Source organism: Quercus robur, chromosome 5 (assembly GCF_932294415.1).
Source record: "Quercus robur chromosome 5, dhQueRobu3.1, whole genome shotgun sequence".
In the NCBI taxonomy this organism is placed as follows: domain Eukaryota; kingdom Viridiplantae; phylum Streptophyta; class Magnoliopsida; order Fagales; family Fagaceae; genus Quercus; species Quercus robur.
The window spans coordinates 83482508-83554430 of NC_065538.1; the positions used below are offsets into that span (position 1 = coordinate 83482508).

Below are 71923 nucleotides of genomic sequence, written 5' to 3' on the forward strand. Positions count from 1 at the left end.
GCTTAGCCTCAACCAACGACGATACATCCTTAATCCGACACTTCTTCATCAAAATACCTGATTTTTGGAGCCACAATATCTAATTCGAACACGGGGTCGGGGCTTCTTCCCACTGAAGTACGCATAAAATAGCTGTGTATAACCAATTTTCTCAGACTCTCGGACACTAAATCCAACCGATTGACCCGACAACAATTATCCAGTTCCAAGTATTCGAGTCTAGGACTACCCATTACCACTTTCTTTATCGCAACTTCACACAACGCAGTGAACCCAATAGTCAAGCGCGTGAGTGAACTCAAATTTACTACCCCATTAGGCTTAATTTTGCAGAAATAAAAAACCAATTCAGAAACAAACTCATTGGTGTAGAGATGCGGAGGCAATGGGTACGCCTCAGAACCCGAAAAATCAGTAGAAGTTAAGAGTATACTGAGTTGGTCTACCTTGGCAGTTGTGGCGAAACGAAACCAGAGATCGAGACAAGGCTTTAAGTGTGTCTCGTAGTTGAACAGGACAAAGAAATTTCTGAGCTTCGGAGCTCTGTGTAGGAGCAGGGTATGATCTACGGCACTGGTGAAATCGTCGATGCATTGGAAGGAACCGTCTTCGAAACTGAGAGAGGGAACGGAGGTCCAAAGATAGGACCATCTTTTGGATAAAACGCCGGTTTTGATAGAGTCTTTGGTGGGCAAGAAGCAGAGGATGCTGAGGAGGATGGAGTCTGGTAAGGTGCTGATTCGATCTTCTTCTAAGATTGGTGCATGTTTGCGACGCTTGGTTCGATGATCATCGCTTGATTCTTTCTTCTTCTTCTTGTTCTTCAGAAATCGGGTTTCTGTCAGTGTTGGAAGTTGGGCCTCTTTCAGTTTCACCATCGATTGAACCATGGCTTTGGCTTTCTTCCTTCATTTTCAGATGTGAGAGGTTTTGTGCATAATAGATGTGAACAGTGATTCAAAATAGTAAGTTAGGAACGGATTGAAAGATTTAAGAAAAGTAACATAAAACTCGAGATTCACATTAGGACTCGAGTCTTTAAGATTCGAGTTTCATGCAAAAAAAATTTTCACCTATAGTGGCGTTTTTTATGCCTTACAATGACGTTTTAAATACCTATAGCGGTGTTTTTCTGCAAAAAATATTTGTATAAGTACCAGGTTTGGAACTCGAGTTTTATCTTAGAACTCGAGTTTAAAATACTCGAGATGCTAGTTTTTAATATTGTTTTGAAATGTGACAATTAACTAAATTTGTTAATATTTATTGTCATTTAGAAAAAAAATTCGAGCTTCTTTATTCTATTGAATCTATTCTTCTTTAGATTGGGATTCTTTTTCTTAGGGTGACGTTTAACAGGTGTCCTTACACTATTGCATTTGTAATTTTGTACCTCTAGCTCTCGTACTACGAATTTTTAGATCATTAAATATTTAATATTGTAGAGAGGGAAAAATTCTTCTAAGATTGGTTAATATTTTGTAATTTATTTAATTTAAATTATTTGACCGTTGGCCTAAGACACCTAAGTAGGGGGTGTAAATGGGTGAGCGGTTTTTTCAATCCAACCCAATCCAACTCATCTGGATAAATTTTTTTTTTTTTTTTTTTTTTTTGGAGAACCTAGGTAAGGTTGGACCCATGAGTTGAACAATTTTTTTTTTAATTAGTTGAGTAATAGAACAACACTAATACAAATAAGAGAAAATTTATATCCTAAAAAACCTTAGCATAGCACCAAACCAACACAAATTATTTTATTAGAGTTTCAAATTTAGTAATATATCATATAATTCTATCCCAATTCAGTTGATAAACAAAAGAGTAAATAATAAAATTATATAATATACCTATAAAAAAGTATATAATATATTTTTTAAAATATATATTAGATATAAGTAGATAGGGTCGGGTTTGACAAATTTGTGAATCTATTGACCTACCTCGTTCCTAACCCACCATAACAAAATAAATAAATAAATAACAATCAAATCCAACCCACCAACGATTTTGGCAGATCAACAGATTCGTTGTACATCCCTACATCATGTTGTGGAACACAATCACAATGAGTATGAGCAAAATGCCATTTCCAGCCAATGTGTATGGTAGTTTTGTGAATTTGACTGATAATCCTTGGCAGTAGTTTTTTCTTTTATATTCTAAAAGTGATGCAAATAGGTTAAAGGAGAATATGGTATTTTTAATATTTTATGTTGTTTTCTCTTTCCTAGTGGAATTAGAATTTATTTGCTTTTTCAACTTGAGTTAATATCCTTTTCCTAGTTTAATTAGGATTTTATTTATCTTCCTTTTCATAATTAAATTGTTTTTCTTTTTTCCAAGTAGAAGTATGTTTATTATTTATTTTCCTAAAACATGCAAGAGAAATCTTACTCCTATAAATACTCTTTATACAAAAGTGGATTATTATTATGTGGTTATTAACAAAAAGTTTTTTCTATATTAGTATGTGTGTGTATATATATACAATTTATATTTTTTAAACAAGTTTTTAATATATATTTTCTCTTTTGTAGCTCACATTATTTATTGAGTCATTAAGGTTTAGTTTTGCTTCACATTTAGCTTAAAGTACGTAAATTCCTGTTCTAGACTTGTAGGTGCACATCTATTTGGGCATATAATTGAACTCATTTCATTTCTACTGAAAAAAATTATTTAAAAAAAAAATTGAACTCATAAAATTTCTTCTTGAAATTTCAAATTTTGGAGTATGTTAAAATTTGGGTTCTACTTAATTGCGTAAGTACTTATGCCTAAAAAACCTAAATATTTGATAAAACGCCTAAAAAAGATATGTCTTATAAGCTCAATTTTTAATTTTTGTCTTTTATGTTTTAAAATCTCACATTTTTTATTTTACTATTTTTTACTTTTTCAAAGTATAAGTATACTTTAATACATTTTCAACAAAAACTTAAATAAATTATCAAGAAATTCAATGATTATTGTAGGATATATATCATGTAATGTAACACAATCATCGATGGATATGCACAAAATGTGAGGATGGCTTTTCATTACTTTTTTTTTTTTTTTTTTGTTGGTAATAAGAGCATCAGTATTCAGTCTCTCAAATGCCATATGTTGGTATATTCTAGTATAAAAGCACCAAAAGTACCTGTTATATATTATTTTAGGACAAAACTTAAGTACAATATCGTAGGTGATGTTCCTAAGATTCCCCTCTTAAAATTCAATCATGTGGCTACTTAACTAAAAAATACACCTTTATCTCATTAGGAAAAATCCACATGGAATAATTTTAAAAGGAAGACTTAAGGAACAGCACCTAAGTACTATACTTAATTGCCCATTATTTTATTACCCAAATCCTCTTCTTCTTTTTCTCTCTCCTCAAAGTCTCTCATCCTCTCTCTTGCCAAAGCTCAACGTCAAGCCTCTCTCTCTTCTCCATTGCTTCAGGTCTCTCTTATGACCTCTATTGCTTCTCTCTCTTGGCTAAACAAAAATCTCTCTCTAGTAGTGGGTCTGGGGCTAGATTTGTGTATGTGGATCGATGTGGTAGGTGTGGTTCGGTGTATATGGATCGAGCTAAGGATTTGTCGTCGTATGTGGTGGGTGTGGATCGGGCTGAGGACTTACTGTCGTATGTGGATTAGTGTGGGTCATGGTGGGTCTGGGGTTAAGGATTGTGGTGGATCAGTGTGGTGGGCCATGGGTCATGGTGGCATGGTGGGTTAGGGCTAAGTTCGGTTGTGGCTCTTGTGTTTGGTGGGTTTGCTTAGTGGCTCTAGTATGTTTGCTTGGTGGTTTCAGTGGTGGCACTGTGATGTGGTGGGTGGTGGTTGGGTTGTTGATGGTTGGGTTGAATTTCTATGCTAGGTTTGTTTGCGATTTGGGAAGAGTTTATGTTTTGGGGTTTTTAGGTCTTCACGGTGGTGATTGGAGGTGATGAGTAGTTGAGAGAGAGAGAGAGAGAGAAAGAGAGATAGAAATTAGAGAGAAATCTATTTTATTGTGTAAATATATTATTTTAATGTGTTGTATTAGAAAATAAAAGTTGGGATGTTGAGTATGTTATAAAATATTATGGTATAATAAATAAAGTAGTTTTTGAAATGGTAAAGTAGAATAGTTTGAAGAAAGCAGATGCTAATGCTCTAAGGGATTTAATGTAAAACTGAGGAGCAAGAACAAAATGTCATTTTGGTAGTCTTGTGAATTACTATGCCTAAGCAAAATGTCATTTTGGTAGTCTTGTGAATTGGATTGATAATCCTTGGTTCATGTATGTCATGAATATGGACAGGGACAGACCCAGGTTGAGGCCCAAGGGAGCCCAAGCCTCCCTGGTCCAATTTTTATTTTATTTTTTTATACTTATTATATATATATATATATATATATATATAATTTTTGTAGTTGCCCCCCTTCCAAAACCTTAGGTTCCCTCCAACTAGTAACTATCCAACCCAAAAACTTAACAAGAACAATAAAAATATTCATAATGGTAATTATATTTTAGTAAAGAAACTATTTTACCAACAAAAAAACCATGCGTTATTGTAGAAACTAAAGCTAATTTCTTTGCAACTATAGTAAACTGGTAAAAATAAAAGTAGCAAGTTGTTAAAAATAAAATACAATATTTTATTAAGATTATCTTTCTACCTTCAATTAAAAAACTCAAATTCTCTCTCTTCATTTATTATCTTAATGAGTTATTTATATTATTTTAAATGAAGTGGTAAAAAAAATTGAACATTTAATATTGAGTGTATTGTAAAGTGAAGTGGTAAAATAGATAAATTAGCTTTTTGATATGTTAAAAGCTAAATTTTTATCACTACTACGGTAAATGCTCTAACTTCAAAAATAAAAATAAAAATAAAAATAAAACCTAACCAACCTAGTATTAAAAAAAATATATATATATATATATATATATTTTTTTTTTTTTTTTTGCTTTGTTGGTAGATGATTGCATCTTAATGTATTAAAAAATAACGATTTTGTATATTTATAATTTGTTAATACCATATAGATGCCTATTTGGAATTTTTTTTCTTTATACTCTGAACTCCTTTAGTTTAAAATTCTGGATCCGTCCTTGAAAATCAACAAGTGATTACTGCCACATTGTTATGAATTTGCCTTGATTTAATTTAATTAGTTATCTTTTGCATTTGCCAATGGGTATTTCTAATTTCTTTTATATGAATAATTTCTGCAAAATTTCATTTGGATATTTGTTTTTTTTTTTTTTTTTTTGACGAACAGGATAATTGGTTTTTTGGACATTTTGTTTATATATATATAATCTCTTTTGTAGCTCACATTATTTATTGAGTCATTTAGATTTATTTATATTTATAATGCATGTCACATTGTGCAACGTAGCGTTGTCATGTCAACACAGTGACATATCTCCGTGCCACATCAGTGTTCGAGTCCAAGTCAACTAGCCATGTTAGCATTCCATGAAAGATCAGCATCATCTTTGATTGATCAACTATTGACTTTGTTTGACTTTGACCACTTTTCAGCTCTCTTTCTTCTTCGCCACCTCGTTTTTGCATATATATATATATATATATATATTAATTTTGGGGTTTGTTTAAATTGATATGACTATAACAGTTTCTCACATTATGCTATTGACGTAACATTAAGAACACATCCACTATCATATTTGTAGGGGCTTGGGCCCGGGTGACCAAATACGGCCCATGTAATCAAGGTCCAAGACTGGCTCGGGTAATAAAGGCCATCCCCAAGTAATTGAAACTGCCCCAACACTGTAGGGATAGTCCCAGTCTAATGACAAATATGTAAGGGTCTAAGGATTAGCATTTAGGGGAATCCTATTGTGCTCGAGCCAAGTTAGGCCCAATACCGACTAACAAGCCAAGGGAAGGCTAATGAGGGGACAGTCAAATTTAGGTCGATCCCCAAGCACTATTAGTGCCTTTAGGAAGTTCGCTATCAAATGCTATTTGGCGTCTAAAACAAGTTTCAAGAGAATCCTTAGAAGGAATCATCTTTCCTTGGGATTCTAGTCATAAGTGAGATTGTGTGGGAACTGATGAAAAAGTAATAATTTGAACCCCACTAAGGGGAGACTATAAAAGAGAAGGGAGGACAAAAGGTAAGCGGGTTCTAGAGGGGGTTGACAAAGACCACAAAAAAAAAAAGGGAGCGTGAAAGTTCAAAGGGAGAGAGAGAGAGAGAGAGGTACTTCGAGGGAGAAGAAAAACTAAAGGGTAGGTGAGAAATGGGCTTAGAACAACAAAGGTAAGGGGATTGGGCTATCAAGGCAGCGTTTGAGGCAACAATCAGTAGAAGTGCAAGGAAACCCACCAACAAATAAATTAGGGGCCCAAGTCCTTTGTCCTTGAAAGCAACACTCCTAGGTTTGGGCACCACAATATCAATTTATAAACATTTTACTAAGAAAAATCTTAACTCTTATACTCAAAACAAACAAAAAATTAATTAGCATTTATTTATTATGTTGTTGATGTGGCAACAATTACATGCATTGTCATATCAATTTATAAACATTTGGTAATAAAAAATAACAAGAGGATATTGGAAATTCGAAATTGCATAGGGATTAAAATCAAATCCAAAACTTGATGAGCAACATAACCATTGTCATTGATCATTACTATATCAAATGGCAAGCTTAACGTCACAAAGAAACATAAGTACATGACATCTGAAGCTAAAGCACTAAAAGGAAAATCATAGCAAGATTTAGTGGACCCCACAGATTTGTCTACTAAAGCACATATTTTGTAAATAAATTGTAAATAGTGGACCCCACATATTTGTCCAAACTTTTCTATGTCTTAAATTAAGGAGCTTATCTTTATCATTAAAAAAAAAAAGATTCTTATGCTTCAAATTTGAAACTTATCATTATATAAAATTAAATTTAAATTTAAATTTAAAATTAAAATTAAAAAAAAAAGTATATGAGCTCTATTCCTTTATCATTATCCAAAAAAAAAAAAAAAGCAATCTACAAATTCTACACGTTATTTTTTGTTTTTTTTTTAAAAAAAAAAAACTTAAAATAGAATTGGTCTCCCAAACATCTTTTTTTTTTTTTTTTTTTTTTTTTTCAGCATTATGAAAAGTGTTTATCTGAAGACTAGTTTCAATTTCAATTTTTTGAAAATTATTTTTATACCAGTTTGAAAATAAAAATAAAAATACTCCTACCAAACAGGTCCTTAGGGCTTTAAAGTTTTGAATTTTAGGGTTTTAAAGGTGAGAAATCAATGCCTATTTGCTAGGTTTCGAGTTGCTAAAAATTTAAAGAGAAATAATAAACTTCGAAGCACCTATTCCTTGTGGAATATGGACTTTTACCATGAAGTCCAAACTAAATAACTAAACTAAAATAAAAACAAAAATAAGATCCAATAGACAATTAGTATGAATCCAAATCTTCTGTCCCACTTTTCCTGCTCCACTCTATACTTCACTAATGAAAGCTTGCCATGTGTTAACATAATTAATTAAATACTATCATTATTGACTTATTAATATTATCATTATTAATTAATGGTAGTATTTAATTAATTAGGTGAATATGTGGCCACTAGGAAAAGTGAGACAGAAGATTTGGACTCTGCTCACAATAGAGTATCACCTTTTTCCAATACTACTATGTGAGTGTTTGGATAGGAATTATTGCTGCATTTGCGTTTTGCATTTTCTGCTTCTTTTTTTTCTTTTCTTTTCTTTTTTTTCACGCATTTTGGTTTAGGGGGACAATTATCACTATTTACGCACTATAGCAGCACTGTTCATGAGACCCACAACCACTTTATTTAGAAAAAATATTAAAAATAGGTCCCATGGCTCTATTCACATATTTAAAAATTATTTTGCTACAGTGTTTTTAATTTTCAGTTTCAGTTTTAGTTTTCAATTTTGCTACAATTATTTTTCCAATAATATTATGTTCTGTAATTATTGATTGACTACAAAATGATTTAAATCACTTCTTTTTTTTCTTTTTCTTTTTCTTGCTAACGATTATAGTTCAACTAACATCTCCTCCCCATAAATGTGGTCAATGGAGGATGAGGTCTTGGATTTAAGATCCATGGGTGTGTAACATATATTTAGGTAAAATGTATATATGTATAAAATTGGGTAAAATAAATTTTTTAAAGCAAAATCAAATTGGACATTAACTTTCTCACTAAGACTATGTTTGGATGAGCTTATTTGTTGAAAAAACAAGTTCCATAAAAGCACAACAGAACCTATGAAGTTTAAAAAATTGTGAGAATAAGTTGTAAGTTAAAAAATAAATACACCTTAAATCTACAAATCAGCCTCAAAGAGACATCATATCAAGTTCAACGTGTATACTATATTAAGTGAAAAACAAAATACATTAGATTTTGTGCATTATTCATTTATTCTATATGCAGGTATTAGCCACACATTGAGAGTACCAATTACCAACAATAAAAAGCTACAATCTTGATACATTATAATGAGGAAATCAACATTGGCAATAAATAAAAACAGGTAGTTTTGTATATGACAAACTAAGGAGAAACGAACCATGAGGTAAATCTGTGCCAAAAGTAGATGTTGTGCATCTTTGTATGTGCAGCGATCGTTGAGCATTATTCTATATGCTGAGCATTAGCTAAACAAAAGAACACTAGATGCTGAGCATTATTCTATATGCAGGGAATAGCCAAGCGAGGAGTCCTAACAATATAAAGCTATAATTAACATCAAGTTTTGAATACAACATTTGACCTAAAGAATCAAAAAATTAACACGGAGAGAGCTATCAAGAAAAACCAACCAAGAGACACCATTTGCCAATAGTGAGTTCCTTGACATGATGCACACTCTGAAGAAGTTCTCTCACAGTTTCTTGAGACTTCTTATAAGTATTGTATTCTCCAACTTCACCACGCATTGACATGCTGAAATCAAGCTTAGCCTCAACCAATGACAATGCTTCCTTTATCCGACACTTCTTCATACAAAAATACCCCAAAGTTTCCAAAGACTCGATCTTTGGAGCCACAATTTCCAATTCGAACACAGGATCGTCACTTCCTACCATAAAATAGTTATCTATGACCAATTTTCTCAGACTCTCGGAAACTATATCCAACCGATTAACCTGACAACAATTATCCAATTTCAAGTATTTAAGTTTAGGGCAACCCATTAACACTTTCCTTATGGGATCCTCGCACAATGAGGATAGCTTAATAACCAAGCGTGTGAGAGAACTCCAACGCACCAATCCCTTAGGCTTAATTTTGCAGAAGCAAGAGAACAGTTCAGAAACAAACTCGTTGGTGTAGAGATGCTGAGGCAACAGGTATGCATTAGAGTATGCATCTGAAATGCTAAAATCAATAGCTGCAGTTAAATGTAGACTGAGTTGGTCTACCTTGGCAGCTGTGGCGAAACAAAGCCAAAGTTGTGTGGTTTTCCTATGAGTGTGGCCAGTACCCCCTCACTAGCCAGGGCGAGAGTGGGCTGTCTAACCATGGCAGAAGAGCTTGAGGAACTGTGGAAGAAACTGACGTTTACTGAAGAAGAGGATGAAGATATAGTTCTGGGAAGCAACAGTACAAAAGTAGCGAAAGAAGTTGGGAAAAACTGCATTGTGATGAAAGTTCTAACTCAACAAAGCATTAGCGTGGAAGCATTGAAGAAAAATATGAGAATGTTGTGGAAACCAAACAAGGGGATACAGATTTCGGAGATTGAAGACAACCTATAACTCGCTAAGTTCGGAGATAGTCAGGATAGGAAAAAGGTGATGGAAATGAGACCATGGAGCTATGAAAAACTGCTAGTTCTCATGAAGGAGTTTGAAGGGGAGCTGGTTCCGAAGGAGATATCCCTCAAATGGTCCCCGTTTTGGATACAAATCTATAATCTTCCTCTAAAGTGTATGACTAGCGGGACGGGCTATGATATTGGGGCAAAGATTGGGTAGGTTATGGAGGTAGATGCTCCTAAGAAAGGGGTGCAATGGGGGAAGTATCTTAGGGTATGAGTAAACATCAATACATCAAAGAAGCTAGTTAGAGTGAAGAAGGTCAACATTGAGGGCGGTGATGGTAGATGGGTATATTTTAAATATGAGCGACTCCCCAACTTTTGCTACAAGTGTGGCATGCTCGACCATGGTGAAAAAGAATGTCTAGAGAAGGAGCAGGTGGAGGATAGTGGTGGGAGGGGAAGTGTGCAGTATAGGCCATGGCTAAGAGGTGAATCGGGGAGATGATTTAGCAGAGAAGTTGATAGAATGGAGGACAGCAGTGGGTCGAGCAACAAATATAGGGAGTTGAGGATACAACCAAAAAAGAATATACAGCCGAATCAGAAAACAAAGGTAGGTGGAAAACTTGTTACAGGGACAGGTCGGCCAAGGATAATAGTCCAAGTCCAAGCGACAAGATGTCAGGAGCATCGGGGGAAAGTCTGAAGGGGAAACATGAAAATGGCAAAGTCAAAAGTCAGGAGGAAAAGCAAGAAGGCATTATAGATAAACATAGTATGGTGACTTTGGATGAAACAATGAGATATGAAGAAATAGACGTGGGGATGCAGTGGGAGATAGTAATGCATGACGGCAAAGAAGATTTGAAAGAAATAAAAAATCTCACCAACAAAGAGGCCTCTGAAGTTGGTGTCAACTGAAATTGGGCCAAGGAAAACATGAGCCCAATTGCAATGAGTTTTGATCAGAATAAGGGCCGGACTTCGGAGGAACTAGGCCCAAGAAGCAGGCACTGGAAGAGACTAGCTAGATAAACAAAAGAAACAAGCCCAAGTAAGAAGGTATGTCCAGCCGGTATAAAGAGAGAAGGACCCATGCCCTTACAGGAGTTAGACCCTAATATTCTGAGTTTAAAGAAGAGTAAAGGAAAGTGCAAGGAAAGCAAACCTTCAAATGAGGAGAACAGAGTGGATGGCGGTGTGGTGGTGGTTGCGAGTCAGCACCGTCGAGCCCAATGAGCGTACTAGCGTGGAATTGTCAGGGTCTGGGGTCATCTCTGGCAATTCGTTTACTCACAGAGGAGGTGAGATCAAAAAGCCCCACCTTGGTGTTCCTTGCTGAAACCAAGGCACAGATTAACCGAATAAAGGGGCTCCAACAAAAAGTAGAGCTAACTCAAGGGATAGTGGTTCCTAGTGATGGTTGGAGTGGTGGCTTAGCCATGCTGTGGAAGGAAGGTATGGTGGTGCACTTCAAGAGCTACTCCAATTCTCACATCGACATGGTGGTTATGGAGGAAAACGGTGGAAGTTCGTGGTGAGCTACGGGCTCCTATGGGCATCCCAACGCAGGTATGAGATATAGTTCGTGGGATTTATTAAAAACTCACCACTCTCAAGCTAAGATGTTGTGGGTTGTTTTTGGAGATATCAATGAGATTGTCCATTTGGAAGAGAAATTAGGGTGGAAAGAAAGGGAAGCAGACCAGATGGAGGCGTTTAGGGAGGTGCTAAGTGTTTGTGGGCTTTCTGACCTGGGCTTCGTGGGGCGGAGGTATACACGGTGCAATGGTAAATTTGGGGACCAACACACCCTTATTAGGCTTGATAGGATGGTAGCCAACGATAGCTAAAGGGATAAATTTCCAAAAGCAACAGTCTACCATGTATCTATGGCAGCATTAGACCATTGTTTTCTTACTCTTATCTTAAAGAGAAGCAAACCCCAGAGGAAAAGAAACAAGTGGTTCTTTTTTGAAGCAATGTGGGCAAGAGAAGTAGAGTGCAAAGATGTAATTAAATAGGCTTGGGATCCGTACAAAGAAAATTCGGACCTCCCTATCCAAGACGGACTGATGAGGTGCCAGAAACAACTTCTGCGGTGGAATCAAATAATATTTGGCAATGTGAATAAGATGCTAAAATAGAAACAAAACCGTATGCAACAGTTGGAATCGCTCAATTCTCTTAAAGACATGGAGGTTGAAATATGGGAATTGAGGAAGGAGATCAATGAGGTGCTTATCAGAGAAGAGATTATGTGGAAACAAAGGTCAAGAGTGGAGTGGCTAAAGAATAGGGATAGAAACACAAAAAATTTTCATGCAGCAGCTAGCCAAAGACGAAGGAAGAACAGAATTGAGGGCTTAATGGATTCCGAGGGAGTGTGGCATAAAGAAGAAGGGGAAACCAAAGATATAATCCTAGACTACTTCAAGGCCATCTTCAACTTGGACTACCCAACCAACTTTGTAGCAAGCTTAAGAGCTATCGAAAAAAGTGTTACTCAAGAGATGAACAAGGAGCTACTAAAGAAATTCAAGCCTGACGAGGTCTAGATGGCACTTAAACAGATGCACCCGACAAAATCGTCAGGTCTTGATGGTATGTCCCCTTTGTTTTATCAAAAATATTGGGATATTGTTGGGCCTTGTGTATTAGATTGTGTTCTACAGGCCCTCAACTCAGGCATCATGCCTCGCCACGGTAGTGAGACAATCATATGCCTCGTCCCCAAAACAAAGAATCCCCAAAAGATAACCGAATACCTTCCAATCAACCTATGCAATGTGTTATACAAAATTATTTCGAAGGTGCTAGCCAACAAACTGAAGAACATTCTGCCAGAAGTAATAAGTGAATCATAAAACGCATTTGTCCCTAGAAGGCTCATAACTGACAATGTTCTTGTCGCCTTTGAAATAATGCATTCCATTGATCAATGGATGAAGGGAAAGGAAGGGTTAATGGCTATAAAACTCGACATGAGCAAGGTTTATGATAGAGTGGAGTGGTCCTATTTGGAGGCAATAATGCGAAGAATGGGATTCCAGGAAAAATGGATTTCGTTGGTGATGATGTGTTCGACGACGGTGACCTACTCAATCTTAGTTAATAGGGAACCAAGGGGTGCTATTACTCCTTCAAGGGGGCTACGACAAAGGGACCCAATTTCCTCATATTTATTCCTCCTGTGCGTCGAAAGGTTATTGGCAATGATAAGGAGGAAAGAAAGGAACGGTAGCATAAGGAGTATCTCGATCAGAAGAAGGGCACCCAAAATATCCCATCTTTTCTTTGCAAACGATAGCATTAATTTCTGCAGAGCTACGGTTGGGGATTGTACACAAGTCTTTGAGGTGTTGGCAAACTATGAGAAGGAATCGAGATAGAAGTTGAATAAAGAGAAAACCTTGCTCTTCTTTAGTAAAAACACAAGTTCGGAAATCCAGAAGATGGCTGAGGAAACCTTTGGAGCATAGATTGTCCAACAGCATGAAAAGTATCTTGGGCTTCCCCCGATGATGGGCCGAAGCAAAAAGAAAGCTTTTAATTGGATAAAGGATCAAGCAAGCCGTAAAATTGTTGTTTGGAAAGGTAAGCTATTGTCCAATGCAGGTAGAGAAATTCTGATAAAGGCAGTGGCGCAAGCGACTCCCATTTACACGATAAGCTGCTTTAAGATCTCGAACTCGCTTTGCTCGAATCTAAATTCATTGATGGGAAGATTTTGGTGGGGTCAAAAAGTAAATGAAAGAAAGCTAGCTTGGATTTCATGGGAGAAGCTTTGTACCCCAAAGATCAAAGGCAGGATGGGGTTTAGGGATTTATAGGCTTTCAATTTGGCATTATTGGCAAAACAGGGATGACAAATCCAGAAAAATCCAGACTCTTTAGTTCATAAAGTTTTCAAAGCGAAGTATTTCACAGAGACTTCTTTTATGCAGGCTCAAATGGGGAAAAGGCCATCCTACATTTGGAGCAGCATCTTGTCTGCTAGGGAGGTAATTAAAATAGGATCTAGGTGGGTGATTGGTAATGGAAGGAGGGTGCATATATGGAACGACAAATGGATTCTGGTGGCAGATACATATAAGGTGATAAGCCCGAAAGTCCAAATTAGTAGAGGAGGTGAGATGGTATCGTGTTTGTTGGATGAAGAGAGTAGAGGATGGAATGTCGATCTCATCAGAACTACATTTTTACCTTATGAAGCATAAGTGATTCTTGGAATCCCAATAAGCCCCGTGGCCCCAGAAGACTCTCAGGTATGGACAAAAACCCCTAATGGAACATTTACAGTTAATAGTGTGTACAAAGTTGCATATAAGTTGCTCAAGGAAGCCAGTAAGGTGAACAGTAATTTTGGATGCTCTAACAACTCCAAAATGCAAGCTCTATGGAAAGCCATTTGGAATCTAAAGAGCCAAAGTAAAATTAAGCACTTCGTTTGGAGAGTGTTTAGGAACATCTTGCTTACTAAGCAATGCTTAAAGCAGCGAAATGTTATTACAGATGATAAGTGCAACTTGTGCGGTAAAAGGGAGACCATAGGACACACGCTTTGGAGCTACAAAACCACAAGGGACACTTGGGAAGCACTAAAAGTAAAGGATGCTAATCAGACCCTACCTTTGGAAGAGTTCATTGATGTGTTTTGGTGGTTGTTAGAGCAGTCTAGAATTAGTGATTGGGAAGTCTTTGCAACTACAGCGTGGAGTCTTTGGAACAATAGGAATGCTGTTAGACAAGTGGACAAGGCAAACAGGGGAGAGTGATAGCAACGGAAGCTCAGAGGTACGTTGAAGAATTTTGAGCACACATACCTAGTGACCCCCCAAAGATCAATCCACCTCCTAAGAAATAGCCTCCTCCACCACTCAATTGGTATAAAGTCAACATGGACAGTGCGGTGTTCAAGAACCAAGGGAGTATAGGAGTGGGAGTGGTCATTAGAAATGACCGAGGGGAGGTAATGGGAGCAATGAGTAAGAAAATTCACCTTCCATTGGGAGCAATTGAGGCCGAAGCAAAGGCTATGAAAGAAAGCATATTGCTAGTGTGGGATCTAGGTCTAAAAAACATAATTATAGAAGGTGATTCTCTGGCAGTGGTTCAAGCTCTTAGTGGCATAACTGCCCCTGCTATTTCTATTCAAAAGGTAATCGAATGCATCACTTGGTGTTTAAAGAGGTTTGACACTTCGAAAATCTCTCATTCGAGAAGAAGCAGCAATACAGCTACACACTTAATGGCTAAAAAAGCCAGCTCAATCTTAGAAAATGTTATATGGGTGGAGGACATTCCCCCACCTATTGCTGATTAGCTATTGTTTGATGTAATGTCTATGGACCTTTGTCCTAGTTAATGAAATGAAGTTAGTGAATTTTTCATCAAAAAAAAAAAAAAAAAAAATACACGACTTCTATCATTTTATGCGTGTCCCTAGCCCAATGTTGCAGCCTTGCAGCAGGGGCTAAAGTTTTAGGTACTTTCGGAATATAAAGAAATGGTGTTTCATCCTCTTACATTCATGATGGATCCCACCATGAATTTAATGAATGAACACTAGTTATCATGAATGTGAGATGAAAGAGTACCATTCTTCGAGCACACATACCTAGTGACCCCCCAAAGATCAATCCACCTCCTAAGAAATGGCCTCCTCCACCACTCAATTGGTATAAAGTCAACATGGACAATGCGGTGTTCAAGGACCAAGGGAGTATAGGAGTGGGAGTGGTCATTAGAAATGACCGAGGGGAGGTAATGGGAGCAATGAGTAAGAAAATTCACCTTCCATTGGGAGCAATTGAGGCCGAAGCAAAGGCTATGAAAGAAAGCATACTACTAGTGTGGGATCTAGGTCTAAAAGACATAATTATAGAAGGTGATTCTCTGGCAGTGGTTCAAGCTCTTAGTGGCATAATTGCCCCTGCTATTTCTATTCAAAAGGTAATCGAATGCATCACTAGGTGTTTAAAGAGGTTCGACACTTGGAAAATCTCTCATTTGAGAAGAAGCAGCAATACAGCTACACACTTAATGGCTAAAAAAGCCAGCTCAATCTTAGAAAATGTTATATGGGTGGTGGACATTCCCCCACCTATTGCTGATTAGCTATTGTTTGATGTACTGTCTATGGACCTTTGTCCTAGTTAATATAATGAAGTTAGTGAATTTTTCATCCAAAAAAAAAAAAAATACACGACTTCTATCATTTTATGCGTGTCCCTAGCCCAATGTTGCAGCCTTGCAGCAGGGGCTAAAGTTTTAGGTACTTTCGGAATATGAAGAAATGGTGTTTCATCCTCTTACATTCATGATGGATCCCACCATGAATTTAATGAATGAACTTTAGTTATCATGAATGTGAAATGAGAGAGTACCATTCTTCGTACTCCGGAAGTATCTAAGAATTACTCAACTTTTGAACTCATTTTATTTCTATCAAAAAAAAAAAAAAATTGAACTCATAAAATTTCCAAAGGCTAATATAAGATGGAGTTTGTTAAAATTTGGGTTGTACTAGATAAAATTCTTTCGCTTTTTTAACCATTGTACTTCTGCTTTCTGGCGCTTTGAATTTTTTAATTTATTTAACTTTAATCATGTAACCGTTTGTCCGTTTATGCCTAAAACACCTAAATATTTGATAAAACGGCTAAAAGAGATGTGGTATCATGAAATTTGATGATTGTAGGTTATATATCATGTCATGGAACACAATCATCAGTGGGTGCGCACAAAATAGGATGATGGCTTTTCATTATTTTTTTTTTTTTTTTTTTTGTGGGTGGTAATAAGGGATTTAATGTAAAACTAAGGAGCAGGAACAAGTTACTGTAGAATTATCCATTACAAAACAACCCCAAGCCACTGTGGGGGTGTTGCAAAATACAACAATTTTTGGGATCTAAGACTTCCCTAAGCTAGCAAGAGCATCCGTACACCTATTAGCTTCTCTAAATGCATGTTGGGTCTAAATATTAGGTATTCTCCACAAGAAATATCTGCAATCATCCGCCAAAGGCAACAAACATGAATGAATATCAATAGAGTTGCTTAGAAATGAGACCACAATCAAAATGTCTAATTCAACAATAATATGAGATCGGTAATCTTGTGAATTGGACTTATGTCATGAGCATGGACAAGAGATTACTGACTGCCACATTGATATGAACTTACCTTGTTTTAATTTAGTTATCTTTTGCATTTACAGGGAACAAAATTTCTCTTCAAACTAGCTAGTTTAGAGAGAAACTTCTCACATATTTCATTTTTGGGTCTGAATTTTGAAAATCTAACTGTTAAATTTTAATGTTCCTTATGTTCTTAACATGCATATCAAATTTCGTTTAAATCAGATGTTATTTACTACTCGATCGATAAACTTATTTTTTATGTACAATTTTAAATCACAAAAACTTGAAATTAATTTTAACATTTGTTTAATGATAAAGTAATTGATCTGTGATCTTCATGAAATTTTGCAAACATGAAGGATAATAAGAACATGCAATCCAACGGTTAGATTTTCAAATTTTACATACTAGCACATACTATCCTTCAATTGATCTGTGATCTTTGATACATTTTTCCTAAAAACTAGCACATACTAAATCCAACAGTTTACTCTATTTCAAATCCTAAATTTTAGTTTTTTAAAAATTTCTTCCTGTATAACCTCACTAATAGATAAATTCAAATTGAAAAATTACATTAAACTCAAAATAAATAAAAAGTGCCTCATCACACGTGCTATTATATATATATATATATATATATATGTAGGTATGTATGTATGTATTTGCTCTTTAGTAGTTTACATTACATATTGATCTGAGGTATTGAGGTTTAGTTTTGCTTCACCTTTAAGAGAAGGTATTTGGTATTAAATGATACTGTGTCAACGGTATCAAAATTCAATAAGTATAAAATATGTTAGCAAAAAATAACTAATCTACTAACAAATGAAAGACATGTGTTAGTGGGTAATTATTTTTGCACATATGTCTCTCATTTATTGGATTTTAATACGAATGACGTGATATCATTTGATATAAAATATCTTTTCCATGTTTAGTTTGAAGTAAATTTCTATGTAAATTCTTGATATAGGTGCACATCTCTTTACACATGGACAAGAACATGCAAGTGACATGGGTCAAAGATGAATAGTGATAAGTCATCTCCTTCGATTGTTTTAGAATCGAACAACATCTTCTGAGAGAAGAGGAGGTAAAATTTTGTAGCTCAAGGATAAAGATTATAGTTATCTACTCAATAATTTAGAGAAGATACACCACATCTCAATTTCCAGTTACATTTGTTGTGGAAAGGACTTTGGTCAAAGTGATCAACACTAGAGCACTTTGATCAATGTAGCAATGATGTGCATCTTCTGTTTCCTTGTGACCTCTCATATGTTGATTACATGCAGCAGTAATGGGACACACTGGATAAGCAAATGCAATCGTTGCACCATGAATGGCTCCAAAAGAGAATCATGAAGATGAAGACATACCATTATTAAAGGATGGGTTTGAATCTTATAATATATACATGTCACATTGTATAACGTAGCCTTGTCATGTCAACATTGTGACACATCACCATGCCACATTATAGTGTCGAATCCAAGCCAACTAATTATGTGCATTTTGAGCGATGCATACACAAAATTGACAACATTTTTTTACAAAAATTGATTTTTTTTTTTTTTTTATACAAGATAGAATTTTTACTCTAGTCTAATCTAAATGTATATGTGTTAAATGTATATGTGTGTAAAGTTTTCTTTTGAAAACTTGAACCCGACGCTTACCCCTAATATCCCATAAACATTTCTACTTGTAAAGTAATTACCGTACCAAAGATATACAGTAGTAAAACAATTGAGTTAACAAGCTTGTATTGATTATTATTTTTTTTCCCCTATCACTGATAACGTACCACAAGAGCAGGTATCAATTTTTTCGTATTTCTAGACTTTCTCGTGCATTCTATGCTACCCCAACAACATTGTTGACCAATATACTTGGATAGACATGATTATTTAAATATATAAAAATAAATAAATAAAAAATTGATAGACATTGACCCTTTTTGGCTCCCCCTTCATATTTTTCTCATTTATTCTAATTTGTGGCCTGTTTATTTATTTATGATGAAAGGGAATATTTAAATTAAATATGGTTTTCAAAATTCAATTCAGACTTTGAATTTTGAATTAAATATAATTAGAAGTAAAATTGGCTGATGATCAAAATTCAAAGTCTACTTCTTCAGATTTTTGCTTTAAATCAAGACATTAATCGATTTTTATGTAGACAGGAATTGAATTTCCAATCTTTTATTCAATTATAAAAGGTTTTATTAATTAAAAGTATTAAAATAATTCTTAAACTTTATGATTTAATTTCACCATTTGAAAACTATATAGTTTACTTTGAAAGCCACCCATTTTATGTTTAAAATAAAATAAAATGAAACTACCCCTAAAATATAGGGTTTATAATGTAATTTGCAATTACCCATTAGCCCAATAAAAAAATAAAAATTCGCTCCTTCCCAATGAAAAATCCTGTTCTTATCGAGATACTGAGTCGTAAAACAGATTCACCAATACAACCGAACTGAAGAGACAGTTGATAATGGAGGCAGAAGCAGAACGAAGCTCAACTTCTAGCGAAGACATCAGCGTCTCCTCCTACGATTCCAGCCTCGTGAAAAACCCCAATTCCGAAGAAGAACAAAGAGAAGAAGAAGAACAGAGTGACTGTAATGATTACGAAGATGTTCATCAAGCTAAGCGTCGCAAATATGTGGCAGTGTTCAGAGACAGCGACGATGAAGATCGAATCAGCGATTTATCGGACTCGATCATCCTCAGCATCCTCGCGTTCTTGCCCACGAAAGACGCTATCAAAACCGGCGTTTTGTCGAAAAGATGGGTTCAGCTCTGGACCTCTGTTCCTTCTCTCAGTTTCAGCGACGCTGGTTATTTCAATAACACTAAAGTTTTCGCCTCTAATGTGGATAGTGCTTTGCTCCTGCACAGTGCTCCGAAGCTCTCGAATTTCTTGCTCGAATTCTGGTACAATTCACAGCTTAAGACTCGAGTCGATGACTGGGTTCGTTTCGCCACAGCTGCGAAGGTAGACCAACTCAGTCTTAAATTATCATCGAATTATTATAAGAATTCCGAGGCATATGTATTGCCTCAGGATCTTTATGCCAATGAATTTGTTTCTGAATTCGAATTTTGTTTCTGCAAAATTTTCCCAACTGGGGTTGTGAATTGGAGTTCACTCAAGCGATTGTGCATTGGGTACACGGCTTTGCCCGAAGAGGCGATAACGAAAGTGCTGATGGGTAGTCCTAAACTTGAATACTTGGAATTGTGTAATTGTTGTCAGGTTAAACAGTTGAGCATAGTTTCTGATAGTCTGAGGAAATTGGTAGTAAAAGACCATTTGCGACATTCGTATTTCCCTGCAGTGCAATTGGAAATTGTGGCTCCGAAGATTGAGTCACTGGAAATTCTGGGGAACTTTGATAGAAATAAGTGTCGGATCAAAGACGTGTCGGCATTGGTTGAGGCTAAGCTCGATTTCCACATGTCTATGGGTTGTAGGTGTAAAAAGGAAGATGCTTGTAAGGAGTATCAAGGCATTGTGAGGGGACTTCTTGAGAGTGTGCATCATGTCAAAGAGCTTACTGTTGGCCCATGGTGTCTCATGGTTGGTTTTTCTTGATAGCTCTCTCTGTTGTTTATTTATTTATTTCCTTTCGATCGTTCGTTTTATGCAAAAATACATGTTTAAAATTGATTGCTAATGTTGATATCAATTTGCAGAGGCATGAATGTATCAAAATTATAGCTTTTTATTGTTGGTATACATATAGTGTGCTTTTTCACTTACTATACACATCTGAACATGATATCTTGTCTCTTTGAGCCTGATTTGATTGATTTAGGGTCTGTTTATTTTTAACTTAATGACATAGAAAAACCATTTTGACATAGTAACAAACAGATGCAATAACAAAATTGAAGATCAGAAAATAAAAGGATAGATGGCCAAAGAGTACAACGCCTATGCTTTGATGATTTGGGTGTTTTGGACTGTTGTCGTTGGGATCTTGTGGCAGGTGTGGGTGGTTTGAAGGTTGGGTTTAAGGGTGAACTGTCAGGTGTGGTTGTTGTGACGGCGTTTGGAATTTTTTATTTGTTATGGCTTTGGTTGTGATCAATGGTGATGCATGAAAAATCACGTATGGGATTTATTGACATTTATCTAAGTTTGTGTTCTGCAAAACATTATAGCTAAATTGTTCGCTGGCAATATATTTAACTTAAAGCACATGGTCATATTCACTTTACCTCATTGTGGTCTGCTTCTTGCTTTGATGGACCTAGGTTCTATCTATAATGTCAGTGAAACATCGGCCTTTTCCATCTTTGAAGTGCAAACGTTTAACGGTGAAAACAAGCATGAAGAAATGGGACTTCCTTGGCATTGCAAGCCTGCTTCAAAGTTCGCCATATGTTGAGACATTGGTTATGGACATCAAATCCCACGACAACTCAGGGTCAGAGGTATGTTTTTCTTGAACCAATTTACTTGTCAAAAAATGTTTTTCTTGGACCAATTTCCAGAGTTTCATATCAATTATAGTTTGATGAAGGATTACTCCCAGTTCTTTATCTTTTTTAGTTCAATGTGTCAAACTATTTTTGGAGTCACCTCAAGGAGCTTGGAGCCTTGGTCCCCTTTAATTTCTTGGCTTAAAGAGTTAATGTTGGTTGTCAATCTTTCTAAAGTGGCCATTCTGTGGATTTTTTTACTCAAAACCCTCTCATTTGATAATTTTCTTATACAACAATGATGTCAATAGTAGATTTTTGGAAATCAGTTTGCCTGCATAAGAGGACATTCATTGTTTAAGTTACTGTCCAGAACTCCATAACAACATGACAAAATATCATCATCTAAACTGAACTTCAAAATAGATGTGGTTCAAGTCATAGTCCAGTAGTAGTGACTAGTGACATCGTTTGAGGTGTTTGATGTTTGTAGTTCGAACCCTCCCTCCCCCCTCCCACACTATCTATCTATTAAATAAATAAATAAGGAACTTCAAAACAAACTAATGTACATTTATTATGTAGTTTCTAGGAAGACGCTACTTCCACACTCGCAAGTTTGATGAAGTGAGCCATTGGAAATCAAAGAAAATCCATTTCAAGTCTTTGCTGCAATACCTCAAAACAGTCAAGATTTCTGGTTTTGTAGAAAGGTTGTTCCACAGAAAGGAAGTATTCATTTCTGTAGTACAATTTCTGCTCAAGAATGCAAAGGTGCTGGAAAAGATGGTTATCAGTGAAGCATTGGTAATGCAAAACCAGAATATGGTACATGAATTTCGACAAATGGCTCAAAAGTTGATTAGCTTCCCCAAATCCTCTCCTCAAGTAATGGTCATGTCATGTTCCCATATCAGTAAAATCATATAAAGTTATTCTAGCCTCATAAACTATTGGATTGTCACAAATATATAGTAGTTGTACAGATTACAGGTTCAAAGAACTTAAATCTTGCTAAGAATTTGATTCAACTTCCGTTGCTTTGTACTTATGTCTCCTTAGTGATATGAAGCTTGTCTTTGGATATATTCATGGTTGTCAGTGGTTATTTGCTTATCGAGTTTTTAATTTGATTCTAATCACGCAGTTTCAAACTTTGAATGAGATTGTCAAACTTTTCTAATATCCTTCGGTTCTTTTTTAATTGAATCACATATTTTTCCCATATGCCTCACTTGTGCACAAGTGGTTTATCACTAGCGCATTGATCCAGCAAAGAAATGCAAAGAAGAAATGGAATGGATTGCTTATGTCTTATAATTGTGGGGAAAAAAATTTGTTATATGTTTGAGGAATTTTCATATTAGCCAGTTTAACTTGTGGAGGTTCTGTGTATTCAATTTTTTCGGGATCAACTGCACTCCCAATATTTACAAACAAGTGTCCCCTTTGAAAGATACACAAGTTTTAAGGAAATGCACTTATTGTGGGGTATTTACCCTTCTATTATCAGTTCTCAAGTGATAGGAAAGAAGAGAGAAAGACACCATGATATTGGAAAGAGAAAATTATAAATATGTCATATCATTTGTCATTAGATGCTGACAACCATCTTTTCTAATTATTGGGGAATCTATTTTTGTCCGATAGCTCATTCTTTGTGGACTTATATGCTTTGGTTGTTTGGGATTGATTGGGTGGTAGCGGACTTATTATTTTGTTGGTACCATTGGCTTGGGAAGCATAGCTCCAATATTTGGAATTTAGTTCCAGAATGTTTAATGTGGACTATTTGGATTGAACAAGTTATTAGATTTATGCCAACAGACCCTCTTTGATTGGTCTCGGTGTTGGGGTCTTTTGAATTGTTTTACCTTTATGGAATTCATTTCGTCTATTAGTTTTTCTTAGTGGCTACTTGTGTCTTTTTGTTCACTACCGTGAACCCTTTGTATTTTCATGCTTTTTCCCTTGTTAATAATATTTTCTTCTTACTTATAAAAAATAAAAAATAAAAAAATTATCTCTTTGAAAATTAATTATCATTAAACGATTTTATCTTATCTTACCCTAAAATTATTCTAGACATTTAAGGTAAATTAGTTTATTTTATTTTTATGTATTTTGCTTTGTATTCAATTGATGTGAAAATTTCTACCATTAATTTGACTGTAGGTGAATTTGTCCTTGCTTATAAAGGTTGAGATCTTCGGCTGATTCTATTGTGAAGTAAAAACGCAACAGTAACTTTGATAAAATAAAAAAATAAAAAAATTATTCTGGACATTTTATAACTTTATAACTTTATTCTAGAAAAGTTAATTGAATCTCAATGAAAATCTCTTGAAAATTTTGTTTACTAGTAATGACCAAAATATAAGCGAAATTAATGTAAAAATTTCACAAATAGACAACAATTACATTAATAACAGTTAGATGATAATAAAATAATACAACAAAAAGATAATGAGGAAAATAATTTTAATAATTTTCAAACATATAATATTTCCAACCATTTTTGAAGAACATAAAGAATGGAAATATTTTTTTAAAGATGTATCTTATACTAACTAATTAGAGGTCAGGCTTACCAACGGTGTCTTGGTCTAGTGGTGCCAGGGGCTAGACTTGGTAGGGAGAACTACGGTTCAATCCCCCGCAAGCCCGTTGGGAGGAGTTTAAAACCTTAACCCCGGGACCCGCTCCGAAACCGGATTAGTCGGCCCAGTGGGTTCGGATACCGGTTGGGAAACCAAAAAAAAAAAAAAAAAAAAAAAAAAAAAAAAAAAAATTAGAGGTCAGGCTTTGATGCAATAGCAAGTACAAAAATTAGTCTCTTCAAAAAATTAGGTGTAAGGCTACCACCATGTCTACCCCAAACTCGGTAAAGTAGGAGTTTTGTATTACATACAAATGATATATATTATATATCTACTAAGAAATTAAAAAGACTTCACTTATCATTGTATACATTCTAGAGTCACTCTTTGTATTTTGTCTCAGATATGTACAAGTTCTTCTATGGATACACGATATTCAAAATATTATTGGATACAACAAAATTTTATGACATTTTCTTAATAAACTAAAGTGTCAGCTCACTTTAAGTCAAATAAAATAATTATAGTTGAACCCACCACAATTGGAAAATTATGAAAATATTTAGAGGGTTTTGAGTTTGAAAATGCTATTTTTTTTTTTTTTCATTATAAACCCATTATGTTGTTATTCATAATTGAGCAACAAGGCACAAATTTTTCATAACTTGCTAAGGTAACAGATCATGATTGAAGCAACATTATTTTCATACAAGCTCACCAATTATGAAATATTTTACTACTACATTTATTTATTGCTTATTTTTTTTATGAGAAGGTAAATTTGTCCTGATCATATATAAGTCCCATAAGTGCACATACCAAATATTTGAAGGATAATTATATCAAAAATAAGAAAATCCTCTTGCAAAGTGATCCATTCTTTGCAAGCCCATCCAGTATCCGCACACTTCTCGGTGGGCTGTGTTGTATTATCCCAGATAATTTATATTCAAATAGTATTAGTTCAAATCCCTCAACCAACGAGGTCGTTGTAGTATAGTGGTAAGTATTCCCGCCTGTCACGCGGGTGACCCGGGTTCGATCCCCGGCAACGGCGTCTCTTTTTAAAATTGCGTTTTAAAACACCAAAAGCAATTTGAAGTTTTAACGCCGACATAACATAATCGCCGTAACAAGTCTCCCATTTTATTTTTTTGTTTTTTCAAAAACTAAAACGTTCCATGATCACTCATTTGGGACCGTTAGATTAAATTTCTCAACTGAGCTACTATATATTAAAAATCGAAACCCAAAAAAAAAAAGCCCGCCCTCACTCTCACATTTCCAAACTCCTCAGTCCTCATTCACAGTCACAGAGAGCCTCTTCTCTTCTCTTCTCAGTTCGTTTCTCGCTTTACATTTCTATCTCTTCGTATTTCTTATTCTCTCTTCTCTTCTCAAAAACGACGCCGTCTCCACTGGCTCAGTCGCAGTGTCTTCCTTCCCTCGTTTTCTAGGGTTGCTCAATTTCCTTTTCTTCTTTGTCTCACTCAAAATTTTCGAAGCTTTTTAGATATGGAAACCGACGAGGATCAGCGTGTGATTCCTTTTCAGCTTCAATTCGACAAACCGGTCGCCTCTCAGGTTTTTCTTCTTTCTCTTTTCCTTTTTATCTTTCCGACTTTGCGTTCAATAATTGACATAAGCTTGTGTTTGTGTGTGCATTTTCTAATTTGGCGATTTGTAATGGCAGATAAAGATTGCGGAGTGGAATCCGGAGAAGGATTTGCTGGCCATGGTTACGGAGGACTCGAAGATTTTGCTGCATCGTTTCAATTGGCAGAGATTATGGACGATCTCTCCTGGTGATTTCTCTTTCTTTGTTTTGTTTTCACTAGCTTTAGTTTAATTTCTACTCATTCTGTTGTAAATTCCAGACTCTTAATTTAATTTCCATTGTTTTCACTACAAATTCTATTGTGTGTGTATATATATTACAAGTTTCGAATTCTATTGCAAATTCCAGACTCTTTAAGTTAAGTTGTTGAGTTGATCAATAGTTGTAATTGCGTATTCAATTGATACTACAATGATAGATATGTGTGCACGCGCACACACACACACACACACACAGATTTGCACATTAAATATACATATATGTGTGCACGTGTGTCTGTGTTGGTGGATTTGAACTGCGGCCAAATGTGCATTGGTTGTGTACTTACTGAATTTGTAAAACTTCTCTAGGGAGGTGCATAACATCCTTATGTTGGCGACCTGATGGTAAAGCAATAGCTGTTGGACTTGAAGATGGAACAGTCTCATTGCACGATGTTGAAGTTAGTGGCCTTACTTTATTTGTCTAAATTACTGTCACTACTCATTAGTTGCTTGTCTCACCTAGATTTTAAACATATATTTTTCATTTACTGTTTGGTGAACTATGTAATCATTGAAATTTGAAACTAAAGTTATTTCCATAGAATGAAAGCTAACATGCTGCTTATGTCTTCTGGAAATCATCATGGTGCCTTTTAACCAAGCTTGGGTAGTTCATGATTGCATTATGAGTAATATAGTACCTAGCTTTAGAACCCAACTAAGCCCTCTGACATATAACATGACTGTCATTTGTGTAATAAGAAAACAAATGGGAAAAAAGGTCCGTTAGTCTCTAAGATGCCCCATGAATAAATTAGTCATTGTGGCAGTCATGCTGTATATGGACTAGATATAGTTTATATGGGCTTCGATGTTCATTGAGTTGTCTTTTTTTTTTTAATATTTAAATTTCTCTAATTCGGCTGCATCATATTGCAATGTTTTTGTGTTGCTTGTATTTTGTAACCATACATCTTCTCATTCTCAGGTTATGTTATTTTATTTTTATTATTTTTTTTAGTTTCTCTTGTGTGGTCATGACATAATTCCTTTTATTATCGTGTTTTTGTGTGTAAAACAGTGAAATGTATGCTTAATTTTATCTTATTCTTTGTTTATTCCTTCTCTAACCCCTGGTATTCTTTATGTCAAGCAGAATGGAAAGTTGTTGAGAAGTTTAAAGTCCCATACTGTTGCTGTTGTGTGTCTTAACTGGGAGGAGGATGGACATCTGATTAGAGTATGCTTTCATCTATCTATTTGCATTCCATGTACCTTTTTGATCTTAATGGATAAATTGGATTCTTGACACGAGTATCATTTTTAGAGTTATGGCTGAGTAACATGCCCTTTAGAAAGCATATGGTGGATGCTCACTAAGCCAGTATTGTTTTCTAATTCACCTGAAGATATGTTTGAAACTATAAGTTTTCATTAAAATCAATCAATCGGAGTTCTTGAAAATTTTGAAATTTGCTCTACATGATAATCTTATTAATTGAAGCCTTTTCTTTCTATTTTCTTTATGGCCCCTCAGGGGGGTAGTGTTTACTTGTTATTTGGTCACAACAAGGATTTTCAATTCCATCCTCTTCTTTAAATTGAGTTTCAGGATGACAATGGTAACATCTCAACATATGAAGATCGTACTTCTCGTTTCTTTCCTCCTGCTCCAAGAGTTCCCCGGATGGCTGGAGTGGTATCTGGAGATACTGGCTTTATGGATGACAATGAAGATTCATTTCGAGAGCTGTCAAATTCTTCACATCAACGCTTTAATATCCTGTGCAGTGGAGACAAGGATGGAAGCATTTGCTTTAGCATATTTGGAATTTTTCCAATAGGCAAAATTGTAAGTTATTACCTTTCTTGGAAAATAGTTCTAAATCATACTGATTAACCAATGGGATGTTAACACTTTCTTGTTATGTGGTTAATGACACTAAGTGGTCCTTGCTGATGACTCTTATAAAGGGTCATGTCATATGATTTCAAGGTGTTGGGCATATAATCTCTATATCTAGCTGTACAATCCACAAAAGGTTCTTAATGCTTTGAAATTTATATAATTATTGTCTTCTTGTTTAATGCATATTTGTTTCTACCCATGGTCCTATTTATGTATGTAACTTTTGGCCATCCAAATTGTTAAACGAGTGTCTTGTAACTTGTGAAGGACTCTTCCATTCTTCATAGAATTTCTTTAACGTAGAGGTCTAAGGAGCAATTCCATGGTCGAACTACCAAAAAGTAGAATGGGCTAAAAGTAGCCTAAATTGTTCACCTTGTAGTGACTTTTCATCTTTAGCCAAGAAAAGAAAAAAAGTCTTTACTTGTTAGTTCTTGGCCCATCCAATTATGTACTGTTGTTGTTTTTTATTTTGTTAGTAGCTCATGCTAGCATACAAATCCTCAGTCATAGTTCAGTTACTACTTGATTTGAGTTTGGATTTGACTTGTTCCAGGTTCTTTTTCTTATTTTCATTTTTCCTCTTTTGATAATAATTACATCCAATATACTCCTTTTCAGTTGTATGGTTAATATGCCACTTAATACACTGTTTTATTTTAAGTTAATTGTCTCTTGACTTTGCATGTTCAGAACATACACAAGTTTTGTTTTCCTACTCCTCTTGTGGGCACTCAAGCTACTTACCGACTTCTTAATGCTTCCATTTACAAGGTATGTGATCCTTATGTAGATGACCTCACAAAATTTATGGCATGAATTTGACAATAAGATGTTTTGTCACTAGTTTGAATATTCATAAATTACCTTTTAATTAATTTTTTTTAACTAAGGATATTGCAAATACCGTTGATGAGAGACATCTACCTAGGAATGAGAACTTTTTATCTCATCCGACACAACCAAGTCATGAAACCAACACTCTTTTTTTGCTAGGGAAGGGGCGCCAGAGGGGGGGGGGGGGGGTGTTGTTATAAAAGGGGTGTAACCAAGTCATTCTGCACTCATGCAGCTACTACTAATTACATTAGGAGTCCATACAACAGAACTTTGGGAAGCTTGAGAGTACTTTTGTATACTTAATGAGAATAAGAGTGCAAGTTCACAGGGCATTATATTATTTTACCCATTTCAATTTATGGCATGCATTTGACAAAAAGGTTGTACCTAGTGCACAAGGCTTCCACCTTTGCAGGTCTAAGAGAGGTGGTTAGTTTCCCTTTCCCCTAATTTTTGGAAAGACTGACTGTGACACATCACTTGGGGGGGGGGGGGGGGGGGGGGGGGAACACGCTTGCCATTGCACTAAGATCAGACCTCATGAGACTTTCTTGCCAAAGGGTTAGCTTTTTAAGTGAAGTATGACTTTGATGGGCAAATGATGTGGCTGTCTAAATTAGAAGGTGACCAGGTTAGAAGGCAAACATTTCCTACAAATGAAATATTGTCATATATTGCCTCTCTGGTTGGTTGAACCATAATGCTTACACAAGTGAAATTATTTTTTTGGGTCAAATGCTGGTTGATTTCATTTTCTCATTTTCTGTCACCATTTCTTATCATCCATATTGTCAGGTCCATGTGCTGGTATTCTATACATTGGACTATTAACACTACAATTTTGCGATTTCTGGTTTGTATTATACTAAATTTTTGGAATTTAAGGTTTTATCAGCATTTGCTTTTAAACCAAAATGAGATTTTTATTGCTTTAGCCAAGCCCCTCTCCACACAATTCAGGTGTTTGGGAGAATTATGCTTAATTTATTTTGTAAAATACCAATTCACTTGGGACTTCTTGCTCTTGGTGTCTATAAAAGTTAATATATTCTATTCAATATGGATTTAGAAGATTGACATATAAATCAGATGCTCATTGTTTTGATTGTCTTGCATATCTTGAACCAGGAATTTCTGTACTAGTTTTTCATGTTAAGTTGCCTCTCATGGATAAAAGATTAATGCTAAAGAAAAAATAATAACAGCAGCAGTAGCAAATTTCATGGTCTCTTTAGTTGCAAATTCCAGCTGTGGGAATTATTTTATATTCTATCAAACTAAATAGTTATGTAGGTTTCTTAGTGTTAGTAATGTTTATTGAAAAAATCCTCTTATAAATATCATTTTTGAAAGCTCACAGATCTAGTTTATCAGTGCAATCTGATCTTGTTGCATTATTGTTGTCATTAGGTTGCTTTATCAAAAGATCTTTGTCATTTGATAGTCATGTGCTCGGGAGAACTTATTGAAGATAATGATGCATCAAGAGACAGAAGAACGGCTGGACATGGTATGCATGGCTTGCATTCCTTAATGCTCGATACTTCTATATTTTGGAAGAGGTAACTTTGCAGTAGAAAATGCAATTACTTATCTATGCATTTGTTTTCCCTGCATCCATCTGGCCCCTATGTCCCTCTCTCACTCTATCTGTTCCTCACTGTAGGAAAAATGAGCTTCATCAGGTCGCTCAACAAGCATCTAATATTGAGGATCTAACAGAGGTTATCCGGGCATCATTATCAGTAATGTGTAAGCAGTGGTCTGATGCTATGCACACTTTTCATGAGAAGTTTGATCCTTTGTCTACTCTGATTATTGACCATGGTAGCTACTAATAATAACACAAAACCACAGTTCATTGATGTATATCTTATCTCTTCTTTTTTTATTTACTGGTTTCTACCGTTTGTACATAGGACTTGACTCATCCCCCCAAGAGGAGTTTCTTAGCCTTTTAGGTGGTGCTCGGACCAGTCCACCAGTTCATCAATTTCTAGTTAACTCTCTTGGTGAAGTGGTATGCTCAGCCTTGTGTAAATTTATATATTTATTTATTATTATTATTTTTTCATGAAGGACATTGCGATTTTGTATTTGATATGGTAAGTTTATTACTCAATAGGGTGCCAAGCGTGTGTCAAAGGTTGTCTGTGGTGCTGGAAAAGAACTTCAGCTCATTGTCCTTAATCATCTACAGGTGTGTTATTTACTTATGACAAACAATTTATTACTTGGTACTTTCCATTCATGACATTTCACTGATATATCTGATTCTTTCAAATTGATATATAAGCAATCCTATGAATTGAGTTGGTTGAGTTCTTGAATTAGTGTCAAAATGCTTTATTTTTTATGTAGACATCAACAAGGAAAAGATGTACTGTGTAATTTTCTTTTAATTTGTAGTAGGAAAAAGTTAATTTCATGAATATAATACTCAAAGGTCAATAGAATTTATAACCATCTTAAAATTTAAAACCAAGATAAATCTTTTTGATAGCATACCATTGTCAAAAGCTGCATGCAAGTGCAAATTAATGCTTGTTATGTAAAAACTGAAATTGATTGCATTATAACCTTCTTCAACAAGTTACAAAGTAATTAGTTTTCTCTTCTTCTTTTTTCCCAAGGCATTTTTCTTTTAAAAATAAAATTTTCTAGTTATTATATGGTTAAATTCTATGTGCCTGATTCTTCATGTTCCTTATAACAAGAGGCTTAATTGGAAACTAAAAGAAAAATATCTATTTTCCAGCCTGCTGCAGAAATTATTGGATTTAGGACGGGGGAATTGAGGGGCCTTTCAAGATGGCGTGCACGCTATCAGGGTGTTGGTTTGGACGAGACACTCATCAATAATGCAACAGAAAAAGCTGGTATGTTACTTGTTCAAGTGGAACGGTTTATGAGAGTGCTTTCATCTGTGGTACAGCAGGTATGCTTGTTTGGGGATCCTTTTGTCTTCCACAGTTAATGTTTTGGACTCAAGTATTTTTGGACATATAACTGTTTGATTTATGCAGTAGCTTCCTACTACTATTGACATTCAAATTCTCTATTCCTTTCTTCCTAAGTTCCCAACCATATATTTCTGACAAAATTGTAGTCAGAATCATCAACTCCTAAGCAATACCTGAACTTGAGAAGGAAAACAACAAACCTAGATTAGAAACAACTGAATCACTTAAACAAGTTTTAGTTCCCAACTTGTAGGCTTTCTGTTTTATAGTATGTGCATTTAAAACTTTTGCTTATTCTTATTTACTAATATGGATTCAATCTTGGAACACTCGACTCGACGGCTAGTTAAGGTTTTGCTTGACTTAGTTATGTGGCAAAAACTAGACAAAATTGGATGGTTTCTTAAGGTGAATAGCATAATCTTAACAATTCATGAGACTTGGTCAGTGTATTTCGTTTTAGTTGAGTCAAAAGTAGTTATTCATTGCCTCTGCTTTAAGAGGTTGGAGGAGAGATTGTATCAAAAGTGCAATTTTTTGATTTAGAGAGTTGGTTTTAGCCTGTGGTGTGTTCTTTTCCTCCATCCCTCCATTATCATATATCTAATGAAAAATATTACTAAACATTGTACAATTTTCATAGTGAACTTTCTGATCTTTATGGATGACCATGCCTATATTCTACATGAGATTATGGAAGCTGTTTCTCAAAATTTGGCTTCTTCCTTGCATAAATTTTAAATTTATGAACTTCACATTATATAATCCCAGTCACCAAGAAGGCTGCAGTGAATGGACATCTCAAGAAGCAAGAAACTTGGTGCTTGTGAAATTAGGAAATTAAAATAATATTTATTTTCTGATTTTACTTGTCTTCCAAAAGGACTTTCTATAAATTGTTGGATGGGCTTAGGAACATAATTACTTAACTTTGAAAACTGGCCAAAATAACTACCAGGACAATCCTTTTGGATTTGTATCTTGAGTTTGATTCTAATTTTGTCTTTTCTTTCAGTTTTCTAATTTCTTCAACTGGCTTCTAAAATGTATAAAGCTACTAATGTCAGAACCCAGTGATCAGCTTCTACCATACAATAGGTTTGCCTGTCTGATTTTCCTTCTTGTTCCATCTGGTTAGGGGCAAATATTTTGCAGTCATCTTATTTATTTATTATTTTGGCAGTGAGCTTGCTGTAATATTTTTGAAATTTTTATATGATCAAGATCCTGTTAGAAAGTTGCTGGAGCTATCTGAGGCTGATTGCGATATTGAAATTGAATTGTAAGTTAGTTTTCAACAATTAAAGATTTAATCTGTCCTTAACTTCTGTCACTTACAGCCTTATCTGACATCATTTGGGCATATTATAGTTTTGGCTTACATATAACTTACATGGTAATTGCATATGGGTTGACATTTGAGATTGTTTTTGTGTGAAAACAGATCGAGATTATCAATGAACATGTAAGAATGAGTCTCCTGAACTACTTTCTTATACAAAATTCATGGTCTTCGGACCAAATGGGATCTTCTCCCCACCATACATAACAGGCAGAGGGAAAGGTCACAGTTGAATCCCATACGGGTCTGTGACTTATGTATGTCTTCAAAAAAAAAAGCTATATTACTGAGAAATCCACTGTTATTTTACATAGGAAATTCTTAAAGTCACTTTGACTTCTCTAATGAAATCCAAATGAACTACTGGCATTAGTTCCCTAGAAAGCCTTTTCATTTTGCAGTGGATGTGTGTATGCATATCTTTACACATGGTTACATGAATGCATGTCTCTGCATGTTTTCAAATATGTTTATTTTACATAGGAATTCTAAAGTTGCTTCAACTTAATGAACTAATGCCATTAGTTCTCTAGAAAGCCTTTTCATTTTTGCAGTGGATGTGTGTATGCATATCTTTACACATGGTTACATGCATTTATGTCTCTGCATGTTATCAAATATGTCAATATGTATTTGCAGTGCTCTTCAAACAATCTGATGTTGCTAAATTCTTCAGGGAAACAATGCAAAGAGTTAAGGAATTAGTTCATTTTGGGGGATTTTTAGATTGTGAATATCTGCGAAGGACACTTGCTAAAGAATTTCAGCAGATGGAATCTAGGTATTTCTTTCTTGCTCCTTTTCATTTCCATCATACATAAACATAAATGCGGGTTATATAATTCAGATTGCAAATATTGTTCACCTTTTTTTTTTTTTTTTTTTTTTTTTTTTTTTTCCATAAAATGACACTTTCTTAGCAACCCACTCCCCTCTCCCCACCCAAAAAAAAAAAAAAGTAAAAGTAAAAGAAAAATGAAGTATAAATTAACATTGAAAGGGAAAAATATGAAGATTTTTGAAAACCAGATTATAAATAAAATCTCTAAATAAAATTTGTATTTTAACAGACAATAAATCTCTTTAGAGTATACACTATTTCCGGTTTTAAATCATTTTAGAATTGCTTCATTAATTATTTTATTATTTCAGTTTCAAGGAAGCTTTTCTGATGCCATTTAGCACAATTTCCGAAAAGATACTTTGTGAGAATCTATTGCCACTGTTCTCTCTTCCATCTTCACCGGCATCCACTTCTTTCCCTGTCCCTACATCAATATCATACTATGAGGTAATGTTATTCTGTGTGAATTTCATGACATATAGTTATGTCTGAACTTACATGGTCATTTGGTAGTTTATTCATTTTTTATCCTGTAAAAGCAAGTGAAGGTTTCATGTTTTATAAAGTTAATCATTCTCTATAACAGTGGTTATGACCTAGGATGCATGATTTGAATATCCTACCTATGAGTCGGTTTAGAATTATTTATTTATTTATTTATTTTTGATAAGTAATAAACTTCATTGAAAATCAATATAAGGAAAAAAATAAAATAAAACAAGGCTTTCCTTGCTTGCTTAATTAGAGAGTTAGTATGCAGCTTGGGACTCCTATTTAAAGGCCCCAAGATTCAGTATCATTATGCTTGATTTGATAAATAAAATTTTGTTGGAATTTTCCAATGGCTTGGTGGTGGCTATAGGCAATTCTAGGTGTTGACTCCAAGCCACCCTAGGTACTGGCTCTTAGGTTATTTGTTCTTTTGTTTCTTTCCTGCAAATATCTTTCTGAGTTTATGTCCTGCATCAGCATCACACTCTTGCTTTGGCTCTCACTCAGCACTCTGGTATCCTAGGGTTTTATTTTTACAAATGAGTATCTTACTGCATTCCAATGGTCTTATAGTTTTTTTACATCTGCAGGATTCCTCCCATGCCATGTCATCTAATCAGACCAGTCAAAATAGTTTCATTGATTATATCTCTTTCCAAATACCTGAAGAGTCTTTCCCAGAGATTGCCAATTGTATAGGCATAGCAAGAGGGTTTATGAATGATTTGATCAGTGTAAAGAAGGGCTATTCTTCATTGGAAGCTGTATTGTTGGGTGTCCCTGATGGTTATCATTGTGTGGATCTTTCCTTATATAAGGTTAAGACCTTGATTTAACATGTAGAGTCTCATGGTTATCATTGTTGGGTGTCTCTGATGTTGTCTAATGCATTTTGTTTAAACAGGAAAGTCAAATTGTTCTGTTATTAAATGAAACTACCTCTTCTGAAGGCTCTGGAGATGCCTGTATGATGATTGTACAAGCAAATGACCTTCCATTTGTATCTATTTCAAGGTCCACTAGTCTAGACTATTGGATGTTGCATCAATTAAAGGTAATATAGGTTTCCTGTTTCATTCTTATTTCTTGGATTGGATAACTTAAAAAGGACGTCATTGCAAACTACTTAGTTTTTGCGGAGTTGACATGTTTTTGGAATTCTTTCATTCGTCTATTCAAACTCCTCTGTCCCAACAATATGACAGCCCATTTTCTAATGCCCATGCTGTCTTAATTGTAGTTTCTTTATCTTTTGCAAACCTAAAATTATTCAAGTTAAAATGCCCTCCATGTGGCATTTGTTAATTGTCTTAAAGTCAAGTATCTTATTTATCTTCTATCAACTTCCTCCTTTTTTAGTTTATTTTTTAACTTGTGTTTCAATACATTAGGTTTTTTTTTTTTTTTTTTTTTTTAGATTTAAAATCTCCCAAGGTTAATTGCATTCCTTTCAGCCAAAGTATCTTTTTTAGAGCTGCTTTGTGGCTAACCCCCAAAATTTTGGATTAAGGCTTTGTTGTTGTTGTTGTTGCTTTGTGGTTAACTACCAACTTCTCTGCAACTCTGTATGTTTAGGAATCTGTTGTTTACCTGCAAATGGAGAATGAAAAAGTTCGCAGTATTCCTCACTCTGTAATTGCTCCCCTGGCAGTTAGCAGTAAGTGTTTCTCATTTTATTTTATTTTATTGTTTTTAAGTATTGTTAAGTTACATGTGCATCTAGTGGGTCTTTAATCTATGATCTCACCCTTCACCTTGTCCATACAAGGAGGAGGTACCATTTGAGCTAGAGCTCACTTGGCTCATTTTATTTGGTTGATTTTGTGAAGAACTATAGTCCTAGTATGGGTTCTATCAGGCAGACCGTGACCACGTTGATAAGTTTAATATGTTGACTAATGATAAGAATGTTATATAATTAATGATATCAAAGCTTAGATTCACCATTGAACACAATGAACAGGAGACTAATTGAAAACCTTAAGAAGGTTGCCTGATTTTCCATAGTGATACTGATATTTGACATTTCTTGCAAAATAATAATATTGATGATAATGCAAGAACTGCAGTATAGTAGTATGGACAAAATACATTTTTCCACCCTAAATTTTGCCTCATTTTCAATCTCTCCCCACCTCCCCGCGCCCCCCCCCCCCCCCCCCACCAAAAAAAAAAAAAAAATCAATTTGCTTGATTGACACCCCAATTCGAGATATTTGTATCGACCCCCTACTGTCTAAATAAGGTGTTAAAGGAGATAGAAATAGTTTTCTTCATTGCAACCAATGAGGGTAATTTCGTCATTACCTCATTTTCCATCTCTTAACACTTAATTTAGACGGCAGGAGGCATATTGATACAATTCTTTTAAATTGGGTGTAAATTATGCAAATGGATGTTTTGGGGGGACATTATAAATGGGGTGAAAGTTTATGGTGGAAAAGTATAGTTTTCCCTAGATTTTTTAAAAGAATATTCTTACTTTTAAGAGAAAAGGTCAGGTGTAAATTGTATTGTTTAGGCTGATTCATAACAGAAGTTTAAATAAACAACAATTTCTCCTGTCACTCTGCGGCTAGCTTGTTTTGTCATTGGGGATGTCATATTCACTAGTATTGAAATGGTGACTACATGATGAATCTTATTCTGTTATAGGGACTACTCCATGAGAATGCGCCAGAAATTGGACTAGTACATTTATTTGTGTCGTTTCAATAACACCTTTTAAAGCATGCTTATACGTCTCCTATAATTGCGTGAACTCTTGAATTTTGTCTATAACCCTCACATCATCAGTCCTGTTCTCCATCATTGTCGTCAATGTCATCAAAATCTGTCATTGTAATATGGGTTTTACTAACAAATGCAAACGCCTAAAGAATATGTTAGTAAACAAATTTTTTTTTTTTTTTTAAATTATAGAAAAATGAAAAAGTAATTAACTAACTAATTGATTTGACAATTTTTTCAGTTTTTCATAAATAAAAAAAATTCTAAAATGAATAGTTAGTTAATGTATGCCCAAGGGATACATACATGAATAAATGTTACATATACAATGATTTTCACAACATTTTATTAGTTTTCATTTAAGCTCACCATCATCTTTTTTGAAAATTATTGTGACAGCATCCCGAGGTGTTGCTTGTGTATTTGCTGCAAGAAAACGTGCCTTGGTCTACATCCTGGAGGAAGACGAAGATGAGGTCTCCGATGCAGAATAATCTCTTATATTTTTTATTTAAATTTGTCTGTTATATATTTTTTTAATCTTACTGCAAAATACTAACGTGTTGTATCATATGATTAATTTTGTGTTCTGCTTATCATTTGTTATATAGTTTTTGTTTTCAATTGTTGTTTTTTCCTTTTTGTATAACGTGAAAAATAGTGTCCTGCATCATTGAACCAAAGCAAACCGAACATGATCTGTAGGAAAGTAGGATTAGAAGTAATGATACTTCCAATCCTATAGAGCCTTAAGAAATAAAAGTTTGACAATATCAAAAAATATAAAGCTTTCTCAAGAATAAGAGATGCAAGCCGTAAGCCAATATCTGCACGAAAGTTCATCTGATTAGATTCAATAAACATTTTACAAACCTAACTCACTCACAGGGCACATGTTCAAGAGAGTGAAGTTAGAAGGCAAGCCGAGCGGGCAATTTCAGTTAATTCTTATCATACTTGGGTGAAAACTACGTAAAACTAATAAAGTCTCACTAAATTTAATCTTCTAACACGTACAGATGATGCATCTCATATAGAAAAGTATCAGAGCAATCATGCAAGTGACCATTATAAAGCATTCAAAGAGGAGCCACCAAAACATGATCCGGCAATTTTATCACTAGTTCACTATTATTAACTATTATTCCCGTGTTACAATGCAGAATGACATGTTGGATTTTAACTAACATACTACAACTAAGTGCATAATTAAGAATTTAAAAGATACTACAACATGCTAGCCATGACTGGAAGTGAGATTATTTTTTTAACCATCACTTCTGCCCTGGTCACTAACAACTATGACGGAAAAGAACGATACTAAACTTCCACCTGGAATGTTCCCTCGCTAAAATCTTCTTGTTATCTCTACCATCTGCAATCATCTTCAGTAGAAACAGCTTAGCTTTGTAGGTCTATTAAACTAGCTGGCCAGAATGTTGAGAGGACATCTTAGATGAGTAAAACACAACTGCAAAATAGTTGTTAACAGAAGATATAAGCTTACTGTACAGGCTAGCACTGTACAAACAGACAGGTTTCCAGATATCAGGATTATGACCCAAGGAACAGCAAGAGCTAAGAGTCAAGTCTCCACCCAACAGCTTAAGCCCATGGTTATAGTCCCTTTTTTTTTTCCTGAGCCATGTTAGGAACTTCAGCATGACAGGAATCAGGCAGGCAGTGAAGAAGAAGCATATTAACATCAAAACCGGATCAGCTTTGCTGCACAGATCACATCTATGGTTCATCCAACTCAACAAGTTGAGCCCGTCTCTCAGCAGCCTTCTTCCTAACAAAGATGCCCCATCTCAGGGCTGCCTTTAGCTTCAGCCACCCTACAACAGCTTTTCCTGATGACCGAGTCCGATCATCATCGAAGTTGTAGTTTAGAGATGGAGTTCCCATGTATGCTGATGGATAAGGGTATACTTCCTCAGTCATACTCATATTCATGGAGCCAGGTCCTTGACCTCCCATGTTAAAGAGACGAAGCAGATGTTGCATATCCTCATTTTCAAGCATTTCATGACTTCTCATACGAATCTCTTCCTCTGGGAAGAATTCTTCAACTCCCCTATAAGAAGTTAGATTGGATGCACCAACCGTCTGAAAGACTGATGTGGATGTCTGTCGTGGACCAAGGGCCATCACATTTTCACTTCTTGGAAGCTGGGCTTGGTGAGAACTGCCAATCAATGGGTTCTGTAGAGGGATTGAAGTGCCATCAAACTGAATAGGAGCATTGAGATTCACATTCTGAGGCTGTAGTGAGAATCTGGTATTATCATTATATCCTGGAAAGAGAGAGAACACATAATCAGAAACTGATAGAAGAGCTAATGCGTGCACAGGCTGAGTCTTTTAGGCCTAATGAGTAATGAAGGATTTTAAGACAGACACAGACAGTGACAATCCACAATGAAAAGCCATTTTCAAAGGGTTGCTAGGAACAGTTGATGGTATAGACATCAAAACAGTTCAGTGTTCTTCATGTCATGCCATCTCTATAAGTAAAATGTTTTTTTTTTAAAGGCTAAACTATTGTTTTCATCCCTAAAGTTTGCATGATTTTTTTAGTTCACTCTCTGTCGCTAAACTATTGAAACTCTTTCACATCTGTCCTTAAAAACTTCAATTTTTTTTACCTTCCAAATTGATTCCATTTTTCTATTTCACTTTGAACTGGAATTTTTTTTCCCAATTAACAGCACTATTGTAATGCATAAACCCACAAAATATTGTAATATAAACTATTATAATTTTATAGAAAAAAATTAGACCTGTAACTGTTAGGCCTGCTGAATTCATAGCAGGCTGCTCTGAAGGAACTGGAACAGTAAGGCTTGGTAGGGCGAATTGTTGGTCAAAGGAATTTGAATAATCTTGTGAGTTCACTAAGACCTCAGTTTGAGAAGCATCCAAGCTCTTATTTTCTTTATAGCTCAGAAGAGACTTGCCATCATACTCTATAACATGCATCCAATTTTCATACGCCTTCTTCACCAAGGTGTCAACATAGACCTGCAAGAACCAAAACAAATCTGAGTTTCGAAACTTCTATCTTTTTTCCCATAACCTAGAAGTCAAGCATTTCTAACAAGCCCATGGGAAAAATAAGAAAGGGCCTGGCCATCATAAAATTTCATTTTAATAAAAGCTGGAGTAGGGTGATAGGACATTTATTGCTCATTTAGATTCCAGTAAAAGCTACTTATGGTCTAATTTCTCCCTCCATACTTGAATAGATCCCCAATGTAAAAACAAAAGTGATACTAATATCATGGACAAATTATGGCGCAGTAAGATTAATGTAATAGGTTAATGCCTAAAAGAACATTAGTCAACCACAAGATGGAACAGAAACCAACATGATCATCCAAATTGATCTGGGAAAGATGATAAACTATTACCTTTTGACTTTCAGAAAGAGAATCAGCTGCATAATATTGTTCACTGGAAATTAAGCCACAAAATTCATAGATATTGTTAAAAACAACACCAACATTCCTCTCATCTTCAGGATAGTACACGTAGAGTTTCCCACTCAAAACACAAGTTTTTGCATGCTCAACAAGAACATCCCACATCTTATTTGACATGCCACTTCCAAGAATCTACAACATAAGAATAGAAAAATAATAAGAACTGATATATATATATATATATATATATATAAGGATTTGAATTTGACAGGGAAATTTAGCATTCTCACATTCCGCAACCTCTGCGAGTCTCTAACCACAAGCCGTAGGAAGTCTTCAACTGTACAAATTCCAGCTTTGTTCAGCCTCTTGTGAAATGACCCATCTTTGCCAATTTTCTCCAATCTCCAAACCTCATCATTTAATGCAGGTGGATAATGTTTCTTGTATACTGTAAAGCAAAAAATTGCAAAGTTACCAACAGACGCATGCCTGATATATGGAATAAAACTATAAGTCTACAACAACGGATCCTTAGTCCCAAAATTTTGGGTTGCCTATAGATGCATCCCAGGTAATTCAGTCTTCTGATTCCTCATTATCTGCATATGGCCTTTTTTTTCCTAGGTGAATAAAATTATTGGTGCAAATTATGAACTCACATTCTCCTCTGTGATCCTTAACAGTGAAGGCTTCTGTTTTTGCTTCACGTATACGAATGCCCTCGGAATAGCCTGAGGCAACCTTCAGTCCTAGCCTGAACTTCCTGCTCCTTATCCAGCTTGAGTTGTCAGTAAAGGTTAGATCACCTAGTGTTCCCACACCTTCCTTCAGTGTTACTTGCAAATCCCCAGTCAGCAGTGGCCTCTTTCCTTCACGCTCTTTCACCACATGGCTATCAAATTCTTCTTGACTCCAGTTTTCATCATCCTCATTATTGAAATCACCTTCAAGCACAATAACATCTAGCTTCACAGCAGATTCTGGACCAGATGTGACAACATGGCCTGTGATTGCATCAAGCAAAACAATATGAATTGCAGCCCCCTGCTCCCCTTCAACTTTTCCACCAGTAAAGAGAGGAAGAGACAGCCTAGACTTGAAGCACAGCCGTAAGTTTCTCCCATCAGGCCCTTCTATACGTTTAGGAGAAGACCTGCATTTTCTCAAGCATTACCCGGAACAAATTATTGACATGAATATCTCATCATTAATTCATATAATCACACTATTGGCAACAATAGATTAGATGTTGGCAAAAGCCAAAAAAAACAAAGAAATGCAACAAAGGCCAAAAGAGTAAAACATGTATATAACAAATCTCAGATCCAGACCCAGTGTGGTTTGGCTCAATGGACAAGTTATCAAATTATTGCACCACAGTATCTAAGCCCAACATCAACCTCCATGCTAAATTACAGCAAGAGCTAATACCGTAGGTGGCAAGAGAGGAGCTTATCATGAGAACCTTCTGGATCTTTTTTTCTCTCTCTCTCACTTGTTTTTTAGATTTCTTTTGGATCTGTTATATTAGAGGATATAGATTTGTTCTCCTTTTTTTTCTTTTTTTTTTGTTTGGTGGGGGTGCAGGGGGAGTTGAAGAAGCCTAGGATTTGTCATGTACTCATGTTCTTTGTTTTCTGGTCACACACAAGAAGAATATATATTCTTTACAAACAGACCAAATATAATATTCATTTGAGGATTTGAAGTGTAAAAAAATTATGTTTGTAATTATTTTAATGAGCATAGACAAGATGATAATAATAATAATAATAATAATAATAATAATAACAACAACAATAACAATAATACCTCCCAGTAAGTTTGGCACTGCCTAATTTTGCTAAAGCACGCTCCACTTCTTCACTGACCTGTTTAGTGGTGGTAGGCATAAGACATCAAAAGCATTACACCAAAATTATAAATCAATATACAAGAATTTCACTTAGCATGTCCAACACTCCAACCAAACAGCATAGACACTTCTTCAATCCTTCAAAGGAGTTCTAAACATGTTGGAAGCACAAAGACCACACAACCAACACATTTTTGGCTAGTTTATAATTTTGAATAAGAAACTGGACCATCAAATGCTAGAGAGACATATTTGACATTAGTAAGACATAGTTTTCCAATAACCAATGTCTTTAAGCCCCATGATAAAAAATTAATCACCAACTGGGCAGTAGCCAAGTTGAATTTATCACTTCATGGTGAAACATGAAAAAGAAACCATCCTAAATCTTCATGGAAAACAGCAAAATTCATAAGAAAAATTATCTTACAACTCTCCGAAGAATAGGCTCCAATGATGAACAAAGTTTCTGCAAACTATCCACCTTTAGAGCTTCAACAATTACACTGCATGAAATCAGAGCTTTTGAGAAACAATATCTGAAGGCTATCAACATTGCATGGGAAATACAAAATGAAAGACATAACACATGACTCCACAATATTACTGTTGAAAATTCAAAGTTAAAAATCCAATTCAAACTTTTAGGTACAGAAGCAGGGATGTTTGGACCATGTAAGTCACAACAGAACCCAATAATATATTGGGGAAACAAGTAAAAAAATATTAGAAACATCAAAACCTGAAGGAGAAAAAAAACCATACACATGCGCGCACACAAAACTAGGTAAACCAACTTTACCGATGAGAGAACAATACAAAGGTTTACAGTAGATAATCATTGAAGTTAAAAGGACATTATAATCAACTTTGATTAAGAATGCACCTGATTACTTCCAAATAATAAACCATGTAGCCTGAAAAGGCTAGCAAGTTACCATGTTGAAGAAGACATATATAGCTACATATATTATTATTCGGTGTTTGCAGCTGATGTAACAAGAACACTCCTATATCAACCTCTTACTATATTTCCTAGCTGAGGTCAACCCACAACACATCTACATGCAGGGAAAAATGCATTCACCGACACCCATTTGTTACACAGTTAGAGCACCACAACCCTCAGAAAGCATCATAATCTGGTGCTCTAATAAACTATTCATAACATCAAAATCAGTTTTATACACACACCCTTTTCTCATTTCATGAAACCAACTCATAGCCAAGACCAAATTTACAAAGTTCCTAACTTCTTATTACTCAATAAGCAACAATTACTCTGCTTACCAAAAGAATACAATGATAATAAGAACTATAATCAACAAATTATCAAGAACTAAGTTTGCTAGAACCCTTCATAGAATCGAAATTAATTTGAAAAATAATTCAATTAATACCTATAGTTTAAAAGTGTGAAACAAATTAAACTCTAGAGTTTTAAAAAATAGTAATAAATTAAACCCTTCAGTTTTAAAAGTAACAAATTAAACCATGAGATTTCAAAAAGTAACAAACAAACCCTCAACAGTTTACTTTTTTTTTTTAGAATAAACTCTCAAACTATATTAAACCCCAAACACAATACACTTAAATGGACTAATTTTTAATTTATTACTTTTTGAAATTCCAGAATTTAATTTCTTATTTTTTGAAACCTCATGGTTTAATTTGTTACTTCTGAAATTATATGATATAATTTTTACACTCTCTAAATTACATATTTTAAAACGTAATTTTCTCAAAAGTTTTCTTGGTTCAGTTTCTACTGAACAAGCTTCACATTTCCTGTTCAACTACAAACATAGAAGCAACAAACAAATTCAGAGCTGAAAATTTAAACCAAAGAACACCAAATTTCACATTTCTTGTTCAACTACAACCATAGAAGCAACAAACAAATTTCGAGCTGAAAGTTTAAACCAAAGAACACCAAACTCAAATTTAACATTTCAGCTTTAAAAACTAAACCAATTTAACAAAGCATGAAGCAAAATTTGAATAAGATAAAATAAATGGTTTCAAATTTTGAAGGAAGAGAGAGACAGAGAGAGAGAGAGAGACCTCGCTAAAGCAGGTCGTTTCCTATCAGGCTGGCCATCTTCAGCTGAAGTAGAATCCAAGCCTCGCTTCTCTCTCGCCATGCTGTTCGATCTTTCCATATACCTCGTTTGCATTTTTTCAAATTTTCAAACGTTAACGTCCTTGTTTGGCTGCTGAGAAACTGTGAGAAACTCTTTTAACACCTCTAATATCAACTTTCCAATTACATAACAAACATACCTATAAGTTTAAAACCAATTTTATCTACTTCCATAACCAAACATTTAAACACAGTTATATTACTCCTTTCCTTTTCCGTTTCGGTATTTTCTCAGCAACCAAACAGAAGCTTCACCCGAAACTCACAAAAATAATAATAAACTTATATAAAGTTTGACTTTAATAAGAAAATAACAAAAAGTTAACACGCATGAGAATCCGTCTTGATTCGTCTTTCTTATTTTTAATTTTTCTTTTGTTTTTCTCAGCAACCAAACGGAGAAGAGAACCAAAAATGAAAAAAAAAAAGTGTGTGCCGCGGATTCGAATGGATGAGAAAAGCAAAAAAGAGAAAAAGTGAAAAATTAGAAAAGAAAGCGGGAAAGTGAGAGAGAAAATAAAAAAATATATTAAGAGTTTTTTTTTTTAATTTTTGTTTTGTTGTATTTGTTTTTTTTTTGCTTTATAGAGTATCTGAGAAGTTTCGTCGAAGCGTCTGCGAATTTTCGTTGCAAACACTTTCGCAATTTCTTTGAAAGCCACTACTCACTCTTTATGTTTCTCTCTCTCTCTTTTTATTTTATTTTTCTTTTCTGTTTCTGTGTGTTTCGGTTTGTCTGTGAGTGTGAGTGCGAGTGCGTGTGCTTACAGTGACGGCTGGAGCAGTGAGAATCTCTGCAAGGTAGTTGGACTGTGGTGGGGGCTCAGAAATGATGATGAGATCTGGGCCGTTTGATTTTTTTTTTGAGGTTTGGGGGAATCTCTCATTCAATGTTTTATAATGATTAGGCATGTGGGGGTGACAGGGGTGGTGTGGTTGTGTGTGGGTGAGGACAGGGTTGTGTTGTGTGTGTGCTTCTTATGTTGATTTGGATAGAGATGAGTATGTGTCTGAATTTGACCAGGATAGAGAATAAAATTCATCTTTTTGCACACTTCAATAAAAAATTATCAAAGTTTCTCTCCAAATGAAACTCTTTAAAATTTTCATATATTTCTTTTTTTTTGTGTGAATTTTGAAAATCTAACCGTTAAATTTAATGTTCCTTATATTCTTAACGTGCATATCAAATTTCATTCAAATCGGATATTATTTACTATTTGATCAATTAACTTATTTTTTATATACAACTTTAGGTTACAAAAACTTGAAATTATAACATTTATTTGATGACATGGCAATTGTTCTTTGATTTTCTTGAAATTTTGTAAGCATTAAGGATATAATAAGAACATGCAATCTAACGGTTAGATTTTCAAAATTCACACTTAATATAAATATATATATGATGAGTTTATAAGGTTTCTTTCCAAACTAGTTTGGAGAGTAACTTTGTTCATAAAAGATTAACACATTAGTTTTTAGAAAATGTTAGCCAATACTTTAAGCATATTAATTTAGAAACTATTTTTATAAACATTTTATTGGAAGAATAATAAAATAATAAATATTGTTGATAGTTTTTTTTTATATTTTAATGAAAGTGATGTAAAAACTTTCTTATTATGGTTTATTAACAATTGCCTTAAGAGCATCCGTTAACCTGACCCTTATTTTTTTACTTAAAACTCAATATATCATACAACACTTATGGGTTGGGTTTTCAAATGGGCATTATAATTGATTAGGTGTAATTGTGCCTATTTTTAATATTTGATATGATGATATCACATGATTGGATTGAATAGTGTAAAACTTGAGTTTTACACTATTTTCTTGTAGAGTTTAGTCTTATTATTATGTACTCTCTTACCAATTAAATTTATGATGGGACTCTATCATGAATGTGAAAGGAGAGTGTACCACATCAATGTCCTCTAAAAATATTTAATAATCTTCCATAAAAGATAATGTCACAATTCTTGTGCATCTTTGAAATTTGCTTATTTCTAGTATCTTATTTGTATAGAGTTTATTAAAAGATATAATTTTGATAATTTTTATGTTAAATATTTTATAAAAAAAATTGGAAGTTAGTTTATTACAACAACAAAATAAATGCTAAAACTAGTTTATTTGCTTAAAAACTTAAACAAAAGCAAAACTTTTCTCAATAATTCCCTTACCCAACGCTCTACTGATATGTTCTTTTGCGGAAGTTAGATTAAAAAACAAAGACAAAAAGTAAATCCAAATAAAAATAGTAAGTAGTCACTCACCAATAAAATTATGGTAAGAGTTGTGGAACTTCTCATATATATCTTTCTTGGGTGTGAATTTTGAAAATCTAACCGTTGAATTTTATATTTTTTATGTTCTTAACATGCATATTAAATTTCTTTCTAATCAGATGTTATTTACTATTGAATCAATTAACTTATTTTTTATACACAATTTTAAATCACAAAAACTTAAAATTATAATATTTATTTGATGACATATCAATTAACTTTTGATCTTCTTGAAACTTTGTAAGTATTAAGGATGTAATAAGAATATGCAATCTAATTGTTAGCTTTTTATAATTCACACTCAATATAAAAATATATGATAAATTTGTAAGGTTTCTCTCCAAATTTAGAGAGAAACTTTGTTCCAGACAAAAATTGTAATAGTTGAAGAACAATTTTTTATTTTTTATTTTTGGCTAAGAAGTTGAGGAACAATTTTGAATTTGAATCACGGCAAAGAGTAAATTGAACAAAGATAAACAAGAAGGAAATGTCTTGTGGACAGGACAAATAAAAACAAGGAAACAAAGTTCGAATTTACTTTTTCTTCTGACCAAAATGAGAATTTCATTTTTTTTTTAAGGGTCCAAAATATCAATTAATTCTAATACACGCCTTAAATTAGAATTCAAGTCAATGATTTTGTTGGTGAAGCATCGAAGTGACAAGATAGAAAGGTGTATGCGTGCGCTGTGTGTTTTTCTTTTTATTACACCAAAAAAAGAAAAAAAAAATCCAAAAGAAAGAAAAGAAAAAGGTGTGATGTAATGTGTTTGGCGTGAATAATTTTGTCAGGTTATTTTATTATTTAATTTATTTTTATTATTATTTATAGATTTATTGTGCTTTTTAGTATTATTTATAAGATTCACTGTACTATTTCAGTTAACTTTTACTTTTATTTACAGTACTTCCAGTAAAAAAATTCAATTTTAGTAAAATAAGTGGATCCCAAACAGTCCATTAATGTAAAAATATCTGACTCATGACCTAAGCCAAAAACAAAAAATCCAATCCAAGGCAAGCATTATTAACTTTAGAACGTAGGCCTTATTTGCACGGTATAGGATAAGAACAAAAGTCTTAGCCTACTTTTTTCATTTTTTTGCCAGAAGTCCTAGCCTAATTAGTCCACAACATTAAGATTTGAAGAGTAAAGAAGTCTTGTGTTCCACCGTATCCTAAATTTTTCTGAAATTATAAATTTAATAAATAAAATAAATAAAAATAAAAACTTATTACACACATATCACATATGTGCACCTGCACGTGTATAATAACACTAAAATCGCGAGCCTAACTCACGATTTCAAACACATTATTTAACAAATGTGTAAATGTATATAAATATGTAATAAATGCTATCCTATAAAAATAATATCATTAAAGCCCAGTTATATATTATATGTTTCCATTTTTTTTAGCTATGTGCATCCTCAAGGGTTGATCAATGTCCTTCTCTAACATGTGCACTCTCTCATGTGTTGCTCTTTTGCTGATTTTTTTTTCTTCACGCAAAAAAGTGGGGACTTTTCTTTCTTTCTATTTAACTATTTTGGCTATACATTACGAGTCTTTTGGCTGAATATTGTAAAAAATGAAGTTTATTTGTGATATGGGTACTATTCAAATTTATTTGGGAAAATGAGGAGAGAAGCGAATTTCAGCAACACCATCGCCGAAATTCTAAGAAAAAGTAGGAGAGATGAGAGAGAAATGATGTGAGAGAGAGAAAAAGAAATTTCAGCAATGATGTTGCCAAAAAAAAAAAATGAATTGTGGCAATTGAATTGCCGAAATTGGAGGATTAAAAAAAAGAAAAAAAGAAAACTAAACATTGGCAAGAGTAATGCTACGGCCACAAACTATTTTACCATACTTTTACAAATTGTTGTTATGACCAATTTCTTACCGGTTCTCATCAAAACCCACCAATAACATCACTTTTTTATTTACCAATAATCACTCATCACATCAACAGTTTATGAAATTTTTTGTAAAAAAGTTTATATATCTAGCATTTTGCCAAAAGTGGATGATTTAAAAAAAAAAAAAAAAAAAAAAAACTCATTTATGGCAATTGAATTGCCAAAATAAATAAAAAATAAAAAACCTTGATTGTGGTAAGATTAATGCTACAGCCACACTTTTGGAGTAAATTTATAGAGATACACACTTTTAGTCATCCAAAAGTGTGGCTGAAGCATTAATTTTACCACAATCCAGTTTTTTTTTTTCCTCCAATTTCAACAATTCAATTGCCACAATTGAATTTTTTTTTTTTTGGTTAAATCCTCCCCTTTTGGCAAAATGATAGAGATACAAACCTTTTTACAAAAACTTTCATAAACTGTTGATGTGATGAGTAATTATTGGTAAATAAAAAAGTAATGTTATTGGTGGGCCCTAATGAGAACCAGTAAGAAATTGGCCATAACAACAGTTTGTTAAAAATATAGTAAAATAGTTTGTGGTCGTAGCATTACTCTTGTCACTGTTTAGTTTTCTTTTTTTCTTTTTTTTTTAATCCTCCAATTTCAGCAATTCAATTGCCACAATTCAATTTTTTTATTTTTGGCAACATCATTGCCGAAATTCATTTTTCTCTCTCCCACATCCGTCACATCATTTCTCTCTCCTCTCTCTTACTTTTTCTCAAAATTTCGATAATGATGCTGTCGAAATTCGCTTCTCTCCTCATTCCGCCAAATAAGTTTGAACAGTATCCATATTACAAATAAATTTCATTTTTTACAATATTCAGCCAAAAGACCCCTACATTATGGTCCTACTGCATGAACACATTAAAGCAATATCTATTAACACTTGTACTTTTCTTTCAATATTAGGTTTTTATGGTTTTTTAATATTATCCTCTTTCAAGTGTGACGCTTTTCAAGATTCTTGGGCAGTTTATTTATCCATCAAAGCATAAAAGAATTTATCATGGCATAGCACAGCATAGCATAGCATAGAAAGTGGTGGAAGTGAATTGCTCAAGTTATCCAAGGTGTTAATGCACAATTGATTGAAAACTATGCCTTATATTCTCTTTTTGCCTTCCCCTTTTAAGAAAAGAATGGTTCAAATGAGAATATAATTTATTCTTAACATTGACTTTATGTTTTTGAGTTTATAACATAATCAAATGACTAGGTCGTAAATGAATAAAATAAAATTTGGTGTCGTATCAAAAAAAAAAAAAAAATTTGGTGTATTTTTTCTATTTTATACGAACAAATTTGAACTGAAAGAAAAGAAATATATAATTTACTAATGTATCATTCACCTTTGATGTTTTTCTTTTTTATGGTATGAATAAAATCGGTAATTCACTACTATTTCTTAAAAAAAAAGGATGAGTTTTTCTTTCATTCAATTCATTCATACCAAAGAATGAGTTTTAGAAGTGAAATTCTCTCCTAATAATTCAATTCATTCATACCAAACTACTAGACAAAAAAAAAAAAAAATGGATAGAATATCTCTTCAATTATTTTTGTTCTATTCCTTACTGTTCTTTTTCCTGTAAGGAAAAGCCTTGTAAGTTGAAAGTTCTGACAGCTGATATTGGCCATGAGTCATTATGCACAAAAATGCTACAATAATTAATGAGCCCTTGGCTCTATTCAAGGAGAGCTAAAGAGACGAGAAAAAGACAAGACCTAGAGATTTTAGACACACATGTAAAATGCATTAAAGTCCACACGTTGTAGCAAAGCATACCAGTCCGGCACCAGTGCCACTGTTTTTTCTTCCTAAATGAAACCTGAAAGTTTATGACATATATACTAAAGTTTATATATATCAATCAAAGGGTTATGCTATAAAAACATGATGATACTTTCAAAATACCATGACAGACTTTCAATGTGCCAGTTCTTGTAAGCGATTAGAAATCAGTTGTCACAACTTATCGAAACAACATGCTAGTTCTTGTGAGTAATTAGAAATCGGTTATTCTACTACCACAATATTTGTCACAAGTTATCTAAATGATCGATAGTAAATAGAGAATAATTATTTTTATATTAATTCGTAATTTTTTTTTTTTACCGATCAAAATCGACTACATTATAAGTTGTTGGCAAAACATTGCTAACAAAAAACTGAAATGCCACTATTTTTTTTCCCTAGATGAAACCTGAAAGTTTATGACATATATACTAAAGTTTAAAAATATATCAATCAAAGGGTGGCAACTTGCATGCCATTCCAATAAAAGGTTATGCTATTAAAACATGACACGTTCAAAATACCAAGACAGATTACTAGTCCTCGTGACCAGGCCGTCAAACAAGAATGAGCGATTAGAAATAAATTCTTCTACTACCACAATATTTGTCATAACTTATTGAAATGGTGACCAGGCCCGCAATCAAACAAGAATGAGCGAAGTGATCGATAGTAAATAGAGGATAATTATTTTTACATTAACCTATAACTTTTTTTTTTTTTTTTTTTTTTTTTTTTTTTATCGATCTCGATCAACTACTTTATAAGTTGGCCAAAAATTGCTGGCACAAAACTTTGTTGTCAGAAATTGAAAGACCACAGCAGAACTATTATGTCTGCTCTTACGGACTTTTATGTCTTAATGCAAAACTTCCATAATAGCACAAAGCGTTAACACAAACATTTAAGCTGCCATAACTGCAAGGGGTCCATTACTCTGAAATTCCCAGTGTGTATCTAATCTGAGACACATTACGACACAACATGGCCTCCTGTACTGACCCAGGACAGAAGAATTTGACCCCTCTTAATCTAGCATCATTACATAACAACAAAAGGTTGCTTCCCGTTCTGTCCATTGTAGGTGAAACCAGGAAAATGGCAATCAAAGTCTTTTTCTAGTCTTTGTTTTGATTGTAAAATATTATGACAATAGTGATCACAAAATGGTAAAATCCAGAATCCTGTTTTTGGTCGTGCACGTATCATAATGGGTCCTGTGCACTGATGCACTGGACCTTAGGCTGTATCCCCTTCTAAGATGAATGATGATGGATAATATATGTACCTCCAAACACTGCTAAAGAAAAGGAATCTTTCGAAATATCAAATGCACGTAATAATGCACAAGGCCTTGGCAATCAAATTTATGTAGGGTCAAGAAGCATAAATTCAATAAGATACAAAATCCAACACAGAATAATGCTACAAAGTACGACCACAATAATTTTCATAACTACTGTGTCAATAATTTGTTATTGAGTCCTATAACTGACAACAAATTTTGAAATACATTTGATATAGGATGAACAACTAAGCATAATCTTCAATCCAATGCAGACTCTCTTGTTGACATGGTGCAGCTATAATTAACGACTAGTTAATTTTTTTAGTTAAGGGAAAAGTAAACGATAAAAAAACAAGATATAAATTAAACACTTTTCTGAATAATCAAATGATAGACATTGTGTAACTCAAGGTCAATGGCTCAGCTATCATATAACAAAACCTAGAAACCAACCAAAAAAACTCTACACAGCCAAGTCATTAAACTTATAATCAGTCAATAGAGAAGAACAGGTTGATCCAGGCAGAGAGCTAGCGCATCTTTTTGTTCTTGTTCTTTCCCTTCTTTTTGTCTCTTTTATTTTGAGGCTTTGATCGTGACTTTGTTCTTGCAACTCTCTTGAATGCTTTCTTCTTAGTCACAGGCACAGTGTGCTTCTTATCAGCTCCAGCTGGTCGTGGCACTGCTGCCTCTGTTTTGTCACTTGGCAAGATTTCTTCTTCACGAGAAATCTCACATGTTGTTACTGTGACTTTCATGTTGCCATTGTCATATGTTGTCAACCCTATAAAAAATGATCAAAACCGAGCCCAAATATTAAATGATTAAAAAAACATGAGCTTGGATTACATACATAATACTCTGGTACATTTCTTAACATTTATAATAAGAGATGAATTAGAGGAGTCATTGAAATATTCATGTCCCACCCTTTGAGCCCTCTTAGCATTAAATTAATCACAAACAATGAGATTAATGCAGGCAATTCTCCCAATTCTAGAGTGCCCCTGAATGCTAGCTTTGTTGCTAATATCAGAAGAAAGAATTATGTTAAGATTTTAACCCAGATAAGTGATCACAGATATTGTTTAGATTTGTAACGATGCTGCTAAATCAAAAGAGAAATATTGAATAATTGGGGTATGCCTGGTAGCCCACCCAAACATACTGGACCCAACTATGCACAAGTGCATTATATGCAATTAGTTTATATGTGTGAATTCAGTCAGTTGATTGCAGAGTTCAAAAATACCAGAAACAGATGCAATTGGCTCTGTTTCTTCATCTTCTTCATCGTCCTCCTCATTTTCATCAGGCACTGAATCATTGGCTGGTGGAGCTCCACCATAGAGAACCAGTTCTTTTTCCAATTTCCTCTGCCAAATTAGTTAGGTAGCAAAGATACAACAATTAGAACCAACTTACCAGGAGAAAAAAGAGAGGGAAAAGGGGGAAAAAGACATTTAAAAAAACTACATGATTCAAAGCAGCATACAAGTCAGTCTTAAAAACCATGACAAGGAGCATGGATATTAGCAGGTAGGACTGCCACATTAATCTGTCACAACTTCTCTCACCCTCTACCATCTTCCTTCTATGATCCTCTATTCCTCTTAGGATCTTTTACACAAAAATGTCCCCATGGAAGCCCCTTGAATTCAGTGTTCCCCCAAATAACTTGAGCAGTTGCAAGAAGCACAAGAGCTTGTGAAGAGGAGTACTTTGGCTTTATACTCTACCAACTAATTTTATTTCTTAACAGTAATTCGGAAATGGTTTCAAAAAAAAAAAAAAAAAAGGGCCAGGCATAAAGTTAGGTCATGTGAGTGGGTTGCATATTTTGACTCTGCCCATATCAAATTCTCATGTTTCATATCCCTCTAATTCTCATTGCATCTATTGCTTTGTTATGGATGAAAATCTTACAATTGACACATACAACCCGCATGTAAGGAGCTCAATTTAAATTCAATCTCCCTAGCAAAAACAGCTAGGTGGTGGTATTAAAAGTTTATGGCTAAAAAAGTAAGGAAATACTTGGACATATGATTGACAATGAGTTACATTTTTTTTTTTTGATAAGTAATGAGTTACATTTTTTGATAAGTGAGGTTTGGCCTCAACGAGAGGGAGATGGTTAGATTCAAACTAGTGACCTCTGGCTTCACAAGACACGGTCTACAGGTCAATTGTGCTACCCCAACCTTGAGTTAGTGCATTATATATCAAAAAAGCATATCATTATATATACAAACACATATTTATACCAAAATAATGTAGAAACTTCTTAAGCTACCAAAAATTTGAACCACTCTTGTATGAAACTATTGGCAACAACAACTAAGCCTTAGTCCAAAATTTTAGATTCTGTTATAGCCTTATAGGTCCTTAACAAACCAGTCATGGCCAGCCACATATATCCTTTTCCGTCATTCTATTATATCCAAAGTCATAACCTATGTCACTTCCTTAACTGACATGTTTTTCTTTCCTACTCCTATTAATATTATTTTTCGTCTTCCTCTACCTTTTATCCTTCCCTTAATTGAATTAACTCAATCTTTCACACCAACATTAATCACTCTCCTCTAAACACGCACAAACCATCTCAAGCAACTCTTCCTCTTCTTTTCATCGAATTTCCACATTTTATGAATATATTTTGCTTCTTAACATCCCAAACATTCATTCACACACACACACACACACACACACATTGGCTCATTGTGCAAATTCTTAAATATTCATACATATCTCACTTCCAAAAATACATGATAAGTATCTAACTAAGTAGAGAGAAAAAAAAAATACTAAATGAGAAAAACCTTTTTGCGCAGCTCAATACGCTTTCGCCTTTGAGCCTCCTCTTGCTGTTTATTAGCTTCCTTTCTCCTTTTCTTCTTCCTCTTGTGAAACCCAGTCACATAGTCCCTTTCTCATGCCAAAAAAATAACAATTTAATCATAACAATATTAGGGTTTGGTTCCACGGATTATTACTGTGAGAGAGAGTGTAACTTTATATGGTTACCTGAGATCCTTCTCGTTGAATTTGACGGAGAGAGCTTTGTTTTTGAGAGCCCTCTTCCTTATATGACGGCCTTGAGGCCGTGCGACCTCGACTGCCTCTTCAATTTCTTCCACCATTGCAGCTTCTCAAGGCTATAGCGCCGCTAGCTGTTGAATGTTTGTGTGGTTTTTTTACTTTGCAGAGTTTGTGGTTCGGGTTTTCTTAAGTGGGTTTGGTTATGGTGAATTTTGGTCCAGCCCAAAAAAATTAATTGGGTTTTGTATGGGCTATAGAAACTTAGACTTTGAGCTACAGTTTTAGCCCAATATAAATGATATAGAGTACCCCAAAGCTCCACCTTCCAACATATATTTATTGATATCAACGCCATGGATTTGGAAATCACTCACGCCCCGACTAATGAGTACAAAGTTGTGAGAATTACGTGTTTGCGGGAGGATACTAGTGTGGCTGATATTTACACTTTTAATAATGGTGAATGGCACTGTTTTACTTTCCCATCAAGTGCTAAACTTAATATTGTTCAAGAAGCGTCTGTCTCGGTTTCTATGAATGGGGCATTGCACTGGCTTGCTGAGAAGAGTCAAAACTCCAAGAAACTATGGTTTGGGTACAGCTTATAAGCTAGGGTTTTTTTTTAGTTTTTATGTATAGGTTTTTACAACATAATTTTTATTTATATTTTTTCACTTTCAAAATACAATCATACTTTAGCGTACTTTCAACAAAAAAACTAAATAAGATATTCTCAAGCACACACTAAAGCATTATATGTCCATTTTTTGTGTGGCCACGGTTCAAACTAGACCTATCTCCCTATTTTGAAGGGAAATAAAACCTAAACCTATTCCATATGATTTTTTTTTTTTTTTTTTTTTTTAACATCTATTCAAACTTTTGGTACACCTGTAAATTAAATGGAAGATAGAAAATGTAAGGACCATCAATTTCAAATAATGAAGTTACTCCAAATTACAACCTTATTTAAAATGAAATTTGTTACTCCAAATTTCAAATAATGTGATTTTTTTTTTTTTTTTTTTTTTACATTTATTCTCTTTATAAATTCAAAATGAAATTTGTTATTTGACATTTATAACCTTATTTAAAATGAAGTTATCATTCATTAATAAAATTATTTTTGAACTACATAACAATCTAGTTAAAAGAGGGGAATCCTCTTATACTATATATATAGAGTATAGATAGATATCAAGTGAGGACTACTCAAGTAGAGCTACTTGCACAAGATTCTCAACAAAAATTAAATGACAAGCTATGGTTTCTTTATTTTCAAACATACCATTGTTCTATTAATTTAAAAGGGAAGGCACGAAGGAGCCCTTGACCATTGTCATCAAGACTTTTGAGTTGGTGCCATCATTGATGATCAGGTCAAGAAGGATGGAGGGGATAGCGGATTGTACAAGGATTTCTATAACCAGTAATTGAAACTACTGGATTTGAAAAATTAGAGACATCATTGTCCGGCTTACAATATTTCTTCAACCCGGTTTGCCTTGATTTGGAATTGGATCAAGCTATATAAACGGACGTTGATCTTGAGGGGCCGGGGCGTGTTACAAATAAAGATAATGATCGGTGACCAAGATATAATGTACAGCCACCAAACTCGATGAACAAAGGATTACAGTCACATTCAATTTCTTCCACCATTGCAGCTTCTCAAGGCTGTCGCGCTAGCTGTTGATTGATGTGAGGTTTTTACTTTGCAGAGTTTGTGGTTCGGGTTTTCTTAAGTGGGTTTGGTTATGGTGAATTTGGTCCAGCCCAAAATAATTAAATGGGTTTTGTATAGGCTATAGAAACTAAGACTATGAGCTAAAGTACTTTTAGCCCAATATAAATGATAAGTTTGAGGCGGGTTTTACTTTGTAGACCCAAAGATTACGTGCTACTCTTGCTAAGCCGACTTATTAGTTATTACACATATATAAACTGAAACACAACACTAACCCTAATTAATATGCTGCATCTCTCGTCTTCTCCAACGAAAAAAAAAAATGCAGCGTCTCTCATATTCTCAGACGCAGAGAAACAAAGGAAAAAACATGTCAAACTATTTGCCAGTAGAGATGATTGAAGAAATTCTTGTAAGACAACCGGCGAAGTCATTGAGGCGATTCAGGTCCGTTTGCAAGACATGGGACTCTCTCATCTCTCGCTTTGCCACCGCTCACCTCGCTCGCAGCAACCAACGCCCATCTTTTATTCGAAGGGGATGCCTTCGACGCCATCAACGCTGCGGATTCCGAAGTTCCTTGGGCTATACTCGACGCCATCTCTGATATTTGCTGTTTAGCTGTTTATTTGTTTCCTTTTCTTTCGTTTGGGTCCCTAGATCCTGCAATGGTGCTGCGCACCTAGGGCTGCTTTAGACTCTAGGATGTCTTTTTGCTTCAATAAGGATAATCTTCCTCCAGACTTGTTGGCTGTGTGTAAGGAAGATTTCCCCAATTGTATTTTGTATTCTTAGCAATGAATACAACGTTTTAGTTTGCATAGCAATCCAGCCATAGACTCATCAGATTTCAATGAGTTCCACCCTCCATATGAGGATAGATATGCCAACTTCAAAATAGTCGGTTCGGTCAATGGAATAATTTGTCTGGTTGATAGTGGAAATTTTATTCTTTGGAACCCTTCCATTAGATACGTGCAACTTCCAGATCTCCATCGTACACGATATATTTGTTGCCATGGCTTTGGATATCACGCCCCAACTAACGAGTACAAAGTGGTGAGAATTAGGTATTCGGAAGGGGACGAGGATACTCTTGTGGCTGAGATTTATAGTTTTAATAATGGTGAATGTTGCCTTTTGACTTTCTCACCAAGTGCTCCTTTTATTCTTCGACATCAAAATACTGCCTCGGTTTTTATGAACGGGGCATTGCACTGGCTTGTTAGGGAGGGGGACGCAAAACCCCAGGTACAATTTGATTATGTCTTTCAATTTGGGTGAAGAGACTGTTTTTTATGAAGTGCCTGTGCCTAAGGTTTTAGAAATAGGAAAAAATTATCAATATTATTCATCATTAACGGAAAAAAATATTGCGATGCTTAATGGATTACTTGCTCTATGCGGAGGGGTGGAGCCGCAGGAGTTTGACCGCGGCAAGGATTGGCTGGCAAAAAAGCATGATGTGTGGGTGATGAAAGAGTATGGAGTTGTAGAATCTTGGACTAAGCTATTCGTTATTGATCTTAGTGAAAGATTGGGAAAGGTGATAGGTTTCAAGAAAAATGGTGAAGTTCTTGTAACTTTTCCAAATAGATATCCATCTTGCAGAAGCGACTTGTCTTTATACGAATCATACAGTCAAAGAAAAATATGGAATTTTCAAATCAATGATACAAGTTGTTTCTATTTAGATAATTACGTGGAAAGCCTAGTTCTATCGGATGGAGTTAAAAGAGCAAGAGTTATCAAAAAAAAAAAAAAAAAAGAACAAGAAGAATATGAAGGTGGCCGGGATACCTTAAAACATATGTGCCTTGAAAATCCATAAAACACATCCATCTTAGAGATTCAACACTATAGAGGTCGTGAACTTTTTGTCAGTGTTGTACCCACAAATGCAAGATATGCTCCATAAATTTTATGTTTATTTTTACAGTTACTTATTTTATATTGTTAAATATATATATTTTTCTTTTTGATAAGTAATAAGTTTTATTAACATAAAAAAGGGGCACCCTCCTAGTACACAAGAAGTGTACAGGGAAAAAGGTGAATGATTGGTCTCATAAAGCAACCAACCAATCCAATAAAGAATTCTTTACATAGTAAGTGTAGTTTTGGTACAATTTATAAGCTAGTTTTTTGCTTTTGAACTTTTATATATAGTTTTTTAAAACCTAACTTTTAGTTACCTTTTTTAACTTTTTCAAAGTACAAATATACTTTAAAACACTTTCAACAAAAAGTTAAATAAGAAGTTTCCAAACACACACTAAAGCACTATATGTCCATTTTCTGTGTGACCATCCATTCAAACTAGACCTGTCTCCCTATTCTGAAGGGAAATAAAACCTAAACCTATTTCATACGATTTTTTTTTTTTTTTTTTTTTAACATCTATTCAAACTTTTATAAACCGTAAGTTAAATGAAAGGTAAAAAATGCACAACATCTGATGACCATCAATTTCAAAGAATGAATTTACTCCAAATTACAATTTACCAAGTAATTAGTTTACAAAACCATGATCCTCAACGAGGAAAATTATGTATATTTTCAAAATTTGAGTCCTAAAAATTGTGATTGTGCCAAGTAACCAACTTCTCTAAAGAGATTATACTCTCATAAAGATAATTAACCTATGATTAAACTCCATTATATCAAAATATCAAGTGACAAGTACCTGAGTAGTGTTTTTGGCACAACATTTTCATGACAAAACTTAAATGACAAGCTATTACAAAACCCAAATATTACCTGCTTTTATTTGCGAGACAGCAAAAACGCAAATGATTTAACAAGCAAGTATGTTTTCTAAATTAAACGAATAAAAAATAAAGAAAAACAAAAACTATGGTTTCTTCATTTTCAAACATACCATTGTTCTATTAATTTTAGACCCGGCTGGTTTCAAACCCCTAATGTATTATAATCAAGGGAAGGCATGAAGGAGCCCTTGAACATTATCATCAAGACTTTTGAGTTGAAGCCATCATTGAGGAGGCCAAGAAGGACGGAGGGGATAGGGGATTGTACAAGGATTTCTATAACCAATAATTGAAACTCGATTTGCAAAATTAGAGAAATCATTGTCCGGCTTACAATATTTCTTCAACCTGATTTGCCTTGCTTTGGATCAAGCACAACGGACGTTGATCTTGAGGGGCCAAGGCATGGTACAAATAAAGATAATGATCAGTGACCAAGAGATAATGTGCAGCCACCAAACTCAAGGAACAAAGGATTATAATCACATTCAAGTGGAAGAGATAAGATCACGTACTAAAGCTAAATCCTATACATTATTTCTGTTGATCTTCTTTTTTCTTTTTCTTTTTTGAATTTAAATTCTACAATCTGTACAATATATTACTGTTCTCTTGTAATTTGAAATTCACGTTGACGTATAAATATACAAAATAGCTTCGCACCTTTTGGTACGTACGGTTGAACAATATTCTATTATATATTATATCTTCATTTATTTACAATGGTGAAGTAAGTTAACTATGTCTATGTTTAAGGACTACAGAGGTTACAAGTAAAAACCAGAGTTGTTTTATTTAATGATTATATTTATAAATTTTTTTGTTAATTAAATATATTAGTACTCTTTATCGGTACTGCTTTTATATTTGAACCCAATTGCATTGTTGATTAATTTGGGCATTATCCATGCCTATTATTAAGATTCCTTATTTTCTTTTGTCTGTTTGTTGAGAAAATGTTTCGGACAAGAAGGTAACAATTATACTTTTTTTTTAAGAAAAATAAACCAATGGAACCAGTTATCATAGTATGTTGTTAAAATTATTTATGGTAATTGTTATTAGAGAATTGGACTTTGGATACTAAGAAAAAAAAAGAATTATTGGGCTTGAGATTGTTTTAATTTCGCAATAAATCAAACCATGAGACATTGCTTTGACATGTCATGGAAGATACTTCGGGATTACTTAGGCTGAAAGTTTCATACTTAAGTATGTGACAAATCTTTGGGAGAGAACTACAATAGCTTCTGGTTCTAGAATTCAGTCTCCAATTTCTTCATGAGGATAATTTGATTCATGAATTATATACATGTTACCTGATTTTGACAATCAATTTTGCTTTGAAAACAATAGTATGAGAACCAGAATAACAAAATATTCCTTCTTCAATAAAAGCTCACTAGTGATGTTACTTTGTTGCTATCGTTGATGCGGACTATCTTTGTTTTTGAGAGCCCTCTTCCTTATATGATGGCCTTGGGTCCGTGCGAGCTGGACTGCCTCCTCTTCAATTTCTTCCACCATTGTAGCTTCTCAAGGCTATAGCACTAGCTGTTGATTGTTGTGTGGTTTTTTACTTTGCAGAGTTTGTGGTTAATAGGCTGGTTCAGGTTTTCTTGGGTTGGTATTGGTAATGGTGTATTTGGTCCAACCCAAAATAATTAAATGGGTTTTTTATGGGCTATAGAAACTAAGGCCACGTTTGGTAACATTGTTTAACAACAACTGGTTTTTAAATACCGCAACACATATTTCCATATATTTTTTTATTCATATGTATTTTTACAAAATTTAAACAATGTTACTAAAAATCTCTTACCAAACAAGCCCTAAGACTTTGAAATAAACTATGCCACCGCTAAAAGTTTTAGCTAAATATCAATGATAAGAGTTTTTTTTTTTTTTTTTTTTGAGAAGAATAAATGATAAGAGTTTGAGGTGAGTTTTACTTTGTAGACCCAAACATTACATGTTACTCTTGCTACGCTGACTATGTGTCCGTTTGACAAAAATTATTTTTGTTAATTTATTTTACTATTTAGCTTATTTTTGATATTATTCATGGGTCTCACTGTACTTTTTGATACTATTCATGAGTCTCTTTGTACTATTACTTCAGCAAAAAGTTTTCAATTTCAACAAAATAAGCGGATCTCAAACGGACCCTATATAAACTAACCCTAATATGCACCATCTCTCATCTTCTCCCAAAAAGAAAAAGAAATATGCAACATCTCTCATATTCTCAGACGCAGAGAAACAAAGGAAAAAACATGTCAAACTATTTGCCCCTAGAGGTAATTGAAGAAATTCTTGTAAGACCATCGACGAAGTCATTGCTGAGATTCAGGTCCATTTGCAAGACATGGTATTCTCTCATCTCTAACTCTCGCTTTGCCATCACTCATCTCACTCGCAACAAGTACCGCACATCATCCTATTTTCTATTTGGCCATCATTAAGACTGGAAACAACGTTTAACTTTGCATAGCAATCCAGCCATAGACTCAGCATATTTCATTGAGTTCCATCCTCCTTATGACAATGAGGTTCAGGGCTGTCGGTTCAGTCAATGGACTAATTTGTCTGGTTGATGGTGGAAATTTTATTCTTTGGAACCCCTCTATTAATAGATTCTTGTAACTTCCAAAGCTCCATCTTCCAACATATAAGCCCCTTTTGGTAGGAGATTTGTAGTAACATTGTTTAAGTTTTGTGAAAACACGTGTGCATGGAAAAAGTGTGTAGAAATAAGCAAGGGTGGCGCTATAAAGTGTTTGTGAATTGGAAGTGTAATTTTTTTTTTTAAGTTTATATTATGTGTGTGTGTGTCTAATATTGATTATGTATATTACATTTTGTTTAATGTTATTTGTATAAATTATGATGTGTGTGAATGTTTGTGTGTACAATATAAATATAATATAACTTTATATAATTTAATAATTAGGAAATAAAGAGGGTTTTCTTACATGTGTGTGTATTGTTATCATGTTATAATAACTTTTTGTTATAAAGTTAGTAAAATTCAAGAAAAAAATTGTAAAGTTAGTAATTGTTCAAGCATTTGATTAGTTAAGTAGACACAGAGTATGTAATTTTATGTATAAATGAGTGTAATTGTGTGTAATAATAATTAATACGGGGCCAATGAGTTGAGATTAGTCATTTAGTCTAAAATCATTTTATAAAAACAAAGTAAGATACATAATAACAACTTTATAAAGATAAAAATGTTAGACAGACTTAACAAAATAAAATGGTCATTGGCTGATAGCTACCCACATTAGCAATAGATACTCATAATGAACTATCATGTAACATTCAAAATTTGAAAACTTGTAGAATAAAATTGTAAAACTTCACGTATTATTATTATATTTTTTGTCAATAACTTGACATATTTAAGTTCTCTTTTTATTAAAAAATTTTAATGAACCTCCTAAACAAAATTTCTGGAGCCGCCAATAAGTTGTTTAAACACCGTTATCAAACGGGGCCATATTTATTGCAATCAGTGCCATGACTTTGGATATCACACCCCAACTAATGAGTACAAAGTTGTGAGAATTACATGTTTGCAGGAGGTTACTACTGTGGTTGATGTTTACACTTTTAATAATGAGTCTAAATCTTCTGTATCACTTTTTGTATACCACTCTATATTCCACCCATTACTACTTTTTGGCTGCTATTGTTTTTGGCTGGCAAATTAATCAGCATGATGTGTAGGTGATGAAAGAGTATGGAGTTGTGGAATTTTGGACTAAGCTATAAGTTATTGATATTGGTGAAAGATTCGGAACGGTGATAGGTTTCAAGAAAAATGGTGAAGTTCTAGTAACTATGCCAGATAGACATGGGAGAGACTTGTATTTGTATATTGTTAAAGATATATTAGCCCATTAGTATAGGTCCAAGCCTAATTCTACTTTGTGTGCAAGCCAAGTCTCCTACTTGTACTAGAAGTCTATTAGTCTAGGGTTTAGTCTACTATATATACACTGTTCTGATCCTTTGGTGTGCCGCTCTTAAGCAGTTTTGTCTTCTTGGGTGTCCTCTGTAGCCGTTTTTGTGAGCAGCACTGCTGCCTTCACCGCGACTCCAGTACATCAAAGACCACTGCCATGCCGCCACCACTGCTTCCGCTTCTCCGATCAGACCACAGACAGCATCATTGGAAAGTAGTCTCTCCGATCTGCCGTTTTGTGAAATTTCGTCTTCATCGGACCTCCCACGCGCCGCCATAATTCTCGGCGTCACAGCCACGCGCCTCCACGCGCATCCATGCACGGCCTGTCTCTGTCACGCGCTTCCACGCGCCGGATCTGTCCGCTGACGTCATCACCTGTGCCACGTCAGCCCTAGCTGCGTCAGCATCCACTGATCTGCTGACGTCATCGACACGTCATCCTGTGACGTCATCTGCCGACCGTTGACCGTTGACTTTCGCCAGGTTGACCGTTGACTTTGACCAGGTTGACCGTTGACTTTTGACCAGAGTTGACTTTTTGCAGTCCGGGTCCTCCTTACCCAGTTTTTCGCGTAGATTTCATTTTTGCGCTCCATTTTTGCATATTTTGCTTCAAAATGAAGAATAAGGACAAGTCTTCTACCTCTTGCAACAATCGTCGCCGACAATCCAACAAACGTTTTTGCAATTTTTGCAAACGTTTTGGCCATAATATTGAGACTTGCTATCAACGCAACAAATCAGCTGTTTCCATTTCTGCTGCTACTGTTGCTAACACTGAGAGTGTCCAACCTATGGCTCCCGTCTCTGCAAAGTCTCAGTCTTCTGGATCCACTTTCACCATTTCCAGAGATGACCTTATAAATATCATCGCCAATGTCATTCGTACGGTTGGTAATGCATCTTATTCCTCCTCTCTCTCAGCTTTATCTGGTATGTCTCCTACCTCTTGGCTTATGGATTCTACTTGTTGCAATCACATGACACCTCACTCGTCTTTATTTTCTGACCTTAAACCTGCACCGCACCCTCTTAATATTCGCACAGCAAATGGTTCCACAATGTCTGGTCATAATATAGGTTCCGTTGTGACCTCCAATCTCTCGGTTCCTGGAGTCTTTAATATTCCTGACCTTTCTTATAATTTATTTTCTGTTGGACAATTAGCTGAATTGGGTTATCGCATTATCTTTGATTATTCTGGGTGTATTGTGCAGGATCCGAGGACGGGACAGGAGCTTGGGACTGGTCCCAGAGTTGGGCGTATGTTTCCCGTGGACAACCTTCGTCTTCCACTTGTTGCTCCTGTTTCTGTTGCTGCAGCTGCTACAGCTTCTTCAATTCCTTCCCTTGCACTTTGGCATGCTCGACTTGGTCATGCATCCTCCTCTCGGGTACAACAATTAGCTTCTAGAGGTTTGTTAGGTTCAGTGTCTACAAAAAATTTTGATTGTGTTTCGTGCCAATTAGGAAAACAACCAGCTTTGCCCTTCAATACTAATGAATCAATATCCACTGATATCTTTGACCTTATTCATTCTGATGTTTGGGGCCCTTCTTCTGTCTCTAGTATTGGTGGGTCTCGATATTTTGTTGTCTTTGTTGATGATTACTCTCGCTATAGCTGGATTTTTAATATGAAACATCGTTCTGAATTATTGCAAGTATATTCTAATTTTGCAAAAATGGTTGAAACTCAATTTTCCAAACGCATCAAAATTTTTCGATCTGATAATGCTCTTGAATATACTCAATATGCTTTCCAAGCTGTTTTGCATTCCTATGGCACTGTTCATCAACTAACTTGTCCAGGTACCTCTCAGCAAAATGGTAGAGCCGAACGGAAACTTCGTCATATTCTTGACACTGTTCGTGCTCTTCTTCTCTCTGCCAAAGTTCCTGCTCCTTTTTGGGGCGAAGCTGCTCTTCATGCTGTTCATACTATTAATCGCATTCCGAGTCCGGTTATCCAAAATCAAACTCCATATGAGCGCCTTTTTGGGTCATCTCCAGACTATCACCACCTTCGCTCCTTTGGTTCTGCTTGTTTCGTTCTTCTTCAGCCACATGAGCATAACAAACTTGAGCCTCGGTCAAGGCTTTGTTGTTTTCTTGGCTATGGCGAAACTCAAAAGGGGTATCGGTGTTATGACCCTGTCTCTCATCGTCTTCGTGTTTCCCGCAATGTTGTCTTTTGGGAACATCGCCTCTTTGTCGAGCTCTCTCACTTTCGTGCCTCCCTATCTTCCTCCTCTGTTTTAGATCTTTTTCCAGATGAGGCACATATTCCTTCTGTAGCTGCTCCTGATCCTCCTGTAGTTGCTCCTGATTCTCTTGTAGACTTCTCTGTCCAACCACCAGATATCACTGATCCCTTTCCTAGTTCACCGTTTAATGAACAGGTGGAAGATGAACAGATTGAAGACGAGCTACCCAACCCCAACCCTGAGCTTGGGTCCCCTGCTCCTGCACCACCTGAAGATCTTGCACAAGACATTCCACCTCGTCACTCAACTCGAGTAAGATCTATTCCTACACATTTACTTGACTATCATTGTTACACTGCTCTTGCTACATTACATGAGCCTCACACCTATCGTGAGGCTTCCACTGACCCTTTATGGCAGATTGCAATGAAAGAGGAACTTGATGCATTATTTAAAAACCATACTTGGGATTTGGTAACACCCCCTCTCTGTTAAATATTAGCATTGATACACCATGTTGAATATGCTAGTATAGATGCGGAAGCGAAAGTATAAAGTATAAAACACAATAACACACGAGGGTTACGTGGTTCAGCCTAACGGCCTACATCCACGGAGGAAACCCTAAAGGACTACATCAATAATATATTAAAGTGTAGTACAAATCCTGTATTACAATGAATCATAACATGTGTATATATAGTAGACTAAACCCTAGACTAATAGACTTCTAGTACAAGTAGGAGACTTGGCTTGCACACAAAGTAGAATTAGGCTTGGACCTATACTAATGGGCTAATATATCTTTAACATATATGAACCATATAGTCGAAGAAAAATATGGGATCTTCAAATCAATGGTGCGTCAAATTGTTTCTTTTTGGATAATTACGTGAAAAGCCAAGTTCTATTGGATGGAGTCTAAGAACAAAAAGAATACGAAGGTAGAGATACCTTTTACTAGTCATGTATGTGCCTTGAAAATCCATAAAACACATCCATCTTAAAGTTACAACACTATATAGGTCATGAACTTTTGGTTAATGTTGTACCCACAAATGTATGATTCGCTTCATAAATTTTAATTTTAATTTTATAGTTAATTATATTATATTGTTGAAGGACTCTTTACACAGTAAATGTGGTTTGGATATAGCTTATAAGCTATTTTTTTTTTATTTTATTTTTTTTATAGTTTTTATGTACAGTTTTTTAAAACCTAATTTTTATTTACATTTTTCCACTTTTTCAAAGTGCAAGTATATTTTAGCGCCCTTTCAACAAAAAACTAAATAAGATGTTCCCAAACACACACCAAAACACTATATTTCCATTTTCCATGTGGCCATCTATTCAAACTAGACCTATCTCCCTATCTCGAAGGGAAATAAAACCTAAACCTATTCCATATAATTTTTTTTCTACATCTATTCAAACTTTTGGTACACCCGTAAATTAAATGGAAGATAGAAAATGCACAGCTTTTGATGACCATCAATTTCAAATAATGAAGTTACTCCAAATTACAATTTACCAAGTAATTAGTTTTCAAAACGTGGATCCTCAAGGAGGAAAATTATGTATATTTTCAAAATTTGAGTCCTAAAATTTGTGGTTGTGCCAAGTGACCATCTTCTCTAAAGAGACAAACTCTCATAAAAATAGTTTACCTAAGATTAAACTCTATTATATCAAAACTAGCTTCTGAGCATGGGCTCACACGCGTGCTCAAAGGCTCTTGTATTTTTTTTTTTTAATGAAGGTTAATAATTTACATCTATTATGATTTAAAAAATTTATTTTTTTCAAACAAATAAAAAGGATAAACTTTAGAGATAAGCAGTAATTATAATTTCTTTTTTGAAGGTGAAAGAAAAAAAAATTCTAAATTTTAGGAATCCTCTTTTGAATTAAAAATGAAATTTGTTATTTGACATTTATAACCTTATTTTAAAATGAAGTTACCATTCATTAACAAGGGTATTTTTGAACTACAAAAAAGTCTATTAAAAGAGGGGAATCCTCTTATATATATAGTATAGATAGATATCAAGTGACGACTACTCAAGTAGAGCTACTAGCACAACATTCACAATAAAAATTAAATGACAAGCTATTACAAAATCCAATATATCTGCTTTTATTTGCGAGACACCATAGACGCAATTGATTTAACATGCAAGTGCGTTTTATAAATTAAATAAACAAAAACAAAAACTATGGCTTCTCCATTTTCAAACATACCATTGTTCTATTAATTTTAGACCTAGCTTGTCTAAATCCCCACACCCCCCCCCAAAACAAACAAAAGGGAAGGCATGAAGGAGCCCTTGACCATTGTCATCAGGATTTTTGAGTTGATGCCATCATTGAGGAGGTCAAGAAGGATGGAGGGGATAGCGGATTGTACAAGGATTTCTATAACCAGTAATTGAAACTCGATTTGCAAAATTAGAGACATCATTGTCCGGCTTACAATATTTCTTCAACCCGGTTTGCCTTGATTTGGAATTGGATCAAGCTATATAAACAGACGTTGATCTTGACGGGCCGGGGCGTGTTACAAATAAAGATAATTATCGGTGACCAAGATATAATGTACAGCCACCAAACTCAATGAACAAAGGATTACAGTCACATTCAATTTCTTCCACCATTGCAGCTTCTCAAGGCTATAGCGCTAGCTGTTGATTGATGTGAGGTTTTTACTTTGCAGAGTTTGTGGTTCGGGTTTTCTTAAGTGGGTTTGGTTATGGTGAATTTGGTCCAGCCCAAAATAATTAAATGGGTTTTGTATATGCAATAGTAACTAAGACTATGAGCTAAACTTTTAGCCCAATATAAATGATAAGTTTGAGGCGGGTTTTACTTTGTAGACCCAAAGATTACGTGCTACTCTTGCTAAGCCGACTTATTACACATATATAAACTGTAACACAACACTAACCCTAATTAATATGCAGCATCTCTCGTCTTCTCCCAAAAAAAAAAAAAAATGCAGCGTCTCTCATATTCTCAGACGCAGAGAAACAAAGGAAAAAACATGTCAAACTATTTGCCAGTAGATGAAGAAATTCTTGTAAGACAACCGGCGAAGTCATTGATGCGATTCAGGTCCGTTTGCAAGACATGATACTCTCTCATCTCTAACTCTCGCTTTGCCACCGCTCACCTCGCTCGTAGCAACCAACGCCCATCACCCTATTTTCTATTTGAACGTAGAGGCAGCGGAGATCTACGTTTTAGTTTGCATAGCAATCCAGCCATAGACTCATCAGATTTCACTGAGTTCCACCCTCCATATGAGGATAGCTATGCCAACTTGGAAATAGTCGGTTCAGTCAATGGACTAATTTGTCTGATTGCAGATGGTGGAAATTTTATTCTTTGGAACCCTTCTATAAAGGACAAAATATAGCTACAAATTAAACCTTAATATAAGATGAATTTTGACAAATCTATTATTAGATTACATCTTTATCTTATATTCTTCATACTTGTAAAATTTTTAGAAAATTAAATATAAATAGCTATGTCATCAATAAATTGTTTAAATTGCAAATTTTGTAGTTTAAAATTATGTATAAAATATAAACTTATAGATCATATAGTGAATAATATTCAATTAACACAAAATTTGTCATATATATTAAAAACGTAAAAAGCATACAATATAATAGTTAGATTTTCAAAATATATAATCATATTTATTCTATTGAGTAAAAATATAATCTTAGACGCAGGCACAACTAATTGTGTAGCTAAACTTTATCCAAAAGTAAATCAGTGTCCGCAATCGCAGACGCAGGCACAACAAAGCTACAGATACTACTGTAATCATTCCTTGCATGGATTGTTGCCTTTTTTTTTCTTTTTTTTTTTTTTTTCTTTTTTTTTTTTTTTTTTTGAGAATCCGGACCCGGAGGCCCTTGTTGCATATGAGATTTAAAGTTCCATCAACTTGGAAACTTTATTGATACGTGAAACTTCCAGATCTCCATCATACGCTATATGTTTGTTGCCATGGCTTTGGATATCACGCCCCAACTAACGAGTACAAAGTGGTGAGATTACGCATCCGGATGGGGGCGAGGATACTCTTGTGGTTGAGATTTATAGTTTTAATAATGGTGAATATCGCCTTTCGACTTTCTCACCAAGTGCTCCTTTTTATCTTCGATATCAAAATACTGCCTCGGTTTTTATGAATGGGGCATTGCATTGGCTTGTTAACCGGCAGCAAAATCTCAGGTACAATTTGATTATTTCTTTCAATTTGGGTGATGAGACTGTTTTTCATGAAGTGCCTGTGCCTAAGGTTTTAGAAATAGAAATAATGGAAAAAAATATTGCGATGCTTAACGGATTACTTGCTCTATATATACGGAGGGGTGGACCACTACAAGCTGGCAAAAAAGTATGATGTGTGGGTGATGAAAGAGTATGGAGTTGTGGAATCTTGGACTAAGCTATACGTTATTGATCTTAGTGAAAGATTGGGAAGGGTGATAGGTTTCAAGAAAAATGGTGAAATTCTTGTAACTTTTCCAGAGATATTCATCTTGCAAAAGCGACTTGTCTTTATACGAACCATACAGTCAAAGAAAAATATGGAATCTTCAAATCAATGATAGAAGTTGTTTCTATTTGGATAATTACGTGGAAAGCCTAGTTCTATTGGATGGAATTAAAAGAGCAAGAGTTATCAAAAAAAGATAAAGAAAAAACAAGAACAAGAAGAATATATATGACGGTGGCCGGGACACCTTAAAACAGTTTTGTATGTGCCTTGAAAATCCATAAAACACATCCATATTAGAGTTTCAACACTATAGAGGTCTTGAACTTTTGGTCAGTTTTGTACCCACAAATGCATGATATGCTTCATAAATTTTATTTATATTTTTACAGTTACTTATTTTATATTGTTAAAGTTTTTTTTTTTTTTTTTTTTTTTTTTTTTTTTTTTTTTTTTTGTAATAAGTAATAAGTTTTATTGATATCAAAAAGGGACACCCTAGTACACAAGGAGTGTACCCGGAAAGAGGTGAATGATTAGTTTCATAAAGCAGCCAACTAATCCAATAAAGAATTCTTTACACAGTAAGTGTGGTTTTGGTACAACTTATAAGCTAGTTTTTGCTTTTGAGTTTTTATGTATAGTATTTTAAAACCTAACTTTTTCAAAATACAAATATATTTTAACACACTTTAAACAAAAAGTTAAATAATATGTTCCCAAACACACACTAAAGCACTATATGTCCATTTTCCGTGTGATCATCCATTCAAACTAGACCTGTCCCCCTATCTTGAAGGGAAATAAAACCTAAACCTATTTCATAGGATTTTTTTTTATTTATTTTATACATCTATTCAAACTTTTGGTAAACCGTAAGTTAAACAAAAGATAGAAAATGCACAACTTCTGATGATTATCGATTTCAAATATTGTATGTTTTCAAAATTTGAGTCCTAAAAATTGTGAATGTGCCAAGTAACCATCTTCTTCAAAGAGATTATACTCTCATAAAGATAATTAATCTAAGATTAAACTCCATTATATCAAAATATCAAGTGACAAGTACTTGAGTAGTGATATTGGCACAACATTTTCACGGCAAAACTTAAATGACAAGCTATTACAAACCCAAATATGACCTGCTTTTATTTGCAAGACACCTAATGTATTATAATCAAGGGAAGGCATGAAGGAGCCCTAGACCATTATCATCAAGACTTTTGAGTTGATGCCATCATTGAGGAGGCCAAGAAGGATGCAGTGGATAGGGAATTGTACAAGGATTTCTATAACCAATAATTGAAACTCGATTTGCAAAATTAGAGAAATCATTGTCCGGCTTACAATATTTCTTCAACCTGATTTGCCTTGCTTTGGATCAAGCACAACGGACGTTGATCTTGAGGGGCCGAGGCATGGTACAAATAAAGATAATGATCAGTGACCAAGAGATAATGTGCAGCCACCAAACTCAAGGAACAAAGGATTATAATTACATTCAAGTGGAAGAGATAAGATCACGTACTGAAGCTAAATCCTATACATTATCTCTGTTGATTTTGATTTTGATTTTTTTTTTGAATTTAAATTCTACAATCTGTACAATAACTGTTCTGTTGTACTCCGTAATTTGAAATTCATGTTGACGTATAAATATACAAAATAGCTTCGTACCTTTTGGTACGTACGGCTGAACAATATTCTATTATAAATTATATCTTCATTTATTTACTGAAGGGGTAAAAATATTTCATGACGGACCTTCGTTAAATTGGGCCTGACGGATCCTAGCTCATGGGCCGATAGTGGGTAAGCCCTCTAGACTGGAAATACTTGCTACACACGCTTGAATTATCATAGAATCCCAAAGAAAATAGGAATCCTAGCATAAAGAGAATTCCGGAAGATACGCATGTTAATAGAGATCTTCTCTACAAGGAAAAGTCTTGTCCATCACGTTTGGGATTCCTATAAGGAAAAGACTTCTATACCAAGGAAGGGAGGCCAACCTTTTACTACTATAAAAACCCCAATACCCTCACAAATCAAGGTACGCATAAT

At 34.5% G+C, this 71923-nt stretch overlaps 5 protein-coding genes and 1 non-coding gene across 6 annotated transcripts in view; 3 read left to right on the forward strand and 3 right to left on the reverse strand.

Moving 5' to 3' along the window:
- Positions 1 to 890, reverse strand: part of LOC126728848 (F-box protein At5g03100-like) — a 1372-nt gene extending 482 nt beyond the window's left edge. The window contains exons 1-2 of the mRNA XM_050434609.1: positions 158 to 890; positions 1 to 57 (exon numbers count right to left, since the gene is read on the reverse strand). The exon at positions 1 to 57 is cut by the window's left edge and continues 131 nt beyond it. Of these exons, the coding sequence (XP_050290566.1) occupies positions 1 to 57; positions 158 to 890 (790 nt within the window). The remainder of the gene's footprint in view (positions 58 to 157) is intronic.
- An 18451-nt stretch (positions 891 to 19341) lies between these two features.
- LOC126727430 (putative F-box protein At1g49610) lies at positions 19342 to 22534 on the forward strand. Its single transcript, XM_050433105.1, has 3 exons — positions 19342 to 20525; positions 21206 to 21385; positions 21959 to 22534. The coding sequence occupies exons 1-3, from the start codon at positions 19437 to 19439 to the stop codon at positions 22301 to 22303; spliced, it is 1614 nt and encodes a 537-aa protein (XP_050289062.1). The 5' UTR covers positions 19342 to 19436; the 3' UTR covers positions 22304 to 22534.
- A 2424-nt stretch (positions 22535 to 24958) lies between these two features.
- TRNAD-GUC (transfer RNA aspartic acid (anticodon GUC)) lies at positions 24959 to 25030 on the forward strand. Its single transcript has one exon. It is a non-coding gene; the product is annotated as a tRNA-Asp (tRNA).
- A 212-nt stretch (positions 25031 to 25242) lies between these two features.
- LOC126727431 (anaphase-promoting complex subunit 4) lies at positions 25243 to 37538 on the forward strand. Its single transcript, XM_050433106.1, has 19 exons — positions 25243 to 25557; positions 25667 to 25778; positions 26161 to 26252; positions 26951 to 27034; positions 27407 to 27646; positions 28397 to 28477; positions 29954 to 30105; positions 30210 to 30370; positions 30463 to 30563; positions 30669 to 30743; positions 31302 to 31481; positions 32522 to 32604; positions 32690 to 32788; positions 33525 to 33629; positions 34001 to 34139; positions 34775 to 35002; positions 35089 to 35238; positions 35760 to 35841; positions 37314 to 37538. The coding sequence occupies exons 1-19, from the start codon at positions 25489 to 25491 to the stop codon at positions 37406 to 37408; spliced, it is 2328 nt and encodes a 775-aa protein (XP_050289063.1). The 5' UTR covers positions 25243 to 25488; the 3' UTR covers positions 37409 to 37538.
- Positions 37539 to 38015: 477 nt separating this feature from the next.
- Positions 38016 to 44951, reverse strand: LOC126727432 (calmodulin-binding protein 60 B-like). Its single transcript, XM_050433108.1, has 8 exons — positions 44262 to 44951; positions 42628 to 42703; positions 42155 to 42213; positions 41002 to 41495; positions 40630 to 40790; positions 40328 to 40531; positions 39698 to 39938; positions 38016 to 39211 (listed from the first exon to the last, which is right to left on the reverse strand). The coding sequence occupies exons 1-8, from the start codon at positions 44372 to 44374 to the stop codon at positions 38655 to 38657; spliced, it is 1905 nt and encodes a 634-aa protein (XP_050289065.1). The 5' UTR covers positions 44375 to 44951; the 3' UTR covers positions 38016 to 38654.
- A 7062-nt stretch (positions 44952 to 52013) lies between these two features.
- On the reverse strand, positions 52014 to 54883 carry LOC126727433 (ribosomal RNA-processing protein 17). The gene is made up of 4 exons (XM_050433109.1): positions 54685 to 54883; positions 54480 to 54585; positions 52907 to 53030; positions 52014 to 52438 (listed from the first exon to the last, which is right to left on the reverse strand). Exons 1-4 carry the CDS (start codon positions 54798 to 54800, stop codon positions 52185 to 52187), a joined length of 600 nt encoding a protein of 199 aa, XP_050289066.1. The 5' UTR covers positions 54801 to 54883; the 3' UTR covers positions 52014 to 52184.
- Positions 54884 to 71923: the final 17040 nt, after the last annotated feature.

What these genes read in the sequence shown, in the direction of transcription:
- LOC126727431 (XM_050433106.1), top strand. Translation starts at nt 25,489, where the DNA reads ATGGAAACCGACGAGGATCAGCGTGTGATTCCTTTTCAGCTTCAATTC. An exon ending in ATTATGGACGATCTCTCCTG is followed by an intron (nt 25,779 to 26,160) that starts GTGATTTCTCTT and finishes AAACTTCTCTAG; the next exon opens with GGAGGTGCATAACATCCTTA. An exon ending in TGGATCTTTCCTTATATAAG is followed by an intron (nt 35,003 to 35,088) that starts GTTAAGACCTTG and finishes TTGTTTAAACAG; the next exon opens with GAAAGTCAAATTGTTCTGTT.
- LOC126727430 (XM_050433105.1), top strand. Translation starts at nt 19,437, where the DNA reads ATGGAGGCAGAAGCAGAACGAAGCTCAACTTCTAGCGAAGACATCAGC. An exon ending in TTGGCCCATGGTGTCTCATG is followed by an intron (nt 20,526 to 21,205) that starts GTTGGTTTTTCT and finishes TGATGGACCTAG; the next exon opens with GTTCTATCTATAATGTCAGT. An exon ending in ACGACAACTCAGGGTCAGAG is followed by an intron (nt 21,386 to 21,958) that starts GTATGTTTTTCT and finishes TTTATTATGTAG; the next exon opens with TTTCTAGGAAGACGCTACTT.
- LOC126727433 (XM_050433109.1), bottom strand. Translation starts at nt 54,800, where the DNA reads ATGGTGGAAGAAATTGAAGAGGCAGTCGAGGTCGCACGGCCTCAAGGC. An exon ending in TTCAACGAGAAGGATCTCAG is followed by an intron (nt 54,586 to 54,684) that starts GTAACCATATAA and finishes GGCATGAGAAAG; the next exon opens with GGACTATGTGACTGGGTTTC. An exon ending in GTATTGAGCTGCGCAAAAAG is followed by an intron (nt 53,031 to 54,479) that starts GTTTTTCTCATT and finishes CTAATTTGGCAG; the next exon opens with AGGAAATTGGAAAAAGAACT.
- LOC126727432 (XM_050433108.1), bottom strand. Translation starts at nt 44,374, where the DNA reads ATGCAAACGAGGTATATGGAAAGATCGAACAGCATGGCGAGAGAGAAG. An exon ending in TAAGGATCACAGAGGAGAAT is followed by an intron (nt 40,791 to 41,001) that starts GTGAGTTCATAA and finishes TTTGCTTTACAG; the next exon opens with TATACAAGAAACATTATCCA. An exon ending in ACTCGCAGAGGTTGCGGAAT is followed by an intron (nt 40,532 to 40,629) that starts GTGAGAATGCTA and finishes CTTATGTTGTAG; the next exon opens with ATTCTTGGAAGTGGCATGTC.